Source organism: Mobula birostris, chromosome 13 (assembly GCF_030028105.1).
Source record: "Mobula birostris isolate sMobBir1 chromosome 13, sMobBir1.hap1, whole genome shotgun sequence".
NCBI lineage: Eukaryota > Metazoa > Chordata > Chondrichthyes > Myliobatiformes > Myliobatidae > Mobula > Mobula birostris.
This window is the reverse complement of record NC_092382.1, coordinates 79,813,048-79,885,136: the sequence shown is the minus strand read 5'-3', so window position 1 is coordinate 79,885,136 and position 72,089 is coordinate 79,813,048. Positions and strand designations below refer to the sequence as shown.

The 72,089-nt window shown below is 44.9% G+C and overlaps 2 protein-coding genes across 3 annotated transcripts; both read left to right on the top strand.

Annotated features, from left to right (window-relative positions):
* Positions 1–17,205: 17,205 nt before the first annotated feature.
* LOC140207033 (uncharacterized) lies at positions 17,206–39,543 on the top strand. Of its 2 annotated transcripts, none has more exons than XR_011888464.1 (4): positions 17,206–17,290; positions 25,128–25,292; positions 32,148–32,350; positions 39,136–39,543. XR_011888464.1 is itself a non-coding variant. In XM_072275350.1 (4 exons), exon 4 carries the CDS (start codon positions 33,932–33,934, stop codon positions 34,952–34,954), a length of 1,023 nt encoding a protein of 340 aa, XP_072131451.1. In that variant the 5' UTR covers positions 17,206–17,290; positions 25,128–25,292; positions 32,148–32,350; positions 33,525–33,931; the 3' UTR covers positions 34,955–37,910. The 2 variants fall into 2 exon arrangements, 1 of the variants encoding a protein (XP_072131451.1); XM_072275350.1 differs by lacking the exon at positions 39,136–39,543 and adding an exon at positions 33,525–37,910.
* A 6,136-nt stretch (positions 39,544–45,679) lies between these two features.
* On the top strand, positions 45,680–53,763 carry LOC140207032 (uncharacterized). Its single transcript, XM_072275349.1, has 2 exons — positions 45,680–45,773; positions 49,146–53,763. Exon 2 carries the CDS (start codon positions 49,530–49,532, stop codon positions 50,892–50,894), a length of 1,365 nt encoding a protein of 454 aa, XP_072131450.1. The 5' UTR covers positions 45,680–45,773; positions 49,146–49,529; the 3' UTR covers positions 50,895–53,763.
* Positions 53,764–72,089: the final 18,326 nt, after the last annotated feature.

Sequence of the window (72,089 nt, the reverse complement as noted above, 5' to 3'; positions counted from 1 at the left end):
TTCCGACTTCGCACTGGCCACTAACCTCAACCAGGCAGGAAGACAAGTGGCGTTCTTCTCCCGTACCCTTCAAGGTCCTGAACTTCGGCACTCCGCAGTGGAGAATGTGGCCCAGGCCATAGTGGAAGCTATTAGGCACTGGAAGCACTATCTCGCCGGCAAAAAGTTCACCCTGCTGACTGACCAGCGCTCAGTCGCATTCATGTTTAATAACCAACAGCGGGGCAAAATCAAAAATGTTAAAATTCTGAGGTGGAGAATCGAACTCTCCACCTACCACTATGACACCATGTAGAGGCCTGGGAAGCTCAACGAGCCCTCCGATGCTCTATCCCGGGGAACATGTGCCAGCGCACAGATCGACCGGCTATACACCCTACATGAAGATCTTTGCCACCCGGGGGTCACCCGGCTTTTCCACTTCGTGAAAGCCCGGAACCTGCATTACTCCCTTGAGGAGATCAGGACGATGACCAGGGACTGCCAAGTCTGCGCAGAGTGCAAACCGCACTTCTACCGACCCGAAAAGGCATAACTCATCAAGGCCACCCGCCCCTTTGAGCGACTGAGTGTTGACTTTAAGGACCCCCTTCCCTCCACCGACCGCAATGTGTACTTCCTTAACGTTATCGACGAGTACTCGTGGTTCACCTTGGCCATCCCCTGCCCCGACACCACTACCACTTCAGTTATAAAAGCCCTGCGTAAGCTCTTCACTCTGTTCGGATACCCGTGCTATATCCACAGTGACAGAGGGTCCTTGTTTATGAGTGACGAGCTGCGCCAATACCTACTGGCTAGGAGAATTGTAACTAGTAGAACCACGAGCTATAATCCCCGGGGGAATGGACAGGTAGAGAAGGAGAATGGCACGGTGTGGAAAGACACACTCTTAACCCTTAGATCAAAGGGACTGCCAGTCTCCCGCTGGCAGGAGGTCCTCCCGAGGCAGTCCACTCCATCCTCTCCGTTATGCATGGCCACCAATGACACCCGTCATGAGCGGTTCTTTCTTTTTCCCAGAAAGTCGACCACTGGGTCCACCCTACCAACTTGGCTGACGTCCCCGGGGCCAGTGCTGCTCCGGAAACATGTGAGGAGCAATAAATACTCCCCGATAGTCGAGAGGGCTCACTTACTTCATGCGAACCCTCAGTATGCCTATGTGGTTTTACGGGAGGACACGGTCTCCATCCGCGACCTGGCGCCCGCAGGAGCAACCGGGCCCCTACCCTGAACACTCTGTAGTGACCATTGACCCCGTACCCAGCGATGTATGTATCCACGAGACACCGCGCACTCCAAGCCCTACACAGGCACCACACGACACTCCCATAGCGGGCGCGACGCACACAGAAGAGGGATTAACAACGCCTAACGTGCTGGCACCTCAGGACAGGCCGGAGCCAGCACAACCGCCGTCACCAATGCAACAACCACTGGTGCTATGTAGATCACAGCAACGGACTCGACAGCCTGATAGACTTGACCTGTAAATATACTTGTTTCAAATATTGTCAGTCACTTCAACCCGCGGAACTCTTTTTTTTTTTAAAAAGGAGGGGTGAATGTGGCAAACCATGTATATATGTTGTAACTGGGTTAACTGTCTGGACACGCCCCTCTACTGACTACCCCTGTGGCTCCTCCCACAGATCCTGTATAAAGGTGATTTCGCCTTGCCCCTCCCCCTCAATCCAGGGGCAGACACTCATCATGGAAGTCGTATTGTACAGCGAATAAAAGCCTTTCAGTATTTTACCAAACTTCAGTTTTTTGGAGTTATTGAAAGTGCTTCGCCCACCTGCAATCGGAACAAAACATCACGCCAGCGTCCTGCGTGTCTGTTATGTCCACTGCCTTTGACCAGCCAACTCTCACCAATCTCCCATCGGCTGTCATCGCGACTGATCTTGGACCACCGTTCACTTCCCGCCTTTGGAAGGTTTTCTGCTGTCTTGCATGCGCCACGGCCAACCTCTCGTCTGGTTTTCAGACTCAATCCAATGGTCACACTGGGAGAGATAAACAGGAGTGGGAGTCAAGCCTGCGCTAACTTTACTCTTCCAACCATACGCTCCGGAGCTCACAATTGTTTTGGCCAAATTTCGGCCTCAATGACTACCAGTCTGACTCCACGAGTAGGTCTCCCTTTCAACGACAGGCACGAACTGAGCCCCCGCTCCTTGCTGGTTAAGAGATTGACGTAGGAGTCCCTGCTGCTGAACAGCTGAGCCAGAGCTACAAGCACTCCTGGGGACGAGCAAGGGCTTCTTTGCTGCACGCCCAGAGACAACATGCCCGGTTCCTACCAAGAGATGAGGTCTTGTTGGCATCATGGGATCTTTTCCGGAAAGTTGAGAGCCGCAGATTGGCACCGCTGCTCGTGGGATCGTTTTCAGTGGAGAAGGCTGCCAACAAGATGTCATATAGTTTCCGTCTGCCATCATCACTGACGATCCACCAGAAATAACAAGTTTCCTAGCTCGAGGTGGTTACTACCATTTCTATGGCCCAAGTCACCCCACCTCCCCTCATCCCCGCTAAGTAGATAGTGCCTTTGTCTATACGGTGTGGTGCTTCCTGGTATGTCGCTGGGTACGTGGTATTGTCCGGTACCGCGGAACGATAGGGAAATGTTGAAGAAGGACATTTTGGGCAAGTTGCTCATCTGAGTTTTCTAGCGGACAGGCTCTGTTGCACTGTGACACACGCCTCCCTATTCCTGGTGAATTTCCTCTGTAGTCTTCGCGAACAATGCATCCATTGAAATAAATCCTATCCGGAACTGAATTGAAAACACTTCAAGAATCCGAGCAGATCACGCAGCAGCTATTGAGAGACTAGCATCGATGTTTCGGCCGAGGCACTTCCATTACAGCATTGACAAAGGGCCATCGATTCACTCCTTCCATGCCGACCAGGTGTCCATCAAGATAGTACCATCGACCTGCATTTGTCCCGCCTGATCTGGGAGACGAATTAACCTGGATATACGTGTTAGTCGCATGGGCGCGGAGGCTGAAGGCCTCTTTCCCCGCTGTAAGAATGAATAACTCAGACTTCCCTACCCTGCGCTTAATCCATCACGTCTTTTAAACCTCTGTGAGTACAGGATGACAAAGGAGGTAGTGTTCGCTCTCTAAAAGAGCAGTAAAGTGGATAATTAACCAAACCATGACAGGGTTGTGCTGCAGAATATTGATAGCGTCAGAGGATGAGATTACTGGGGACGTGACCAACATACTTGTGTTATCTCTAGGCACAAGCAGATCAGAAATAAGACGATGATCAATGTTATTCCATTATTTAATCGGAATGGATAATCCCGGAAAACAATAGACTCGCTGGCCTCACGTCTGCTGTACGCAAGTTACTGGAGAGGATCCTTCAGGATAGGATGCAGAGTTGTTGAAGACTACTCACATAAGCAGACAAGTTGGCTCTTCCGAACTGTGACGATATGTTTACTGGCTAGTGTAATCGACCTGCACCAGCACCGGATCCGATTATAGCCCTCGCATCCATGCACCTATCCACGTCTCTTAAACGCTGCAACTGAATCTGCATCCACCACTTGCTCTGGAAACTATTTCGACACTCACACTGACTTCTGAGTGAAGTGTGATCAAATCTGTGGAATTCTCTGCCACAGGAAACAGTTGAGGCCAGTTCATTGGCTATATTTAAGAGGAAGTTAGATATGGCCCTTGTGGCTAAAGGGATCAGGGGGTATGGAGGGAAGGCTGGTACAGGGTTCTGAGTTGGATAATAAGCCATGATCATACTGAATGGCGGTGCAGGCTTGAAGGGCCGAATGGCCTACTCCTGCACCTATTTTCTATGTTTCTATGACTACGGGGTCCTCTGGGAACATGGGGATTCCTGACTGCCTCTGACCACCCCATTAGTAATGCCACCTTTGTAAACAACTTACTCACCGCTCTACAGCTATCTCGAGTCTTGTCTATTATTAAATGTGCGGCCCACACCCGCATGTCCGACCGGGTCACTACAGGCAATGTTTTAGCGGATAAGACAGCCAAAAGTGCGGTCGAACCCTTAGTAGTTGTAGTTCCCTCGGGTTTCCTTCAAGCAACCTTCTGTGACTTAAGCAGAATGGATTTGCTAGACATGCGGGAGGTACATACTTTTCAGGGGGATGCCTCTGAGGAGGAACGCAAACTGTGTCCCAGATGGGATGCCAGAAAGACCCCGATATAGGTTTTTGGATCACCCCAGTGGGACAGGTTTGTGTTCCTGCACAGTTTTTACCAATATTGTACACACCCCAAAAAGGAGGGAAGGGTTGGTAACCTGTACCCTGTACACCGGGTACGTCTCCCTTGACAGGTGAACCTTTTTCACGTCTACAAGTTGATTTTATTGAATTGCCTAGAGTGCATTGCTATAGATACTGCATAGTTATTATAGACTTGTTTAATAGATGGATTGAAGCTGTTCCAACTACCAATAATACTGCTATGACTGTTGTGAAGGTATTATTACAGGAAATAATTCCCAAGTACGGCCTGCCAGAGATGCTGAGCTCTGACAATGGGCCACACTTAGTGGTGAAAGTAAACAAAGGGGTCTGTAACAAACTAGCTATCAAGCAACAATTCCACTGTGTACACCACCCACAGGCCGCTGGCATAGTGGAAACTGCCAATGGCACTCTGAAGAGTAAATTGGCCGAACTAACAGCAGAGACTGGACTCACTTGGTTGAAGCTGGCCCTAATCCACATGAGGGTTACCCCACAGGGGAAAACAGGGTTGTCACCAGCTGAAATCATTTATGGACGGCCCATGAGGACACCCTGGGGACCAAGACCTTGTGTACCATTGCTCCCAGAAAGTCTACCAGCAAAATTGGATATGCATACCCTAGGGGAAGAGATGGGGAAATACATATGCCAACGAACCAAAATTCTCCAAGCATTACATTCACAGGTATGACATGCTTACAAGGAAGAGAACTGCCCCGCAGAGAGGAGTGACTATCCCACCATAGAACCTGGGAATTTTGTCCTGATCAAGAACTGGGATTGAGGGAAACTCAGACCTCGGTGGAGAGGACCATATCAGGAGTTACTGACCACTCCCACGGCTGTGAAACTGAAGGGGCAATCTCGGTGGATACATCGAACAGACAACAAACCTGTTACTGAAGGAACTGAGTAGAAGGACTCTCTCGACTAAAGGAAAATGTATTGGTTGATAGTGGTGTTCGTGTTTATGTCTTTGAGAGGGCTCACCCCAGCATCCGGGGGCCCCCATGTTAACACCTTTCTGTCACACAGGCAGAACTAGGGGCCTGCCGGGTTTGTGGTGAAATTCCCCAGCATGGTAAAACTATGATTCCAATGTCAGTAATGTTACATGCTTAAGGAGATCTGTGTTTTTTGTGAGAATGCGGTAATGGTCTTTTGGAGGTCACCTGATGTGATTTTCCCGCCGATGTGAGGTCAGGTGATGACATGTGCCCCGTGACGAAATAAGGGTTGACTCAGGTGACGCAGTGGGTTTTTGAGTTTGTGGATTTCCAGGTAGAATGTGTTGTGCCTCCGTTTCTGTTACGTGTTTGTTTTTGTGACGCAGTTTCATTTTTAAAACAGAAGGTGTGTTCTCTTACAAGATATTGTATTTGAGCTGGGAATTTGTGGCTGGAAGTGCCAATTTACTCAATTCTGACAGTTTTGAAGGAAGAGTGAAGAATTCATCTAAGTGAAGGATCGAGAGAAGTCGGCATTGGTTGGCAGTTTAATAAAGAATCGACCTTATTGAGTCTTCGTTGGAGAGAACCTGCATTGAGATAACTCTTGCAATAGCGCAATGAGTTCATGCACAAACGCTCTCTCTCTCTCTAAAAGGAATTTGAGGTCAGTTGATTTAAACTGTTTATTTTTGGCATCGGGAATCCTGTGGACAGAACCGGCAGTAAAGGTGCGTCGGTGAAGAAATCGTTCTCCAGAGAAGTCTCTCCCAACTGAATGTGTAAAACTGTTGGACTTTCGAAATTATCGTTTTAAGAACTGTACCTGACTGTATCGATTTAAGAACTGTTTTCAGCATTTAACACTTTAAGAACCAGAGTCGAGTGGCGAGCTGGTGAACAACTGCGTACCTGTTAACCTCCAGTTAAAGTTTTCCTTTGTTTTTACCTCCTTATCGTTTATACGTGTTTAATAAATGTTTGGTTGTTTTTATAAAACCTGTCTCGGTAAATATTCATTGTTGCCGGTTACGCAACAGTAATCCCACTGAACCAGAGTGAGGAACTCTCAGCCTGAGCTTTCTCAAATAACACCCAGGGAAGTGAGGTGAGGAACTGTGGCCCAGTCAGAGATAACTGTGGCTGTCAGTGTTCTGAGGGATGGTATCTCTCAAACAGAACTTCCTATACTGGGAAATATGCATCCTGGCCATACTTGCAGGTGCCCAGCAGCGGAGAAGCTGAGACTGAGCGATTTTGGATGATCGCTTTTCTCTCCGATGGAGTAGCCAGGAATTCACGAGAGATAATCAATTTGGCTACAGCACTTGAGGAGCTGGCCACAATACTGCAGGGGCTCTGACAGAATCACAGGCCCAAGTAACAGAAATATCCACTGAAATGATTGCAATCCGGCAAACAATCCCACAGAATCGTATGGCTTCAGATTTTATCCTGGCTGAGAAAGGGGGAACCTGTGCTATTATTGACACAGAATGCTGCACCTATATCCCTGATGACTCTACTAACATTACATCCCTCTCCAAGCACACTGCCAAGGAGACTGACAGCATCAAGAAAGTAGGGCAGGATTTACATGGGTTCACCAAAGGGTCGAAATGGTGGTCTTCGAAGGCCTGTTCAGTAATATGTGGGGCATTATATTGCATTATGGCCGAATAGTTGTACATATGATTGTTATCATTACCGTTGTTGCTTTCTCTGTAAAAAATTACTGCTTTGTAGATCAAGTAATAATCAAAAGGAGGGAATGATAAAGTATGTAAAAGGGTTAACACTTCGTTAAACAATAGCAGCCTGTTTTTCTGAAAGAAACTGCTGATGATCAACAGATGTGCTGAGCCATGCTGAGCCATATTTCTTCTTGAGGGTCGCTAGCTAGGGTTTCAGGATGCTTATCTCCCTGTGCACTCATGTGTAGAGATAGGACAGCTTCAGTCTGTTCTATGTGTGGAAGCCATTATGACTATTTTGTAATTTGTCTTTAGGGGCTGTCATGTAGTAAATAACTTTGGCTCCAGCCTGTCTTGTGTGGGGGGTATCTGGACGGATATATCTGTGGTGTAAGGGGAATTGTTAGTCAGTTAGTGGATTGGGCGGGAACAGTCATAGACTGAGTAAGCCCCGGGTGCTTGGAATAAAGAGTTTGTACTTAAACGGTCTCTGAGTGACTTTATCTGGATTCGACTTCCACAGAATAGGAGTGGTTTTAAAGGGCTGGGCTGCTGGAAGCACATTACCAGACCTGGAGTGATTGCAGCTGGGTCTGACAGAGGCATAACTGGCTCTTCTGGGCACATTCAGTCTCACCCCAACTGCTTCCTACCTTCTCTTGTACAGATATGTAATGTCTAAAGGACTAGTGTTTGAGTAAATAAGACTCACCAAACTTTCTCCTGACTGAATCACTGGAATCTCCGAGTCAGATGAGTTCTCTCCAGTTGATGCTCTCAATCCTCGGGCTGGTTCACTTGTTGCTGTTCCCTCGTCTTCAGTCGTGGTTTGCTTCCATTTGGGGTTTTTCTTCCAATAAATCTCTCACCGCAGGTCTAACTTTAACATGTAATGAAGCCCATTAACAATAAAAAGGAGAACCAAACATATCTGCTTCATGTTTCTAAGAACAAAACTCACTGAAATTTAAACGTTGAAGGCAAATATAATCATCTCAGTGAACAATCTTTTATTGTCCCTCACACGTCACAAAACGATATGGGATAAGGAGGAGCCATCAGTCAGTCATGGTAAGACATGAGACACAGGAACAGAATTAGGTGATTCGATCCATCTGGTCTGCCCCATCACTCAACCATAGCTGAGTTTTATTCCAACACCATATTCCTGCCTTCCTCCTGTAACCCTGAAGCTACTTAGCAATCATGAACATATTAATTTCTGTCATAAATATACCCAAATGGCAGCTTCAACTAATCTCTGCGGCAACAAGTTCCACAGATCAGACATATTTTCCCCAATTTTTTTTTCTCATCTGAGTTTTTAAGGGAAGCATCTTTATTCTGAGACTGTACTGTGAGATTACAGACTCTCTATCTAATGGAAACATCCTCTCCATGTCCACTGTATCCAGGCTTTTCAGCATTCGGTGGGTTTACTTAACCATACATCCCCCCCCCACCACCCCCACTGTCCCTCTGAACTCCATTGAGCACAGGTCCAGAACCATCAAATGCTCCTCATACATAAAGCTGATCTTTGCTGAAATGCCGAGGGGTGATTGGTAAGTTCGTGGCCTAAGGTGGAAGGCGCCAATTTTAGAAAACCTAGCATTTTTCAATTATCTGAAACAGAAATACCACAAAAGTTATTAACTCCAAACTTTCTGCCTAATCACTCAAAGAGTTGAACTACACGTGCATGTAACGAGAGCTGTATAACTTTAGGCCTTCTAACTTAGGCCACGAACTTATCAATCGCCCCTCTTACAGCTCCGGCACCTAAAAAAATTGCCACTGCACCCCTGCTCCGGCCGTCCGGCAGAATAGTGCTCCTTTCTCAATGCCCTAACCCAGATTTACACAACCATGAGGAAATCTTACTCACCGCCGCCCGAACGGCACACACCGGCAACTGCGCATGCGTTTAGCGGGAGGTTCTCCGCAGCACCTCCGGTGGCCGGAGGTCTGCTCATCCCACCAGTGGCTGGAGGTCCATGCAGCGCCACCGGTGCCGGAGGTCCATGCCGCGCAACCAGTTGCCGGAGGTCCATGCTGCGCCACCGGTGGCGGGAGGTCCCAGCAGCGGCCACCGGTGGCCGGAGATCATTCAGACAGACCTCCTCCGGCAGGCACTGCATAAGGAGGGCATTAAAGTGGGGGAATCGTTTCCCTGACCAAAGTTGGGATACCCGGCATACGTGGCGTAAATGGAAGCAAACCTGTCAAAAAACTCGGGACCGTCCTCGTCTTTCCGAGGTTTACAATTCAATACTCTGATGAGATCCATTGGTTGGGACAAGGCCCTTCTCAGGGTGTCTCCAATGCGTTGGATCTGGTCCGGGCCCTGGGGGAAAGCGGCACTAAAAGCCGCCCAATCTGCATGGCCCCCTTGGGCCTAACGCCATTTCTCCTGTTCCACAGGATTAAGGGCCATGTGACAGAGGCAATAAAGGTCCTGGGGAGCAGCCTGATAGATTCGGATTACGCGTAGTAGGTGATCTATGAACCCTTCGGGATCGGTCTTTTTGTCGGGGTCCCCTTGCATTATCATGGCCATTTCCCGAGGCTTCCAAGGAGTGTGTACCTCAATAGTTGGTCCCTGATTATGCTGGCCTGCCTGGGGATTAGGCACAGTCCGAAATGGGAACTGTCGGGTCACGGAGGCCAGTCAGTCTCGGACACATGATCAAAATTAGAGTTGGGGTCTGGATCATCAGGGTCCTGGGGATCTAGGGTGGGACCATGGCCCAACAGTCCGTCAGTTGGGCGAGCCACCGCGTTGCGCTTCGGCTGGGGCTTTGGGACTGGAAGCTGTGTGGTCCGCCAGTGAGTTCGGGTAGCAATGTAGTCCGAAAATTGTGGGGTACCTGATCCACCATCAGTAATAGTCCCGGGAAGTATGGAGGATGCCGGGACGGGGGCCGTCACGGGGGCTGATGTTGGGGTAGGAGAATAGGGGGTGGTTTCGAGACCTGACCTGAAGGATTTGGTAAACCAGGTGGGGGAGGGAGTGGGATTCCTGCAGGGGGCTGAAGGAACTGTTACATCCTCATTGTCGGTTTCTTCGACGGTGTCAAATGAAATCTGCAGTCCTGACATATCCAAAGGTGCATCTTTCCCGGTTGATTTAATTTTTTGTTTATCAAATAATTCACATAAGGCCTTTACAACCACATATGGTCGGACCTGGCCCTGATCATCGGTAATAGGGATGTTTCGTTTTTTGGCATTTTCTTCCCAGGATGTCTGTCTGGAACGCTCATTTAATCTGTCCGCTACTTTTACCCACATTGTAATCAAATCTTTCCATTATTGAGAGCAATTTTGCTTCCAGACTTCAGTCTCTGTTTTTTTTGCATTTGTCCAGGTCCCAAGTTCCCCCCAAAGGCCAATTTCCACCCCCACCACCAATCTTTTATTTAAGCGCGCACTAAGACGTCTTAGGTTCTTTTCTAGCTCCGGATTTTCCTTACACATCTTTCCGAGTGGCGTGGTAATGTCCCCCTTATCCAAAGTCTGACCCATGTTTATCACTTTACTCCCGAATCCACTTCAAGGTCCTGACCTTCGCGTGGGGGATTTCCCCTCTTGACAACCGGTCTAAGGCTGGATGCAGTTTCAGTGAAATATCACCCGTCCCTCCCCGAATCTTTTACTGCAGTACTCGTGAGCGAGGCGACCCCAACTCAGTCAGTCGTAGAAAAGCGAGATTTCCACTAGTTCACAAGTGTACCTAAAACGTTTCTACAGCATCCGGATGGACTGCAGGGGAGAGCCACTTCCCCTGTGTTTGGCCAAACGTCTGCTCTGCCCTGTGCTGATCAATTTAATCTACACACCCCATCCCCTCCTACGTCAATTAGAATGGTTACCAGCTTCAAAATGTAATAGGATATTGCCACTAACCCGCTGACCAATTTGCTGTAACACACTCAAAGAAAAATGTAATAGGTCACTACCAATGATCCGCTGGCAAATTTATTAGCACCGGCAGGCTTTAATACTCATAATACTTCATCGGGGATTGTAACCCCTCATTGAGGTCCTGGACCTCCAAAACAAATCGTGCGTGTCGGCCCCTGGTCTCGGAGCCCCGACTCCCTGTTTCTCAGACACTATTTCACTGCGTGTCGGCCCCTGGCCCCGGAGTCCCGGACTCCCTGTTTCTCAGACACTATTTCACTGCGTGTCGGCCCCTGGTCTCGGAGTCCCGAACTCTCTGTTTCTCAGACACTATTTCACTGCGTGTCGGCCCCTGGTCTCGGAGTCCCGGACTCCCTGTTTCTCAGACACTATTTCACTGCGTGTCGGCCCCTGGCCCCGGAGTCCCGGACTCCCTGTTTCTCAGACACTATTTCACTGCGTGTCGGCCCCTGGCCCCGGAGTCCCGGACTCCCCGTTTCTCAGACACTATTTCACTGCGTGTCGGCCCCTGGTCTCGGAGTTCCCGACTCCCTGTTTCTCAGACACTATTTCACTGCGTGTCGGCCCCTGGTCTCGGAGTTCCCGACTCCCTGTTTCTCAGACACTATTTCACTGCGTGTCGGCCCCTGGCCCCGGAGTCCCGGACTCCCTGTTTCTCAGACACTATTTCACTGCGTGTCGGCCCCTGGTCTCGGAATCCCCGACTCCCTGTTTCTCAGACACTATTTCACTGCGTGTCGGCCCCTGGTCTCGGAGTCCCCGACTCCCTGTTTCTCAGACACTATTTCACTGCCTGTCGGCCCCTGGTCTCGGAGTCCCGACTCCCCGTTTCTCAGACACTATTTCTCATACAGATTCTCATACAGAAATCCGTCAACGTTAAAACCACTTCCCCTCGTGGCCTCTACCGACTGTGGTCCGTGGAGTCCGCTGAGCAGCTCAGCAGAAACCCTGAGGGGAACAAGCAGCCAAAGGAGACCGTGAGAGGACCGGGGGAAAGTCACCCCGTGGGCCCGTCCGTCTCAGCGGCGTCCAGTGGATCGCTAGTTCACTAACACCAGGGCCGTTGGAGGCTCCCGTTGGGACTCCTGGCTGGCTCGCCAAGTTGTCCTTATCAATTCACCATTCACTCAGAGACCACGATCAATTCTTTATTCAACCTGATCCGAGCAGAGGTAACCACCATACGCTTCTACAGCGTCTGGCAATCAGCTCTGCCCAGCACGAGTACAAGGTTACATTTATATCCAAAAGAAAGGTTTCAGTTAGCAGCTGTTTCCCCTGTCCACGCTTATGACGGTTTAGTGGTCAGCAATTTCATCAGGGTCACAACAGCTTCAGGTGCAGAGGTACAGGTCAGTCAGCGCTTCTGTTCTGAGAGATGAGCAATCAGTTGCAACACCCTAACCGTGCCCGGTTCTGTTGTCTAGTTCCCGCCCCTGCTATATTTTCCAGATCACATACACCATTTAACCCTTCCTATCCCGTACTCCAACCCCCTTTTCACTTACACAAAGAAGGTTGAAAAGTTTGTCTGGACCGAGCCTTGTCAGGATGCATTTGATCGATTGAAAGTTATTATTTGCGATTAGGCCAATCAATGTAGGGTCGTCAGTGAATTTAATTAGCAGATTGGAGCTGTGGGTGGCTACACAAGTCATGGGTGCACAGAGAGTAAAGGAGGGGCCAAGGAGACAACCCTGTGGGGTATGAGCCCTGAGGGTCAGAGAGACAGAGGTGAGGGGGCCCACTCTTACCACCTGCCGGCGATCTGACAGGAAGTCCAGGATCCAGCTACACAAGGCAGGGTGAAGGCCGAGGTCTCTGAGCTTCTTGTCGATACTCACAACCCGGACATTCTTGCTGCAAACCCGCTCCCTCATCGGGAAAGAGATACAAAAGCCTTAAAGCGCGTACCACCAGGCTCAAGGACGGCTTCCTGTCTGCGGTTATAAGCCAAATGAATGATAAAATGGGCTCGACCTCACAATGTAACTCGATGTGACCCTGCACCATATGTCTATCTGCACTGCACTTTCTCTGTAGCCATAATGCTTTGTTACAGTTATTGTTTTGTCGTATATCAGATCAATGTACTGTAGTAATGTATTGATCTGTGTGGATGGTACGCCAGGCAAGATTTTCACTGTAGCTCAGTATGTGATGATAATAAACAAATTCCCATTTTAATTGTGTGGAAATATTAGACAGACTGAGCTTCTGCTCTGGAACCACAGAAGGAAACTTAACTGTTGTAATTTCTGAGGAATGCAGATAAATGGAAAAGGCTTCAATCTCGCATTACGATCTGCGGTAACTGGGATCAGGTGACTGGTGGTGGGTCTCCCATATCAATATCAGAATCAGGTTTAATAGCACCGGCATATATCATGAAATTCATTGTCTCTGCAGCAGCAGTAGAACCTAATTCATAACAATAGATTTTAACAATTGTGATTTAAAATAAGAACATACATATTAAACAGTTAAATTATGTAAGTAGTACAACATAAAAATAAACTATTTTAATTGTGTGGAACTATTTGACTGACTGGGTTGTTGCATTGCAAATTCTGGAGTGAAGCTTAACTAAACTACACATTTATGAGAAGCTCAGATAAATAGAAAAGGCTAAATTCTCACATAAATGGGTCATACATCCAGAAACATTGGCTGCACTTCAGCAGGTAAAAACAGTGGAATGAAACATGCTGAAAATATTGCAGATAAAAACATATTGTCCACCCACGACGAGAGGACGTGACAGATCCGGATCTCACTGCCTTGTCTGAATGGGCAGAAGATGAAGCTACACGGACACGTTGAGCAGTGACCGGCAGATGCTGCAGATCTGCGGGGAAATGTGAACAGGAAACGGGATCAGGTGACGGGTGGAGGGTCTCCCACCTGAACAGGTGACTCTGCTCCTCACCCCTCACCCGCTGCCCGACCCATCCGCCGCATTTCCCACATTATTGCATAGTTACATATCCCTCCATATCTTCCCCGTCCCTTTCCCTCCACCTCCAGGTCACAGAGTTATGGGGTCGATTCCCATCCCGATCAAACACACTTTTCAGACACAAACTGGAAATGTGCAGGTTTCATTTAAATCAGTCTGTGTTTATAAACACTAATTTCTATTCACATTCCTCCGGCCTCACTGGACAGGAACACTGAAACACCAAGTGAGAAACAGCAGGAGGTGGCCATTCAGCCCCTCTAACCATCAACAAGATGGCGGCTGCTCTCCCATCTCAGCCACATGTTTCTGCCTGATCCTCATTTCCCCGATCCCTCCGGTCACCACACATCTGCCGGCCTCTGTTTTATGTGAGGACGATCACCCAATCTTCACCACCCTCTGTGGTGGGGATTTACAGACATTCACCACCCTCGGAGTGGAGACATTTTCCCTCATCTCAGTCCCGGACAGTCCACCCCCTTTTTCAGAGACTGGGATCCCTGGTTCAACCGGTAATGATGTTGTGCATTTCAATGTGTTCACCTCTCAGTCCTCGATTCTCTAAATGAAAGGGTTATCACATTTTATATTTCTTCATATGATGACCCCACCACTCCAGGTGAATCTTCATTGCACTCTCTATAACAAATACTCTCTAACCTCTTTGTTAATCCTCTATGGAATTAATTTCCATCTTCTGCAGCCCCGTGTTGCCCCAACCACTCACCTCCCACCCCTGTCACTATTTCCACCTTCCCACCTCCCCCTCACCTGGATCCACCTCTCACTCCCCAGCTCTTGCCCCATCCCCACCCCTCACCTCTTTTCTCGGACTATTTCCCGTCCACTCTCAGTCCAGAGGGAGGGTCTCGGCCCGAAATGTTGACGGTCCATTTCCCTCCACAGATGCTGCCCGACCCACTGAGTTCCTCCGGCAGTTTGTTCTTTGGTCTGTATGACCCGTGTTAGTGTGGGGAGCGGGATTTTACACCATATTCCCGGTACAATCTCAACAAAACACAAATAATTGTCACTTTGCCCGGACCATTGGCCCCGCTCGCAGGACAACAGTCTGCCGGTGTTTGCCCCCAATGTGGTGAATCGCCACCACCGTGGGCTCAGACATTTCCACAGATGAGCCCCTCCTGTCCCCACCGGGACAAACATCCTGTCCGCCCCCTCTCTCACCGTCTTCATCCTCTCCCTCCCCGGGGAACCGGCATCAAACCGACGGGCCGAGCGGTCTCCTCCTACCTCTCAGCGATACATCAGACTCCGGCCGCAGGAGACGCTTCACAAACGCCCCAACTTCCCTCGGAGGGAAATGGAAATAAATCAGAAAGCGGACATTTACTTTGGGATTTGTTCGGCTCTCATGAGGAGTTTGACTCTTGTGCGAGCGACGGTGTGAGTGGGGGTAACGCCCTCTCGGCCGGTCCGCCTCCACGACTGGTTGTAACCAATGATTGACATCCGTTCGCACCAATGGGAATAGCGCAGCTCCTGAATCCTCTGTTGACAGCGGTGGGGAAGGGGCTCGTCACGTGATTAGTAGCCCAGCCGTTAAACCGATAAAGCTCGAGCTCTCCAGCGCATGGGTGACGTAAGACACCGCCCACGTGAGGGCAGATGCCGGTGTGGGGAGCCCATGTGTGACGTCAGGCACGTGAGTGCGTCTGTGTGACGTCACCTGTGGGGGAGCGCTCTTATTCAAAACCACCTCAATGGACATTTCTTATGATTTCAGTGGGACAACAACATTAATCACGGGTTTCATCACTGAATCCAGTGTTGTGAGATGTAAAGTCCCCTGTTATGTGTCCGGCTGTGCTGTGTTGTTGGTGGAGTGGGCAGCGTGGTGTTTGTCTCGATTCGGGTCACAACACCAGAATTGCCAGCGGGGTCCACACACAGTGTATTAGTGACCAGAAAACCTCCCGTCCCTGCAGTCTCTGTCTCCTGGTAAACTCAACACCCTGACAATGTGGATCATAGATACCCCTTCCTCTCAGAGTCAGGGAATCATTCAGACAGCTGATCAAAGAGAGGAATTATATTTATTGGTCATTAAAGTTCACCCAGATTCGTTTGGACGGATTTGATGTGGAGTTCGGGGGTCACAGTGAAAGGGCCGGACGGCCGAACTCTCTCCGTTGTCTAAACATCCTTCCAGGTGAGGCGACCCTTCACCTGTGAATCTCCCGGGGTCGCCCGTTGTGTCCGCTGCTCCCGATGCGTCTCCTCTACACCGGTGACACCGGCTCCTCCGCAGTTGTGCGGGGTCGGGTTGTTTTTACTGGGGGGATCGATGTTATTGTTCCCATTTGTGGGAGGAGTGGGGTTTTGGGGGTTGATGATCGGGATGCCGTTCCTTTTTATGCGGGGGTGGGATGGGAGTTTGATGTTTCTCTCTGAACGACTTTCATATTCTTTGTTCCGTGGCTCACTGGAGAAGAAAACAAAAACTCAGAGCTGTTTATGGAGATCTGCTTTGATAATTAATTAACCTTTGAACTATCTGCTCCGAGCGGGATTTCCCGGTGTCCAAACATTTTCATTCCGATTCCCATTCCCGTTGCGACGTGTCAACCCATTGCCTCCTCTTGTGCCAAGATGAGGCCACCCTCAGGGTCCAGGATCAGCGCCTCATATTCCGTCTGGTTACCCTCCAAACTGATGGCATGAATATCGATTTCTCCTTCCGCCGAACAAATCTCCCCCTCACCTCTCCCTCCCTCTCTTCCTCTCTGACTTTTCACGTCCACTCACCTGCTGATCACTTCTCTCTGGATCCACTGCTCCATCTCTTTCTCCTATTCTCCACTCTCCTCTCCTATTAGATTCTATTTTCTTCTGCTCTTGAGCTTTCCCACCTACCTGGTTTCACCTATCACCTTCCAGCTCGGCATTTCCTCGCCCGCCCCGATTTTATTCAGATATTTCCCCTATTCCATCTCAGTCCTCAGTTCAACTGGAAACGTCGACTGTTAACTCTTTTCGATAGGAGCTGTCCGGACTGCTGAGTTCCGCCAGCATTTTGTTTGTGTTGCTCTGGATTTCCAGCATCAGCAGACTTTGTTGTGTTTGTGATTTACATCTCCGCTGTCACTCACGCCTCCGGCCACTAGTGGCGCTGCAAGGACCTCCGGCCACCGATGGCGCTGCACGGACCTCCGGCCACCGGTGGCGCTGCACGGACCTCCGGCCACCGGTGGCGCTGCACGGACCTCCGGCCACCGGTGGCGCTGCACGGACCTCCGGCCACCGGTGGCGCTGCACGGACCTCCGGCCACCGGTGGCGCTGCACGGACCTCCGGCCACCGGTGGCGCTGCACGGACCTCCGGCCACCGGCGGCGCTGCGTGGACCTCCGGCCACCGGTGGCGCTGCATTGACCTCCGGCCACGGGTGGTGCTGCGGCGAATATCCTGCTGAGCGTCGGCCCGGTGCCCAGCACAGTTGTCGCCGGCGGTTCTGCTATCGGGGAGGTGAGTAATGGAGTTTGTGTAAATCGGGGGTTTGCTGCAGTTGGAAAGGGCCGGGACCGAGTTCTGCCGGACGGCTGCAGGCTCCGGGCTCTCCGGTCCCGCAGCCCCGGTTTTAGCTTTGCGCCCGAGCCCGGGCTGTGGGATCAGTCAGTTGTGGTTCCCAGGCTGGGAGGGGGTTTGGGGTGAAGGGGATCTGTCTGTGTGTGGGTAGAGGTTACGGGTGGACTGTGGGTGTGGGGGTGAGTGGTCGGAAAGATGTGGGACCCTAGGCCTGAAAGGGGGCGGTTGTTAGAAAGTGGGATGTCCTTTCAGCAGGGGTGCAGTGCTAATTGTTTTAGGTGCCGGAGCTGACAAAATACTTGCCATTTCCTAGATCCTCTCTCTCACCCAGTTTGTGTACCTGCTGATTTCATGTACTGGGCAACCTCCTTGCCCCATTCGAGTAATGAATAGGTAAACAAATTGAGTGTGGTATATATATGTATATCTTATGTCAAAATCAGATTTATTATCACAGGCAATTGAAATGAAATTTGTTTGACTCAGCAACAGCAGTTGAATGCAATACATAAATACATATTCTGGCATAGATAATAAATTAAAACATAATAAATAAAAAACTAAATCATTATGCATAATGAATAGACCATAAGACCAGCAGAAGTAGGCCATTCGGCCCATCGAGTCTGCTCCGCCATTTTATCATGAGCTGATCTATTTTATCCTATTTAGTCCCACTGCCCCACCTTCTCACCATAACCTTTGATGCCCTGGCTACTCAGATACCTATCAATCTCTGCCTTAAAGACACCCAATGACTTGGCCTCCACTGCTGCCCGTGGCAACAAATTCCATAGATTCACCAATCTCTGACTATAAAATTTTTTTCGCATTTCTGTTCTGAAAGGGCGCCCTTCAATCCTGAAGTCATGCCCTCTCGTACTAGACTCTGTCCATGCCTTCTAACATTTGAAATGTTTCTATGAGGTCTCCCCTCATTCTTCTAAACTCCAAGGAATACAGTCCAAGAGCGGACAAACGTTCCTCATATGTTAACCCTCTCATTCCTGGAATCATTCTAGTGAATGTTCTCTGTACCCTCACCAAAGTCAGCACATCCTTTCTTAAATAAGGAGACCAAAACTGCCCACAGTACTCCAAGTGAGGTCTTACCAGCACCTTATAGAGCTTCAACATCACAGCCCTGCTCCTATACGCTATTCCTGTAGAAATGAATGCCAACATTGCATTCGCCTTCTTCACTACCGACTCAACCTGGAGGTTAACTTTAAGGGTATCCTGTACGAGGACTCCCAAGTCCCGTTGCATCTCAGAACTTTGAATTCTTTCCCCATTTAAATAATAGTCTGCCTGTTTATTTTTTCTGCCAAAGTGCATAACCATACACTTTCCAACATTGTACTTCATTTGCCACTTCTCTGCCCATTCTTCCAATCTATCCAAGTCTCTCTGCAGACTTTCCGTTTCCTCAGCACTACCGGCCCCTCCACCTATCTTCGTATCGTCAGCAAACTTAGCCACAAAGCCCTCTATTCCATAATCCAAATCGTTGATGTACAATGTAAAAAGAAGCGGCCCCAACACGGACCCCTGTGGAACACCACTGGTAACCGGCAGCCAACCAGAATAGGATCCCTTTATTCCCACTCTCTGTTTCCTGCCAATCAGCCAACACTCTATCCAGGTATGTAACTTTCCTGTAATTCCATGGGCTGTTATCTTGTTAAGCAGCCTCATATGTGGCACCTTGTCAAAGGCCTTCTGAAAATCCAAATATACAACATCCACTGCATCTCCCTTGTCTAGCCTACTGGTAATTTCCTCAAAAAATTGGTTGAATAGATTGTTAAAGATGTGTAAAAACAGAAATGATGTATATTAGAAAGTGAGGTAGTGTCCAAAGCTTTCAAAGTCCATTCAGGAATCAGATGACAGAGGGGAAGAAGCTGTTCCTGAATCGCTGAGTATGTGCCTTCAGGCTTCTGTATCTCCTGACTGATGGTAACAGTGAGAAAAGGGCATGCCCTGGGTGCTGAAGGTCCTTTGTAATGGATGCTGCCTTTCTGAGACACCGCTCCCTGAAGATGTCCTGGATACTTTGCAGGCAGGTACCCAAAATGGAGCTGACTAGATTTACAACATTCTGCAGCTTCTCACGGTCCTGTGTAGTAGCCCCTCCATACCAGACAGTGATGCAGCCTGTCCAAATGCTCCCCACAGTGCAGCTATAGAAGATTTTGAGCTTGTTTGTTGTCATGCCAAATCGCTTCAAACTCCTAATAAAGTACAGCTGCTGTCTTACCTTCTTTATGACTACATCGATATGCTGGGACCACGTTAGATCCTCAGGGATCTTGATGCCCAGGAATTTAAAGCTACTCACTCTCTCCACTTATGATCACTCTTATGATGATCGGTACGTGTTCCCCCGTCTTACTCTTCCTGAAGTCCACAATCAGCGCTTTCGTCTTACTGACATTGAGTGCCAGGTTGTTGCTGTGGCACCATTCCACTAGCTGGCATATCTCACTCCTGTACGCCCCCTCGTCACCACCTGAGATTCGACCAACAATAGTTGTATTGTGGGTAAATTTGTAAATGGTGTTTGAGCTGTGCCCAGCCACACAGTCATGTGTATACAGAGAGTAGAGCGGTGGGCTAAGCACACACCCCTGAGGTGCGCCAATGTTGATCGTCAGCGAAGAGGATATGTTATTACCAATCTGCACAGACTATGTTCTTCTGGTTAGGAAGATGAGAATACAATTACAGAGGCCCAGGTTCTGCAACTTCTCAATTAGGATAGTGGGAGTGATGGTATTAAATGCGGAGCTGTAGTCGATGAACAGCAGCCTGACATAGATGCTTGTGTTGTCCAGGTGGTCTAAAACCGTGTGAAGAGCCATGGAGATTGCATCTGCCATTGACCTATTGTGACGATAGGCAAATTGCAGTGGGTTCAGGTCCTTGCTGAGGCGGGAGTTCATTTCAGTCATAACCGACCTCCCAAAGCATTTCATCACTGTCGATGTAAGTGCTACCGGGCAATAGTCCTTAAGGCAGCCCACATTCTTCTTCTTTGGCGCTGGTATAATGGTAAACCAAGATGAAAGAAATATATCAATTCCAGAGCTCCACAGAAATATAGTGATAGTTAAAACATTAACAATAGTATAGCCTATCAGTACATTTCAGTGTATAACTGGTACAATAAAACATATAATAATTTAATAATATGACAAAGTATTACATGGTTGTACTCACTAATTATCATAAAATATAATTATCAAGCAAGTAAAGAAAAAGACAGTAATCATGTATTTTACCAATTTAAAAATAATTACCTACTTACCAAATGCCACCAATGAGAAGTTTCACAATAATTTCCTCAAAGGGTCAGGTGTAATATGTGTTCGTGGGTCTGAAGCAACTCTTGTCCTGGTATCATCTGCTGATCTGTGGTACTGCAGCCATGTTGTGACATACGGCTCAGGATTCCACTGAACTAGAGGAGGTCTGTGTAGTTTAACAAACATAAGTGCTGATACATGATCTATGAGAGTCCTTGAGTGTGTTGCTGTTATTATCAAGTTGATGTGACTGAATCCTCTCTCACACTCAGCAGTACTAATAGGAATAACTTGTGAACAGCTCAGTAATGGGCGTAAATCTTGGGGGATGCAGCGTCCACGATCCTCCACATAATCTCTGAAGGCATTTATTACAGAGGAAGAAGAAAGCTTAAGCCTCTTACAGAGAGATGATATTGCAGCTTCTCCATAATTCTCCATCAGGCAGAAGGTACCGAAGCATCCGGGCTCAAACGACAAGACTGCGTAACAGCTTCTTCCCCCAAGCCATCAGACTCCTCAATACCCAGAGTCTAGACTGACATCCACATCATTTATTATTATATTGTTATTTGTCCGCTACTGTGCCTATTGTCTTGTTTATAAATTATTGTACTGCCCTGCACTGTTTTTGCACACTTTATGTTGTCCTGTGCAGGTCTGTAGTCTAGTGCAGTTTTTTAATGTTGTTTTTATGTAGTCTAGGGTAGCCTTGTGCAGTCTCACATAGTCTAGTGTAGTTTTGTGTTGTTTTATGTAGCACCAGGGTCCTGGAGAAACATTGTCTCGTTTTTACTGTGTACTGTACCAGCAGTTTATGGTCGAAATGATGATAAAATACGACTTGACTTGGAAAAAAAAATTAAGCAGTATTTTAGCAGGCCAGTTATCTTTATCAAGGACACACATTTCATTTGGCTGGGAATTAATACATACTTTGAGGTTTAGAAGTTTGAGAACTTTTCAAGGATGTTGCCGTGAACATAAGGTGCTGCAGATTGTTTATAAGACGAGCAAGAAATTGTCGATAGTTAATGGAGACAATTTTGTTGTTGCTTGTTAAGGTAATTTCTCCAAATTTCCCCTTTTCAACTGCCTCTTGAGCTTCTAGAGTTCTTGTACCAGGTTGGTCTTTCAGTCCATACAGTGATCTTCTGATCCATTGGGTCAGTTTGTCTGCATAAACAGTCGTAGTAGTGTGTTTCTGTAAACACTCTGACAGTAAACCAAGTTCATGCAACGTGTCATACGTTAGAGCTCAGTCCGATAGAAACTGTCCTGAAGAATCTTTTCAACAGACCTTCATAGGTTTTTCTGTCACTCCCAGATCCTGTTTCATTCTTCATTGCTTTTTCAAAGTGAAAACACAGTGCTTCATAATTTTGTCACACTGCTGAAACTGTTCGAAATGAGCTAGCCACACACCTGGTGCCCAGAACACGGCCTATTTTGCAAATTTGTTGTTCTAGTTGAGAGGCACATTCAGACAGTTCCTTTTGATTTGGAGGTGATCTACTGTAAACAGAGTAGAATTTGTCCATAAATGATTGAAAATGATTAATTCCGTGAACTTCTCTCACTGAATCACCTACTGCAAGTTCTAATCTGTGACTAAGACCGTGCCAATTTGTCACAGGGTAATGTTCCTTGAGAATTGTAGCAACACCAGATTTGACAGCAGGCATTACGTTCGCCCGATCACTAGCAAATGCTACAAGGTTCTGTTTCAAGTAAGAGTCATCAAACCCATGGTTCATGAGACAATTCAGAAGATGCTTAACAATAGTTGCAGCTTTCTGATCAGGCAGTTCAATTAGATCTAAAAACATAAAATGGGGATCACCTTCCTTATCACGTTTCAAATAAACTATTTCGGTGGTCTTAATGCTCAGGCTTGTTGATTGATCAATGAGAACAGAAAATTTGCCATTTTTTCTGTTTGATATGCTAGCAAATTTTCTTTTTCATATTAATGGCTACTGTTGAAGTCAGAAGTTTACATACACCATACACCACTCAGTTTTACACAATTCCTGACATTTAATCCAAGAAAACATTCCCTGTCTTAGGTCAGTTAGGATCAGTACTTTATTTTAAGAATGTGAAATATCAGAATAATAGTAGAGGGTGTAAAAGAGGCTTACGAGGATATTGTCTAGATTAGAGGGCATGAGCTATAACGAGAGGTTGGACAAACTTGTGTTGTTTTCTCCAGAGCGGCGCAGGCTGGGCTGACACTAGATGAACGTTTATAAGATTACGAGAGGAATAGATAGAGTGGACAGACAATATATTTTTCCCGGGGGTTGAAATGTCTAACACATTTAAGGTGAGAGGAGATGTGAGCGGCAAGTTTGTTTCTTTCCACAGAGTAGTCAGTAGCTGGAATGCTCTGCTTGGGTTGATGGGAGACCCCCACCAGTCACGTGATCCCATTTGCCCGTCGCATTTAACCACAGATGTAACAAGCCCTTTGTGCATGCTCACAGTCTCCGGGTGAGCCGTGTTTTCCTTTCCGCTCAGTGCTGGACTGGACTGGATCATCTGCAGGATTGGGAAAGTGTCTTCGCCTCCTGGGTCGGGGTGCCAGGGGTTGGGATCACTGTCTGTGGGCCAAAGATATCACTTTCCCATCGGTGTGTATTGAGACCGATCCCGAGCGGGGAGATCTGATGTTGGCCGTGAGCCCTGAACCGAAAGCCAATTACTCATTTAGTACCCAGTTATCTGGGCTCTTCAAAAAATGTGTCGACTTCACTTAATCTGCATTGAACGATCCAAACCAGGAGCCCAGGCTGCCTATTTCCGCAGAATTCCCACCAACAGCTTCAGTGAGGCTGTGTGCCACAGATCTGCCCCACCCTCCGCTTTGCGATGCAAATTCATGTGGTGTGTCCTTCAGTCACCGGATGGGTGGTGATGCTTCCTCCATGTTGCGTTGGGGAAATCTGATGTTGGCCACCGAGTCCTGTTAACTTCCCCCAACTCGCCTCATTTCCTGAGGCTCCTCGCATTTGTCCTGAAGCTTTATGGATCTTGTGTCTTCTCCCCGACCAGAGTGGGTGAGAAAGGAGAACGTCCCAGGTTTTGGGGATCTTTGATTTCACTGCCTACATTACCGAGGGACTGGGAAGTCTAGGGGGAGAGAATGGTTTCTGTGATGTGCTGATCTGTATCCAAAGTTCTCTGCTGTTCCTCGCAGTCACAGGCAGAGTAGTTACCATACAAAGTGTGAAGAGTCTGGGTGGGAAACTTTCTATGGTGTGTTGATAAAAATTTGGTGAGGGTCAAAGGGCATATGCCAAAATTCTTATTGTTTGTTCTAACTATGTCATTTTATGAGCTTTTATTATGTGCGATTAATTCAGTATCTGTGTATCAGTGATCGTCCTTGATCCCTTCTCCCACCTGGTTCCTTCTGCTCATCCCTGCCCATCTTGTTCAACCTCTGTTTAGTCTCCTGCCGCCCACTTCAGTGGTATGCATCAACCATCTGGGTCAACCTCGGTCCACCCTGTATCCCACCACCTCAATGTTATATATCAGCAATCTTTCTTTTACCCTTTGTCTTCATTGTGAAGTGTTCTTTTGCACATTTGGCCTTGCTGAGTTATTTCCAGAATCAGTTTTTGTTAGCTGGAATGCCAGAGGGTCATCAGGTTCCAGTTCTGTTGTGCATTGGTGTGGAGATGCTAGTTATTGAACTGTGACTGGCTGACACACTGCAGCCTTTTACTGGCAGCAAAGAGTACTGGGAGAGTTGGTGCTTCGGCTATAATCCTGTGATCTACATTCCAGGCATATGGAACTGTTGGTGTTTTGGCTTTGACTTTGGTTAGTGCTTCTACAGATGGGGCTGGATGGTCGTCCTTCTGCAATGAAGCAGAAATTTCGAGCAGCTGGAGGAGGGATGTATGGTTAAGTAAACCTACTGAATGCTGAAAAGCCTGGACACAGTGGATATGGAGAGGATGTCCCCATTAGACAGAGAGTCTGATCTGACAGCACAGTCTCAGAATAAAAATGCTTCCCTTTAAAACTGAGATGAGGAAAATTTTTTGGCCTAAAGATATCTGATCTGTGGAATTTGTTGCCACAGAGGTTGGTTGAGGCTGCCATTTGAGTAATTTTATAACAGAGATTAATATATTCATGATTGCTAAGTAGCTTCAGGGTTACAGGAGGAAGGCAGGAATATGGGGTTGGAATAAAACTCAGCCATGGTTGAGTGGTGGGGCAGACAAGATGGATTGAATCACCTAATTCTGTTCCTGTCTCTTATGTCTCACCATGTCTTATGCCATATCGTTTTGTGACGTGTGAGGGACAATAAAAGATTGTTCACTGAGATCATTATACCTGCCTTCAATGTTTAGCTTTCTGAGTTTTGTTCTTAGTAACATTAAGCAGAAATGTTTGGTTCTCCTTTTTATTGTTAATGTGCTTCATTACCTTTCGTGTTACAGTTAGACCTGCGGTGAGAGATTCATTGGAAGAAAACCCCAACTGGAAGCAAACCACGACTCAAATGAGGGAACAACAACATCTGAACCAGCCCGAGGATTTTGAGCATTAACTGGAGAGAACCCATCTGATTTGGAGGATCCAGTGATTCATCAGGAGAAAGTTTGGTGAGTCTCATTTACTCAAACACTGGTCCTTTAGGCATTACATACCTGCACAAAGGAAGGTAGGAAATAGTTGGAGTGAGACTGAATGTGCCCAGAAGTACCAGTTATGCCTCTGTCAGACCCAGTTGCAATCACTCCAGGTCTGGTAATGTGTTTCCAGCAGCCCAGCCCTTTAAAACCACTCACATTCTGTGGAAGTTGAATCCGGATAAAGTCACTCAGAGACTGTATAAGTACAAACTCGTTTTTCCAAGCACCCGGAGCTTACTCAGTTCGTCGCTCAAACAGGAACAGTCTATGACTGTACCTGCCCTATCCAGTAACTGACTAACAATTCCCCTTACACCACAGGTATATCTGTCCAGATACCCCCCACACAAGACAGGCTGGAGCCAAAGTTATTTACAACATGACAGCCCCTAAAGACAAATTACAAAGTAGTCATCATGGCTTACACACACAGAACAGACTGAAGCTGTCCTATCTCTATGCATGAGTGCACAGGGAGATAAGCATCCTGAAACCCTAGCTAGCTACCCTCAAGAAGAAATATGGCTCAGCGTGGCTCAGCACATCTGTTGATCATCAGCAGTTTCTTTCAGAAAAACAGGCTGCTATTGTTTAACGAAGTGTTAACCCTTTTACATACTTTATCATTCCCTCCTTTTGATTATTACTTGATCTACAAAGCAGTAATTTTTTACAGAGAAAGCAACAATGGTAATGATAACAATCATATGTACAACTATTAGGCCATAATGCAATATCATGCCCCACATATTACCGAACAGGCCTTCGAAGACCACCATTTCGACCCTTTGGTGAACCCGTGTAAATCCTGCCCTACTTTCTTGATGCTGTCAATCTCCTTGGCAGTGTGCTGGGAGAGGGATGTAATGTTAGTAGAGTCATCAGGGATATAGGTGCAGCATTCTGTGTAAATAATAGCACAGGTTCCCCCTTTCTCAGCCAGGATAAAATCTGAAGCCATACGATTCTATAGGACTGTTTGCCGGATTGCAATCATTTCAGTGGATATTTCTGTTACTTGGGCCCGTGTTTCTGTCAGGGCCCCTGCAGTATTGTGGCCAGCTCCTCAAGTGCTGTAGCCAAACTGATTATCTGAATTCCTGGCTACTCCGTAGGAGAGAAAAGCGATCATCCAAAATCGCTCAGTCTCAGCTTCTCCGCTGCTGGGCACCTGCAAGTATGGCCAGGATGCATGATTCCCAGTACAGGAAGTTCTGTTTGAGAGATACCATCCCTCAGAACACTGACAGCCACAGTTATCTCTGACTGGACCACAGTTCCTCACCTCACTTCCCCGGGTGATATTTGAGAAAGTCCAGGCTGGGAGTTCCTCAGTCTGGTTGAGCGGGATTACTGACATTGGAATCATAGTTTTACCATGCTGGGGAATTTCAGTACAAACCCAGCAGGCCCCTACTTCTACCTGTTTGGCATAGGTGTGACAGAAAGGTGTTAACATGGGGACCCCCGGATTCTGGGGTGAGCCCTCTCAAAGATGTAAACACGAACACCACTATTAACCAATACATTTTCCTTTAGTCCAAGAGAGTCCTTCTACTCAGTTCCTTCAGTAACACATTTGTAGTCTGTTTGATGTATCCACTGAGATTGCCCCTTCAGTTTCACAGCGTGGGAGTGGTCAGTAACTCCTGATGTGGTCCTCTCCACTGAGGTCCGAGTTTCCCTCGATTCCAGTTCTTGATCAGGACAAAATTCCCAAGTTCTATGGTGGAATAGTCACTCCTCTCTGTGGGGTAGTTCTCTTCCTTGTAAGCCTGCCATACCTGCGAATGTAATGCTTGGAGAATTTTGGTTAGTTGGCCCGTAGTCATGTACAATTTCCGGAAGATTATTTATGTACAACTCCAAATGCATAACGGGAATCTGTGTAAACGTTCGCACTTTTGTCTGTTGCAAGGATACAGGCACGAGTCGGAGCAAGCAGCTCAGCCTTCTGGGTGGAGACAGCTGCCTCAAAAGAGGCTTGCTCAACTATTTCACTGTCCGTCACTATCGCATAGCCAGAATATCGTGCTGGATTCACAAAGAGCTTCCATCCTCATAAAATATTGCCTCGGGATTGAGGGGATGTTGCGAAATGGGTGGGAGAGTCTGTCCTTCTCTCACGGTGATCCGGATAGGGAGCAGTTGGTGTGGCCGACTTCATGGCCTGAAATTGCCCAGAGATGGGGTATAACATCTTGGGTTCAGTCAATATTAAAAGTGTGCCTTACCAGATGTCCCGTCTTCACCTCAGACTCCTTCCAGTATCGGAGTTGGCCCGCGGCAGAGTCTTGCCAGTCTCCCTTGGTGCTGGGGACTTGTTTCGTCAGGGTGTAGGCAAGGAACTCCAGGTTCTTCCCTCGGAGAGGTCCCAGAGTGCTATCCTTGTCTGTGCAGAGAATCTTGACTTACAATGGTTAGAGCAAGTCTCTCCCTGCTAGATTACACCTCAGACTGGTGGTGACTGTAAATGAAACCACACACTGGGTCCCCCTGGAATTCCACCTTCAGTGGCTGGGTACGTGAATAAGTACGTTCTGTGCCTTCAAACCCAGACAGAGTGATTGTAGAATCTGATAGCTGGAATCCCTTTTCCAATACTATTTTCCGATACCTGATGGAGAGTGGTTGTGGTTGCCCCCATATCAATCATAAACAGAATTGGAATTCCAGCAACTTGCAATATTACATTGGGCTTTTTCCGAGGAGTGGTACTCATGGTAGGAAGCATCCTTGCTTGTCAATTTCTATATGGATTGTTGTCCCCACCTGTCCCTTGGTAGGTTTTTGTTCCCATTTCTGATCCCCAGATATAGCTCACTCGCGTCCTTCACCCTGCTGAACATATTCACCTTTAATATTAGTGCCCTTCGGGGTTGATCAGGATTCGAAAGTCGGCTCGCAATAGTATGTCAAAGCTCGTCGCATTCGATTTTGTTCACTGTCAGGCCAATCCATATTATTTGTTTTAATCATGTTGGCTAACTTAGTTGGTAAGCATTGGAGCAGTAAGACATCAAACTGGGCAGACGGATTCCCATCATTAAAGGCTTGGTCTCCTGTGAAAGTGCCGTAGCAGGCCACAAATCGCTCCCAATAGTCTGGTCCCGATTCCCCAGGCTTAGCTTTGCATTCAAGTACTTTAGTGATGTTTACAGGTTGCCGGAGGGCCCTTTCCAAGGCTTGAATAATCCGGTCTGTCTGTTCATTCTCATTATGGTTTCCCACTGGTAACTCCTGATAGGTTTGGTATCTCAATTCTGCCTTTCATTTCCCCCTCCTCAGCTCAGAGAATCGTGCAGCAGAGACAGAATAAATCTTGCGGTGTCACTTTATACATTTGTGTAGTACTGTGGACATACTGAACAAACTGCACTGGTTTTTCTTTTCTATCTGGGGCCTGATTCATGATCATTATCATTTCTTAAGGCTTCCAGGGTGCATACAGAGGAATCACTGAGGGCTGTCCCTCCTCCTGCTCGTGGATTGGGCAGCATTTGGGTGGGCAATTGTCTTTGTGGAGCCATTAACTCTGGGGTTTTATTGGATTCTTCCCTCCCTGTCTCGGAATAATCCTCAGTATTCCCTGTGTGGATCTCTTTTACCCGAGCAGCCACCGTATCTGAGCACTGGGAGGATTGGGGTTCAGGAGCACTGGGTGCACTTGGACAGTGTGCAAAGGCTCTTGTGAGAAAATCCTTCATTACCCGTTAACAGGCCTACGAGATAGGTTGTGTGAGAGTGCAGATGAACCCAATCGAACCCAAAGGAGATCAAAGTTCTTAGTGCCAGTGATTTGCTAGCTGTAAGAATGAATACCTCTCTATATAAAATTCACTGTGCACATTTTGTCACTGGGTGGAAAAAATGCACAGTACAAGATTTTTGTGCACACTGGTCATTACCAATTAGAAGGGACATTGGTGGGAAGGTGGGGAGACCTCCAGTGTCCCTGATGCCCTCACCTGCAACAGGGGTTCCCAACCTTTTTTGCACCGCAGACTGGTTTATTATTGACAATACTCTTGTGGACCGGCCGACTGGGGGTGGGGCGGGGTAGAGTTACGAAGGGACAAGGATAGCAGTCAAATAAGTTGTGTTTACTCTGAGAAAGACTACAATGACCATGAAGCCTTGCACGGGCACTTGTGTGTGCATGCGTGTACGTACCGATTTTTTTTCTACAAATTGTTTTTGGCTATTCTGTTCAGTGAAACTACGCTGTACATACATTATTTCTACTTTACATAGGCTGGGTATTTATCGTATCATTCCAGCTTTTACTTTATATTACTGTTATATAGTGATAAGTCAATTATAAGTCACTTGTAAGTCATCATAACATTTTAAGTAACGTTTGGATATTAAACACACAGCACATATTTTCCCCGTATGAACATATAAAATCATTGCAACACACCAATATCGCTGAATCAATGGGAGCCCTGGGCTTGTTTCCCTGCAACAAGACGGTGCCATTGAGGGGTGATGGGAGACAGTGATACTCGAAGGGAGTTCCTTATGTCCAGTCTATTCCACAATTTAGTTTTCATTGCATTCATTGCAGAAAACCCCGCTTTGCAGAGATATGTTGGAAATGGAATCAACGTTTTTCGTGCTTTCGTGGCTATCCCAAGATATTCAGCCTTGACTTTGATCCGGAATGCCGGCAGAGATGTTATGTCAAACGTACTTTTCAGCCCACCGTCATTTGCAAGCTCGAGGAGTCGATCTTCTTCCCGTGCTGACATGGATGACGTGTGCGGTTTGACCTCTCATGCGTTCAAGTTCAGCAGAGCAGTGGGCATGATAGAGAATGAGGAAGGGTGCAGCTGACTCATATTGCCAAATCATATCGTTGCCTCGCGGCCCGGTACCGGTCCATGGCCCGGTGGCTGGGGACCACTGACCTACAAGATGTGCATCCAGCTGCAGCTTGTAACCCTGCACTTTAAGGAGTTGGAACTTGAGATGGATGAATTCCGGATCATCCAGGAGTTGGAGGGGTTGATAGATATAACATGAAGAGAGGTGAGTTACACCCAAGGTGCAGGACACAGGAAACTGGGTGAGAGTCAGGAAGGGGAATGAGGTTAAATAGCCATCGCAGAGTACTCTTGATGCTATCCTGCATAACAACAGGTGGGCCACTTTAGAAACTGCTCGGGGTCGGGAAATTACCTGGCAGAGGAAAGTCAAAGCGGTGACAAGGGATTTGTTAGTTCAGGAATTTAAACTAGCAGAGGTCTAATATTCTAGTGGTAAGTTTGGCTTGTGCGAGTGTGGGGAGTCGGGGGTGTTGGTTAAACACAGTTGGAAAGAAACTGTTCCCAAATCTGGCCGTACGAGTCTTCAAGCTCCTGAACCTTCTCCTGGAGGGAAGAGGGACGAAAAGTGTGTTGGCTGGGTGGGTCGTGTCCTTGATTATCCTGGCAGCACTGCTCCGACAGTGTGCGGTGTAAAGTGAGTCCAAGGACGGAAGATTGGTTTGTGTGATGCGCTGCGCCGTGTTCACGATCTTCTGCAGCTTCTTCCGGTCTTATGGATGTTATGTTGACTTGTAGAAGACATTGGTGAGGCCTAATTTGGAGTCTTGTTTGCAGTTGTGGTCACCTACCTACAGGAAAGATGTAAAAGAGGTTGAAAGAGTTCAGAAAAAATTCACAAGGATGTTGCCAGGTCTGGAGGACTTGGATTATTGGGAAAGATTGAACAGATCAGGACTTTATTGCTTGGAATGTGGAAGATTGAGGGGAGATTTGATTGTGACAGAGGTGCATAGATAGGGTAAATGCAAGCTGGCTTTCTCCACTGGGATTGGGTGGGGCTACAACCAGAGGCCATGGGTCAAGGGTGAAAGGTGAAAGGGTAGGGGAACATGAGGGGAAACGTCTTCACACAGACCGTCATGCAGGTGTGGAATGAGCAGCCAGCACACCCGGTGCCTGCAAGCTCAAGTTGAACATTTCAGAGGTTTGTACAGGTACCTGGATGGTAGGGGTATGGCAGTAGAAAGTTTAAGTAGCTCGGCACCAACCAGGTGGGCCAAAGGGCCTGTTTCTGTATTGTATTATTCTATGACTGTGACAAGAACCTGAAATAATACAAAAACTCACTTTAAGTCCTTTTACTAGCTGTGCGGACCAACCATTCATCTCAGCAGGAATTGTTTATATGGTGTTAAAACTGTGGCAGTTAATAATACATAAAAGAAAAGTTAATAATACATAAAAGAAAATTCCAGCTGCACTTTAACAAAGGCTATTCGTGTGAGAGTGTTTCAGTTACTGTGGGGCCAGGCACCCATGCAGCTCAGTGGGAAGAGGGAATAATACCAATGGAGAGAGTCAAACTGAGCCAGGTCACAGATTGGGGATGGTAGAAACATAGAAAAAAAAACTACCCCATAACACGGGCTCTCTGGCCCACAAAGCTGTGCCGAATATGTCCATACCTGAGAAATTACCTCTAATTTTCTGAGCTCCATATACCTGTCCAGGGGTCTCTTAAAAGGCCCTATTGTATCCACCTCTGCCACCGTTGCCAGCAGCCCATTCCACACACTCAGCACTCTCTGCGTAACAAAACTTACCCCTCACATCTCCTCTGAACCCATTCTCATAGAGACAGGAAGAACATCAGAGAATTTGATGGTCATTCCAGATACCATCACTGTGCGCAGTTAGAAGATGATTTCTTGCTCTAACTTGGGTTGAACTTCACTGTAACAGCGTGATGCCAGATCACACCTTGACAGCTCAAGTGATCTCATCTGAAATGTTGTCCTGCACCCATTGATGGATTTTGTAAATCTTTTTACAGGTTAAAAATGACAGGGAATTTGTCTACGGGAATCTTGAACACAACACGCTAGTTTTGCTGTCTCTGTCCAGATATTTAAGAAGTGGAGCAAGGGATTCACTCGATCATCTGACTGACTGGCACGCTCGTCATTTTACACAGGGGTGAACCCATTCACCTGCTCAGACAGTGGGAATGGATTCAGTCAGTAATCTCAACTGAAGGTACATCAGCAAGTTCACACTGTGCAACTCCATTCCCTGTTAGTGTTTGCTCTTTTGTTTGCCCTCTCTTTGGCTTTTATGTTGGCTTTGGCTTCTCATTTCAGCCACGGTTGTGTCCTCCTGCCTTTCCAATGCTTCCATTTCTTTGGGATGTATCAATCACTCAGCTCCTGAATTGCTCCCAGAAACTCCAGCCATTGCTGCTCAGTTGTCACTCCGACCTTTTCCTTTCCAAACAAGTTTGGCCAGCTTCTCCGTCATGGAAACATGGAGAAGTTCAGTTCTGAAACAGGCTATTTGGCCCATCTATTCAATGCCAAAAAAACATTTAAGCTGTCCAATGCAACCACCTGCACTGGGACCATTGCCCTCCGTACCCCTACCATCCAGGCTTCCATCCAAACCTCTTCGAAATGGTGAAACCGAGCTCATATTCACCACTTGTGCTGGCATTTCATTCCACACGCTCACGACCATTTCAGTAAAGAGATTTTCCAAATGTTCCCGTTAAATTTTCACCCATGGCCTCCAGTTGTCATCCCACCCAACCTCAGTGGAAAGAGCTGCTTGCATTTACCCTATCTATACCCTTATAATTTTGTATACTTCGAACAAATCTTCAATATATAATTTCCTTGTTTATGTTTAGAGCCTTTTTTAGGGGTATAGGGATGATGAGGGGCATTGATTGTGTGGATAGCCAGAGATTTTCTGCCAGGGCTGAAATGGCTAACACAAGGGGGCAGAGTTTTAAGGTAATTGGAAATAGATACCGAGGGGATGTCAGGGGTAAGTTTTTTACACAGCGAGTGGTGGGTGCGTGGAATGCACTGCCAGCTATTTGTGTGAGAGTGTTTCAGTTACTGTGGGGCCAGGCACCCATGCAGCTCAGTGGGAAGAGGGAATAATACCAATGGAGAGAGTCAGACTGAGCAGGTCACAGATTGGAGATGGCAGAAATTCCCCATTCTTATTGAGACAGGAAGAGCATCAGAGAGTTTGATGGTCATTCCAGATACCAGCACTGTGACCAGTGAGAAGATGATTTCTCTCTCCAGCTTGGGTTGAACTTCACAGTAACAGTGTGATGCCAGATCACACCTTGACAACTCAATTCATCTCTTCTGAAACGTTGTCGTACACCCATTGATGGAGTTTGTAAATATTTTTACAGGTTAAACACGACAAGGAATTTGTCTGCAGCAATCTTGAGCACAACACGCCAGTTTTGCTGTCTCTGTCCAGATACTTAAGAAGAGGAGCAAGGGATTCACTCTATCATCCTTCCTGCTCAGACTGTGGGGAGGGATTCACTCGATCATCTGACTGACTGGCATGCCCGTCATTTTACACGGGGAGAGGCCATTCATCTGCTCAGACTGTGGGAATGGATTCAGTCGGTCATCTCAACTGAAGATACATTAGCAAGTTCACACTGGGACGAGGCCCTTCACCTGTTCTGTGTGTGAGAAGGGATTCAGTCGGTCTTCCCACCTGTGGACACACCAGTCAGTTCACACTGGGCAGATGTTGGTAATCTGCTGAATTTGTGGGGAAGGATTCACTAGGTCATCTGACCTAATGGCTCACCAGCGAGTTCACACTGGAGAGCAGCTGTTCACCTGCTCAGACTGTGGGAAGGGATTCACTCGGTCATCCGCCCTACTGAGACACCAGTCAGTTCACACCGGGGAGCGGCCGTTCACCTGCCCGGACTGTGGGAAGGGATTTACTTGCTCATCTAAACTGAAGCTACATCAGAGAGTTCACACTGGAGAGAGGCCATTCACTTGCTCAGACTGTGGGAAGGGATTCAGTTCGTCATCTCAACTGAAGATACATCAGCGATTTCACACTGGGGAGCGGCCGTTCACCTGCTCGGACTGTGGGAAGGGATTCACTTCGTCATCTGAACTGAAGGGACATCAGCGATTTCACACCAGTGAGAAGCCGTTCACCTGCTCAGACTGTGGGAAGGGATTCACTCGGTCATCCGACCTACTGGTACACACGTCAGTTCATACTGGGGAGAGGCCGTTCAAATGCTCAGACTGTGGGAAGGGATTCACTCAGTCATCTAAACTGAAGGTACATCAGAGAGTTCACACTGGGGAGAGGCCATTCACCTGCTCAGTGTGTGGGAAGGGGTTCACTTGGTCATCCAACCTAAAGGCACACCAGCGAGTTCACACAGGGGAGCTGCCGTTCACCTGCTTGGACTGTGGGAAGGGATTCACTTACTCATCTCATCTGAAGGGACATCAGCAAGTTCACACTGGGGAGAGGCCGTTCACCTGCTCAGACTGTGGGAAGGGATTCAGTCGGTCATCCCACCTACTTGTACACAAGTTAGTTCACACTGGGGAGAGGCCGTTCACCTGCTCAGTGTGTGGGAAGGGATTCACTCAGTCATCTCAACTGAAGGGACACCAGTCAGTTCACACTGGGGAGAGGCCATTCACCTGCTCAGAATGTGGGAAGGGATTCACTCGGTCATTCCACCTACTGAGACACCAGCGACTTCACACTGGGGAGAGGCCGTTCACCTGTTCAGACATTGGGAAGAGATTCTCTCAACCAAATCAACCAAATGTGCATCACTGAGTTCACACTGGGGAGAGGCCGTTCCCCTGCTGTGAATGTGGGAAGCGATTCACTCAGTCATCTAACCTTATGTAACTCTCGCTTCAGCTAGCAGATTAATATAGGGGGTGATAGCCCCCCTGCCCGGCCAAACTTAAGAAATCTCGTTTGGGTGGATGCTGCGTGATGTGTCCCCTGTTACAAATCAGTACCCGGAAATAATAAACAGTAGACAATATCTGATTAAACGATTGAGCTTTATAATTCTTACTTTGACTGAGGCTGAGGAACTGGTGTAGGGGGCAGGGTTTCAGATTTCAGGATCATTGGGATCTCTTCTGGGGCAGGTGGGACCTGTACAAGAGAGACGGGTTACACCTGAACTACAAGGGGACCGGTATCCTTGCGGGGAGGTTTGTTAGTGCTATTGGGGAGGGTTTAAGCTAGGTTTGCAGGGGGATGGGAACCAGAGTGCCAGAGCAGATAGTGGAGCGGGGGTGAAAATAAATGATGTTAAAAGCTCGTGCAAAGCCACAATTAGAAGGGTTGTGAATAGTGGAAATAATCTCCTGAGGTGTGTCTATTTCAATGCAAGGAGTATTGTGTGGAAGGCAGACGAGCTGAGGGCGTGGATTGACACATGGAATGACGACATTATAGCCATTAGTGAAACTTGGCTGCAGGAGGGTCAGGACTGGCAGCTTAATGTTCCAGGGTTCTGATGTTTCAGACGTGATAGAGGCAGAGGAATGAAAGGTGGTGGGGGGTGCAGGTGGTAGCATTGCTAGTCAGGAAAATGTTACAGCAGTGCTCAGGCAGGACAGATTAGAGGGCTTGTCTATTGAGGCCATATGGGTGGAGCTGGGAAACAAGAAAGGTATGGCCACATAAATGGGGTTGTATTATAGACCACCCAGTAGTCAACGAGAATTGGAGGAGCATATCTGCAGAGAGGTAGACAACTGCAGGAAGCAAAAGTTAATGATAGTAGGGGATTTTAATTTTCCACATACTGATTGGGTCTCCCATACTGTTAAATGTCTAGACAGGTTAGAGCTTGTAATATGTGTTCTGGAAAGTTTTCTAAATCAATATATGGAGGTACCAACTAGAGAGGATGCAATATTAGATCTCCCATTCGGAAATGAGTTAGGACTGGCGACGGAAGTGTGTAGGGGAGCACTTTGGTTCCAGTGATCATAACGCCAGTAGTTTCAACTTGATCATGGATAACGATAGATCTGGTACTCGGTTTGAGGTTCTAAACTGGAAAAAGGCGAAATTTGAAGAAATGAGAAAGGATCCAAAAAGCATGGATTGGGACAGTTTGTTCTCTGGCAAGGGTGTGATTGGTAAGTGGGAAGCCTTCAAAGGAGAAAGTTTTGAGAGTGCAGAGTTTGTATGATCCTGTCAGGATTAAAGTCAAAGTGAATAGGAATAAGGAACCTTGGTTCTCAAGGGATATTGGAGCTCTGATAAAGAAGAAGAGAGAGTTGTATGACATGTATAGGAAACAGGGAGCAAATAAGGTGCTAGAGGAGTATAAAAAGTGCGAAAAAAAACTTAAGAAAGAAATCAGGAGGGCTAAAAGAAGACATGAGGTTGCCTTGGCAGTCAAGGTGAAGGATAATCCAAAGAGCTTTTACAGGTATATTAAGAGTGAAAGGATTGTAAGGGATAAAATTGGTCCTCTTGAAGATCAGAGTGGTCGGCTATGTGTGAAGCCAAAAGAAATGGGGGAGATCTTAAATGGGTTTTTTACGTCTGTATTTACTAAGGAAACTTGCATGAAGTCTATGGAATTAAGGGAAACAGGTAGTGAGATCATGGAAACTGTACAGATTGAAAAGGAGGAGGTGCTTGCTATCTTGAGGCAAATTAGAGTGGATAAATCCCCAGAACCTGACAGGGTATTCCCTCGGATCTTGAAGGAGACTAGTGTTGAAATTGCAGGGGCCCTGGCAGATATATTTAAAATGTCGGTATCTACGGGTGAGGTGCTGGAGGATTGGAGGATGGCTCATGTTGTTCCGTTGTTTAAAAAAGGATCTAAAAGTAATCTGGAAAATTATAGGCCGGTAAGTTTGACGTCGGTAGTAGGTAAGTTATTGGAAGGAGTACTAAAAGATAGGATCTACAAGTATTTGGATACACAGGGGCATAATATGGAGAGTCAACATGGCTTTGTGCGTGGTAGGTCATGTTTAACCAATCTGTTTTTCGAGGAGGTTACCAGAAAGTGGATGAAGGGAAGGCAGTGGATATTGTGTACATGGACTTCAGTAAGGCCTTTGACGAGGTCCCACATGGGAGGTTAGTTAGGAAAATTCAGTCGCTTGGTATACATGGAGAGGTGGTAAATTAGATTAAACATTGGCTCAATGGAAGAAGCCAGAGTGTGGTAGTAGAGGATTGCTTCTCTGAGTGGTGGCCTGTGACTAGTGGTGTGCCACAGGGATCAGTGCTGGGTCCATTGTTATTTGTCATCTATATCAATGATCTGGATGATAATGTGGTAAATTGGTCCGGGTGCAGGTCAGTGGGACTAGGCAGAAAAGTGGTTCAGCAGAGCCAAGAAGGGCATTCTGTGTGGTAGTGTTCTGTGGTTCTATATGGTTAGTGAAGTAAACAAAAAGAAAAGGGCCCACTCTCTCCATTCGCATCTTCTCATTTCTCCCCAACAAAAGAACACGAAAATCCCTCTTCCAGACTCACAAGAAAGAACATTTCTCTCACTGGATGACCTCGCACTCCAAAACCCTGTTATCTCCAGTCATAACCTAAACATTGCTGCTACAGAGAAACCATTACCTCAGCAGTGAAACACTGCACAGAGGCCGTTACATTAGCAGTGAAACCTTACAGCGTGTTACACTTGTGACATACTGCTGGGTTCACACTGGGGAGAAAGTTTCAATAAGCTGCATGCTGGATATTTGTCCATCACCGTGCTGAATGCAATTTCGAGAGTGACTGTCAGTGCTGAACTCTGCAATTATTGCTGCTGCTCACCACACCCAGTTCTGCACCCTGGTCACTGGGCATGGGAGGAGTTTCTTCTGCTGCATATTCACCTTTAATGGGGCTGGAGTTTAATATTCTGGATCTGAGACAAATAAATCAGTTCTATTTTAAACTCTGTCTCCGGTACTTAGTGAATTTATAACACACCTAGTGTACAGTAGAGAGTCAACTCAGGCCGGCTGGACCCTGCCAGTGATTCAGTGCCACAACAGTCCTTTGAAATCCTGCACTGTTGTTCATCTCTCACTCTCCCTGTGGTGATGGGTTCCAAACAGTCACCACTCTGTGGGTGAAGAGGTTTTGCTTGAATTCTCTGCAGACTGAAGTCGTCGAGCTGACTGCAGCTCTGTCTGAGATGTTCTTCGCCCCTCTAATCTCTGGGCTGAGGAAGAATGACATTGGTAGTTAACCTCCTTATTCAGGGCTCATTTCCACATTATGGGTCACTTTCCCTGCTTGTATAGGGTTGTTAGAAAACACCACTGTCCTCTAAAGACTGAAAGCAGAATGGGAAACTATCAGTTGGATGTTCAACGGAGCAGAGTCAGAAACCAGAGGGGGGTCTGCACAGGGCAGAGTTTGGGGCTCTGGACGATGGTCAGGGTAAGAATGTATGATGAGGAGAAGGGAATCAGCAGCGGGGCGTGGCAACGAATGACAGAGTAGCAACATTTGGAAGCTGATTGACAGGGAATATAATTCGGTTGTCTGACTGATGACACAAGCAATGCCCGTGGTGAGGTGCTCCACTTCGAGGAACATGTGTGTGTTGGGAATAGTTTTATCTATTGAGGGAGTTGTTCCTGCTTGTTTATCCTGTAATATTATATCCAGATGGTTATTTGAGATTGTCCTGTCTGTAATAATTTATTGATTATCATATGAAATGTGAGATTCTGTCCCGAACTGGACCAGGTTTGAATTTATGGTGCCTTAATGAAGTTATGGTGGTCATTCATGAGTTTTTATTTTAAAGCAAGATTTTGGTGACTGATATTTGCCATTTCATTGTGCCTTCATAAGTAATCAGATTGATTCAAACTGCTGGATCCTGGAATGTGTTGGATTGTGTCTGGTTTCTCGGCATTTGCTGGATTTATTGCCTTGTTTGTTTGTATTGTATGTATTTTTGATTTTTTTTTCCTTTGTTTAAACACCTTGTCCTGTATTTCTGCAAGGAACCCCTCTGTTTCTGGGAAGAGGTCTCCAACTCTCAGTCAGGTGCTCGATGCTTCCTTGTCACCATCTGGTCTGCTCAGATCGTTGGGATGTCTCCCATGGAGGGTCATACTCGTTCCACTGGTTAATGTTTTCTTCCATAGTGATGATTCATTTCTCTGAGTTGTCCTCTCATTGAAGTTTTCCGGTCTGTATTTCTTATCACGATGGCATACACACACCTGGAGTGCTGAATCCTGTTCATTTTTGATGAAAATATATACTTAGAAGTTTTATCTGACTGTTGTGTGATTTTTTTTTTCGTGTGTGTTACTTCTCTTCCTCCTGTCCAAGGTAATGTTAATCTAAGTGGGTTTGAGTGTCAATGGTCTATTCTAAACTTTTCTAAAGTTCTTATTTATCTTTGTAAATTTGACTGATTGAAATGGGACCAAGATATTTTTTTTATTTCAAAAAAAAGTCAATTGATGAAGATGTTTATTGCCTTTGTTGAATTTGTTAACTATTGAGCTCTGTTTGGCAGTTTTTTAAAAAACTTTGAACTAAATTTTGTTAAAGGTTTTCCCTATTTTGCACTACTTCCTATTTTCTTTGCTTGTTGATATTCCAGATACGTGGGTGTCAAGAGTCCCAATGAAGGGTCTTGTCCCGAAATGTTGATTCCCATCCATAGATGCTGCCTGACATGCTGAGCTCCTCCAGCACTTTGTGTGTAGTTCTCTGGATTTCTAGCATCTGCAGGTCCTTTTGTTTCCCAGATACTTGCATGTTTCTTAAAAGAACAAGCTGGTAGTGGGGTTGTGTGGCTCTGTTGGTAAAATATTAAACAAAATCATTAGAAAGAGGTGGCATAGGGTTGGAAGGTGTAGAATCTGTGGGTAGATTTAAGGAGCAGCAAATGTAAAAAAAAAAAAATCCTTGATGGGAATTGTATGGAGACCCCCAAACAGCAGTAAGTATGTGGTCCACAAAATAAAATGGGAGATAGAAAATGTGTGCCAAAAGGGCAATGTTACAATAGTCATGGAGGATTGTCATGCAGGTGATAAGGAAAATTGGGATGGTGTTGGTCTCAAGAGGAGAAATTCGTAGAGTTCCTACAAGATGCTTTTTCAGAGCAGCTCATGGTTGAACCCACTTGGGGAACAGCTATTCTGGATTGGGTGTTGTAATGAACCGGATTTAATTAGGTCACTTAAGTTCAAAGAACCCTGAGGGGCAAGTGATCTTAATATGATCAAATTCACCCTGACATTAGAGAAGGAGAAGCTAAAGTCCGATGTGGAATAAAGAGAATTACAGAGGCATGAGAGCAGAATTGGTCAAAATTGATTTGAAAAAAGATGGGCAGGGATGAAAACAGAGCAGCAATGGTTGAAATTTGAGAAACCAAAGACGACATAAAAAACAAACACAGAGCATAGAGCAAAAATTTCTAGGAAGTTAGAGGATTGGGAAGCTTTTAAAAACCAACAGAATGCAACTGAAGTAATTAGGAAGGAAAAGATGGAGCACATAGGTGAGCTAGCCAGTAATATTAAAGAGGATACTAAATTTTTCTTCAGGTAGATATGGTGTAAAAGAGAGGTGGAAACCACTGGGAAATGATGCTGGAGAGGTAGTAATGGGGTGGGGGTGCAAGGTGATGGCAGATGAACTGAATAAGTATTGTACATCACTCTTATCTGTCGGAGACACTGGCAGGAATATGAAAGTCCCAGATGTCAGTGGTCAGAATGTGTAAAGTTACGTTACTCGGGAGAAGTTTCTTGGGAAACAGAGATGGTCTGAAGGTAAATAGATCACCTGGACCAGATGGTGAACACGGCAGAGATCTGAAAGAGGTGGCTGAAGGGATGTGGAGCCATTAGCAATCATCTTTCGAGATCTTACCCCCACTATCCGAAATGTCCTCTCCTCACCCACCCTCCCAACTCCAGTCCTGTCCCCGCTTGCAGGGCAACAGTCTGCCGGTGTTTGCCCCCAATGTGGTGAATCGCCACCACCGTGGGCTCAGACATTTCCACAGATGAGCCCCTCCTGTCCCCACCGGGACAAACATCCTGTCCGCCCCCTCTCTCACCGTCTTCATCCTCTCCCTCCCCGGGGAACCGGCATCAAACCGACGGGCCGAGCGGTCTCCTCCTACCTCTCAGCGATACATCAGACTCCGGCCGCAGGAGACGCTTCACAAACGCCCCAACTTCCCTCGGAGGGAAATGGAAATAAATCAGAAAGCGGACATTTACTTTGGGATTTGTTCCTCTTTGAGAAGAGATGCCAGCGGGGTAACGCCCTCTCGGCTGGTCCGCCTCCGCTATTGGGCGGAAACAGTGATTGACATCGCCTCGGGCCAATGACTACAGCGCAGCGGAGGAGAGGGGTGGAGGGGTCTCGTGGTCGGTAGCTCAGCCGTTAAACCGCCTCAGCACGAGCAGAGCAGCGCGTGTGTGACGTCAGGTACGCGCGGGGGGGAACCATGTGTGACGTCATCTGTGGGGGAGCGCTTGTAATTAAAAACACCTGAATGGACATTTCTTATGATTTCAGTGGGACAACAACATTAATCACGGGTTTCATCACTGAATCCAGTGTTGTGAGATGTAAAGTCCCTGTTATGTGTCCGGCTGTGCCGTGTTGTTGGTGGAGTGGGCAGCGTGGTGTTTGTCTCGATTCGGGTCACAACACCAGAATTGCCAGCGGGGTCCACACACAGTGTATTAGTGACCAGAAAACCTCCCGTCCCTGCAGTCTCTGTCTCCTGGTAAACTCAACACCCTGACAATGTGGATCATAGACACCCCTTCCTCTCAGAGTCAGGGAATCATTCAGACAGCTGATCAAAGAGAGGAATTATATTTATTGGTCATTAAAGTTCACCCAGATTCGTTTGGACGGGTTTGATGTGAGTTCGGGGGTCACAGTGAAAGGGCCGGACGGCCGAACTCTCCCCGTTATCCAAACATCCTTCCAGGTGAGGCGACCCTTCACCTGTGAATCTTCCGGGGTCGCCCGTTGTGTCCGCTGCTCCCGATGCGGCTCCTCTACACCGGTGACACCGGCTCCTCCGCAGTTGTGCGGGGTCGGGTTGTTTTTTCGGGGGGATCGATGTTATTTTTCCCTTTTGTGGGAGGGGTGGGTTTTGGGGGTTGATGATCGGGATGCCGTTCTTTTTCATGCGGGGGTGGGGTGGGAGTTTGATTTTTTTCGCTCTGAAAGCCTTTCTTTCCTTGTTTCGTGACTCTCTGGAGGAGAAAAAAACTCAGAGTTATTTATGGATACCTACTTTGATAATAAATTAACCTTTGAACTATCCGTGCCGAGCAGGACTTCCCGGTGTCCAAACATTTCATTCCGACAAACTGAATCTATCAGCTTTTCCAGTCTCTCTCTCTCTTCAGACTGGCCGACTGCCTGTCTGCAGATCGCTCTCTCTCTCTTATGGTTAAATCCACAGTTAGCGCCGTCAGCCTGTGACTGACGTCATAGTCCCGCCTCCTCACTCCGGCGCTCTTAAAGACACAGTCACAGTCCGACCGCAGGCTCGCAACAGCCGCAACACAACTTCCCGACTTTTCAACTCAGTGCTTCAACTAATAAACACAACCACGCCATTTGCCTTCTTAACCACCCGATCAATCTGTGCAGTCTCTGTCAGGGACCGATGAACTTGGAGTCTAAATTCCTCTAATCATCAACACTGTTCAGGGTTTTGCATTTAACAGTGTACTGTCTCACACATTCGACCAACCGAGCTGCCAAGTTCACAAGTACGGGAAGGTACAGGGACAGAGAAACACTGACTTGTGGCAGCATCACAGGCAAGTACATTCAGATAACACACGGAACACAAATTATACGATTCTCTGTCAGTAACAACCTATAAATACGTTTTATGTTATTAACAATATGTAAAATACATTGTGTCGTGATCAATATTAAAATGTGCATTTTGTGTCAATAACAGACTTGGAAATGTTGAATTTGGTCCCTGTCTCCATTCCTCCTGGAGTCCACAACCAGCTCCTTTGTTTCTGTGACATTGAGGGAGAGGTTGTTTTCTTGATACCACTGTGTCGGGGTGATGACTTCTTCTCTGTAGGCTGCCTCGTTATTATTTGAGATTATGCCAATCAGTGTAGTGTCGTCAGCGAATTTAATTAGCAGATTGGATCTGTGGGTGACGACGCAAATCATGGGAATACAGAGAGTAAAGGAGGGCGCCAAGGAGACAACCCTGTGGGGTATGTGTGCTAAGGGTCAGAGAGACAGAGGTGAGGGAGCCCACTCTTACCACCTGCCGGCGATCTGACAGGATGTCCAGGATCCAGCTACAGAAGGCAGGGTGAAGGCCGAGGTCTCTGAGCTTCTTGTCGATACTTCACGCCTTCTTATGGCTACTGCTCTGCCCATGACTGCAAGGAAAAACAGGCCATGTACTCAAAGATCCTCATAACCGGCACATTCTTGCTGCATTCCTCCCCATTTTAATTGTGTGGAAATATTAGACAGACTGAGCTTCTGTTTTGAAACCGCAGAAGGAAACTTATCTGAACTATTGTCATTTCTGAGGAATGCAGGTAAGTAGAAAAGGCTTCAATCTCGCATTACAATCTGCGGTAACTGGGATCAGGTGACCGGTGGGGGGTCTCCCATATCAATATCAGAATCAGGTTTAATAGCACCGGCAAATGTCATGACATTCGTTGTCTCTGCGGCAGCAGTAGAACCTAATTCATAGCAATAGATTTTAACAATTGTGAATTACTATAATATACATATTAAATAGCTAAATTACGTAAGTGGTGCAAAACTAAAAATAAAAAAAATGTAATAAACTTTTAATTGTGTGGTAATTCTGGAGCAAAGCTTAACTAAACTGTACACATTTATGAGAAGCTCAGAAAAATAGAAATGTCTAAATTCTCAAATGCATGGTTTTGTGTTAAATGTTTCACCAATATGGTGACTGAAGGCAGCTGCAGGTTCATGAGGGACTGTTACTGTCAGGTTCTGCAGTTCTTGCGGCTGCTCATCGCACCCAGGACTGAACCCTGGTCACTGAGCATTGGAGGAGTCTGTTCTGCTGATGTTAGCCTTAAACTAGACTGATGTTTAATATTGTGGATCTGTGAAAGATAAATCAGTTCTATATCAAATCCCGTGTCTCAGGTACTTACTGTCTCTACCCCACTCACAATGTACACTAGAGAGTCCTCTCGGCCCATCTGGTCCCTGTCCATGTTTCTGTTCCATATCAGTATATCAAAATCTATCCCTGCTGTTCCCCTCTCACTCTCCCTGTGATGACAGGTTGCAACTAGTCACCACTCCGTGGGATAGGAGATTTTCCATGAATTTCAGAGAATCATAGAAATCTATAGCACATGACATATCCTTTGGCTCTAAATGATGTCACGACCATGTAACTTACTCTGGAACCTGCCTAGAATTACCCTACCGCATAGGCCTCTATTTTCTTAATCTCCATGTACCTATTTAAGAGTCTCTTAAAAGACCTTGTTGTATCCGCCTCTATCACCGTCGTAGGCAGTGCATTCCACACACACACCACACTTTGTTTAAAAAACGTAGCTCTGACATCTCCTCTGTACCTACCTCCAAACACCTTAAGCCTATGCCCCCTTGTGTTAGCCGTTTCAGCCCTGGGAAAAGCCTCTGACTATCCACACAACCAATGCCTCTCATCATCCTATACACCTGCATGAATTTCCTGCATGCTTCTGTCCAGGCTGAATAACACAATGAGCTCACTGTGGTTTTAACGTTCTTCAGGGCTCTGGTCTAAGGCGGTTAAACTCCTTCTTCCCTGCTCTTTTCAAAGTTTTGTGTCATTTTCACTCATTTCAAAGGTCTGTGCCTCAGACAGCTGGTTTGCTTAAATGCGCCTCTAAAGTCTGACAGCAGATGAGCAAATGAATCTTCGATTGTGTAGAGTCAGAAACCAAAGAGTTACCAGCTTGAATCAGTGTGTTGGGGCTCCAGAAAGAGATGGGAATTAAGAGTTTACAAGGACGAGGAGGAAGAGGAATCCAACCAGCAGAATATGGCTACAAATGAAAGATCAGAAACATTTTGAAACTGTTTGATTGAAAAAAAAGGTGGTTAATTTCAGCAAAATACTGGAGGAAATCAACAGATCAGGCTGCAAATGTGGAGAGGAGTAAATAGGCAACGTTTAGGCCGAGTCCCTTCAGCATGCCTAGATTGTGTACTCCTCTGCTTAGTTGGTGCCTGAACTGCGGAGTTCTTCCAGCATTATGTGTGTGTGTGTGTTTACATTTCCAGCAACAGTAGAATCTCTTGTGTTTCATATCTGCATTTGTAACAAGGTTCTACTTTGGCATTAGACACGCGGAAAGTTTGCTGATAGTTTATGCATTGCTTATGGGAGCTGCTTTCTGCATTAAAAGAGCTGCTGAGTTTTCTACACACAAAAAAACCTGAGGTATGGACATGGAACCTGTGCTTGCAGAAACTTTTAATGGCTCCGTGATGACCCAGAAAGCTCTGCGCAACAATCTTCACTGTCGCTGAAACACCGATTGAATTGCAGTCTGTTCCTGAAAATTGCGCATGCGCGCAGTACTCAAAGGCCTCGAGAAATCGGCTCCAGGTAAGAGATATTCCCCGGCTGCGGGTGGGGGTTTTCAACACCGAATTCGGGACAATTGCTGTGAGCTCCGGACACCGTGAACCATAATCCCGGGACAGTCCTGTTCTCTTCCCTCTCTCTCAGCCCCACGATCCGTACATGGGCCCCGGGGAGCTTCCGGCTGATGAGGGAATGGGAACCGATGGATCTCTCAGACAGAGCTGAGCTCCAGCTGTCTAAATGCAAGGATTGGGAACTCGGAGAAAGGGAACAAAATCTTTTACATCACCAGCTGAGAAAAAAACACCTCTGTTCTGCCTTCAATCACAAACGAGAAAACCTGCAGATATTGGAAATCCAAGCAACACACACAAAATTGCTGGAGGAACTCTGGAAATCCAAGCAACACACACAAAATTGCTGGAGGAACTCAGCATTAGTACTGTTTTCCATAATGCTGTCTGTCCTGCTGAGCTCCTCCAGCATTTTGTGTGTGTTGCTTGTTCTACCTCCTCTTGTTCTGGACCTTTGTACCCGTGGGAACATGTTTTGACCCATTCTCTCTGGGTACATAATGATATCAAACGCCTTTGTCCTGATCAACAAGTAGCTTTCACACACAAATGTGCCATTCTCCAATGAGACCTGCCCTTCCGTTCATATTCATTGGTCATCAGTCCCCTGGGGGAGGGTTCAGGGGAAATATTTATGTACAATACAGAAACCGGTGGTACCTGTGTGTGTTGTGGCAATGCAAAAGTTGCTGGAGAATTTGCAAGTGCGAGGAAGTGGAGTGATTTTAGAAATCTGACTTTTTAAAGCATCATTTAGCGAGCAAATCAGATATGGACGGTGTGCAAAAGGTCTGGCGAGAAAATCCTTCGTAACCCTCTACAGGCCTGCTGTATAGGTTGTGTGAGAGTGCAGATAAACTCAATCAAACCCAGAGGGCATCAGAGTTCTCATTTGCTAGCTGTTAAAATAAATACCTCTCTATTTAAAGCTCAGTTTGCACATGTTGTTGTCAATGGGTAAAAATTGCACAGGCAAGATTTTTTGGCACACCGGTCATTACAAATTAGACGGGACATTGGTGGGAAGCTGGAGAGACTTCCAGTGTCCTTGACACCCTCACCTATAAGATGTGCATCCAGCTGCAGCTTGTAACCCTGCACGTTCGGGAGTTGGAGCTGGAAATGGATGAATTCCAGATCATCCAGGAGTTGAAGGGAGTGATAGATATGTCATGAAGAGAGGTGCATTGCACCCAAGGTGCAGGACACACGAAACTGTGTGAGAGTTAGAAAGGACCCTGTACAGATTACAGATGTGGAGGTGTTTGTTGTCTTAAGGCAAATTACCATGGATAAATCCCCAGGGCCTGACAAGTTGTTCCCTGGGACGCTGCGGAAGACAAGTGCAAAAATTGTTGGGGCCCAAGCACAAATATTTAAATCATCCTTAGTGACAGGTGAGGTACTGGAGGATTGGAGGACAGCCAGTGTTGTTCTGCTGTTCAAGAAAGGCTCTAAAGGTAAACAAGAAAATTTTATGTTAGTGAGCTTGACATCAGTAGTGGGAGAGTTATTGGAACATATGTGCAGCAACTGGATATATAAGTATTTGGATAGATGTGCTCTGATTAGAGATAGGCAGCATGGTTTTGTGCATGGTAGGTCATGTCTAACCAATCTTATAGAGTCTCTCGAGGATGATATCAGGCAAGTGGATGAAGGCAAGGCAGTGGATGTTGTCCACATGGACTTTAGCAAGGCACTTGACAAAGTCTCATCTGGGAGGTTGGTCAAGAAGGTTCAGTCACTCAGCATTCAAGATGGGATAGTAAATTGGATGATACACTGTCTTTGGGAGAAGCCAGACTGTGGTAGCAGATGGTTGCCTCTCTGACCGGAGGCCTGTGACTAGTGGTGTGCCACAGGGATCAGTGTTGGATCTGTTGTTGTTTGTCATCTATATCAGTAATCTGCATGATAGTGTGGTTAACTGGATCAGCAAATTTGTGGATGACACCAAGATCGGTGGTGTAGTGGACAGCGAGGAAGATTATCATGGCTTGCAGTGTGATCTGGACCAGCTGGGAAAATGGGTTGAGAAACAGAAAATGGAATTTAATGCTCACAAGTGTGAAGTGTTGCACCTTAGTAGGACCTAGAATTGCACAGTGACTGGTAGGGCACTGAGAAGTGTTGTAGAAGAAAGGGGTCTGGGAATACAGGTCTATATTTCACTGATAGTGGTGTCACAGTTTGATAGGGATAGAAAGAAAGATTTTGGCACATTGGCCTTCATAAACCAAAGTACTGAGTACAGGAGATGGATGTTATGTTGATGTTGTACAAGACATTGGTGAGGACTAACTTGGAGTATTGTGTGCAGTTTGGTCAGCAACCTACAGGAAGATGTAAAAGAGGTTGAAAGAGTTCAGAGAAAATTCGCAAGTATGTTGCCAGGTCTGGAGGACTTGGGTTATGAGGAGAGATTGAACAGGTCTGGGCTTTATTCCTTGGAATGTAGAAGATTGAGGCGAGATTTGATGGAAGTGTATCAAAATTGTGAGGGTTATAGATGGGGTAAGCGCAAGCTGGCTTTTTCCACTGAGATGGTGTGGGACTCCAAACAGAGGCCATGGGTTGAGGGTGAAAGGTGAAATATTAAGGGGAACATGCAGGTAAACGTCTTCACACAGGCAGTCATCCAGGTGTGGAATGAGCAGACAGCCCAACTGGTGCATGTGAGCACAATTTCAACATTTAAGAGGTTTGTATTGGTATCTGGATGGTAGGGGTATGGGTGTAGATAGGTTAAATAGTTCAACACAAACTAGATGGGCCAAAGTGCCTGTTTCTGTGTTGTACTTTTCTGTGACTCTGTGACAAGCACAAGAAATAATACTAATGTTCATTTAATTCCTTTTAACAGCTGTGAAGACCAGCCATTCATCTGGGCAGGAAATGTTTACATGGCGTTAAAACTGTGGCACTTTACATTGACAGTAGATAAAAGAAAATCCCTGCTGCACGTCCGTCAACAAAGGCTATTTGTGTGAGAGTGTTTCAGTTACTGTGGGGCCAGGCACCTATGCAGCTCAGTGGGAACAGGGAATAATACCAATGGAGAGAGTCAAACTGAGCCAGGTCACAGATTGGAGATGGCAGAAATGCCCCATTCCTATAGAGACAGGAAGAGCATCAGAGAGTTTGATGGTCATTCCAGATACCAGCACTGTGCCCAGATAGAAGATGATTTCTCTCTCCAACTTGGGTTGAATCTCACAGAAACAGTGTGATGGCAGATCACACCTTGGTGACTAAAGTGATCTCATCTGAAATGTTGTCCTTCACCCACTGATGGATGTTATAAATCTTTTTTCAGGTTAAAAACGACAAGGAATTTATCTATGAGGATCTCGAACACAACACGCCAGTTTTGCTGTCTCTGTCCACGCGTATAAGAAGTGGAGCAAGGGATTCACTTGATCATCCTTCCTGCTCAAACTGTGGTGAGGGATTCACTCGATCATCTGACCGACTGGCATGCCTGTCAGTTTACACAGGGGAGTGGCCGTTCACCTTTTTAAACTGTGGGGATTCAAGGTCATCTCATGAAGGTACATCAGCAAGTTCACACTGGGACAAGGCCATTCACCTGTTCTGTGGTGGGTCTTCTCACCTGTGGACACACCAGTCAGTTCACACTGGGCAGAGGCTGGTCATCTGCTGAATTTGTGGGGAAGGATTCACTTGGTCATCTGACCAAATGGCTCACCAGCGGGTTCACACGGGCGAGTGGCCATTCACCTGCCCGGAAGGTGGGAAGGGATTTACTTGCTCTTCTAAACTCAAGGTACATCAGAGAGTTCACACTGGAGAGAGGCCGTTCTCCTGCTCAGACTGTGGGAAGGGATTCAATCAGTCATCCACCCTACTGACTCACCAGCGAGTTCACACTGGAGAGAGGCCATTCATCTGCTTGGACTGTGGGAAGGGATTCAATTCTTCATCTAATCTACAGAGACACCAGCGAGTTCACACTGGAGAGAGACCGTTCACCTGCTTCGACTGTGGGAAGGGATTCACTGAGTCGACTAGCCTACAAGCACACCAGTCAGTTCACACTGGAGAGAGGCCATTCACCTGCTCAGTGTGTGGGAAGGGATTCACTCGATCAGCTCAGCTGAAGGAACATCAGAGAGTTCACACTGGAGAGAGGCCATTCACCTGCTCAGGCTGTGGGAAGGGATTCATTCGGTCATCTGACCTAATGGCACACCAGCGAGTTCACACCAGGGAGCGGCCGTTCGTTTGCTCGGACTGTGGGAAGGGATTCACTTGGTTATCTAATCTGAAGGTACACCAGAGAGTTCACACTGGGGAGAGGCCATTCACATGCTCAGTCTGTGGGAAGGGATTCAGTCAGGCATCAAACCTGCAAGAGCACCAGAGAATTCACACTGGGGAGCGGCCGTTCACCTGCTCAGACTGTGGGAAGGGATTCACTTGCTCATCCCAACTGAAGGTACATCACAGAGTTCACACTGGGGAGAGGCCATTCACCTGCTCAGACTGTGGGAAAGGATTCAATTCATCATCCCAACTGAAGGTACATCAGAGAGTTCACACTGGGGAGAGGCCGTTCACCTGTTCAGACTGTGGGAAGGGATTCATGCAGTCATCCGAACTAAAGGTACATCAGCGAGTACATACCGGAGAGAGGCCGTTCACCTGCTCAGACTGTGGGAAGGGATTCACTTTGTCATCTAAACTGAAGGTACATGAGCGAGTTCACAACGGAGAGAGGCCATTCACCTGCTCAGACTGTGGGAAGGGATTCACTTTGTCTTCTCACTTACTGAAACACCAGTCACTTCACACCGGGGAGTGGCCATTCACCTGCTCAGTCTGTGGGAAGGGATTCACTGAATCATCCTCCCTACTGAGACACCAGTCAGTTCACATCAGGGAGTGTCCGTGGCCATTCACCTGCTCAGTCTGTGGGCAGGGATTCTCTGAATCATCCTCCCTACAGAGACATCAGTCAGTTCACACTGGGGAGAGGCTGTTCACCTGCTCAGACTTTGGGAAGAGATTCTCTCAGCCAAATCAACCCTATGTGCATCATTGAGTTGATTGAGCTGGAATGAGGCTGTTCACCTGCTCTGAATGTGGGAAGCAATTCACTCAGTTATCTGAACATATGTAACTCTCGCTTAGGCTAGCAGCTTAATATAGGTGGTGATAGCCTCCCAGCCCAATCTTATCTAATTCTACTTTAGTCTGTTTTTTAAGCTTAGCTGAATAAGAAATGATCTGGCCATGCAAAAATGCTTTAAATGTATCCCATATAATTCATTTGGACGTACCCACTATATCATTAAAATGAAAGAATTCTTTTATCTGGGTTTCAATAAAACCAACAAAGTCAGAGTTTTGCAATAATGTCTGAGACATGTGCCATGTGCTATGTTGAGCAGGCAAGAATGACATAAATTCAAAACACAAACTCAAAGGTGCATGATCAGATATAGCAATAGCGTCATTTTCACAATTTTTAACACTAGGCAGGAAGCGGGGATTGATTATAATATAATCAATCCTCGAATATTTTTTGTAAACATGTGAAAAGAAAGAATATTCTCTGTTACCGGGGTGCAGATATCTCCATAATTCGATCAATCCAAAATTGATCAAAAAGGAGTTAATAAGTGACACAGAGTGAGTTGGAAGTCGCTGATTGGTTGAGCTCTTGTCAATCATAGGATTTAAACAACAGTTAAAATCCCCACGCATTATCACATATATTCATTTGAATCAGGCAGTAAAGCAAATATCTTTTCTAAAAAAAGAAGGATCATCTAAGTTAGGACCATACAGATTGACCAAAACAATTTTTCTGTTACAGATCACTCCTTTGACAATTAAAAATCTACCATTCGAATCTGACTCAATATCCTCTTGAATAAATATATTAGATTTAATAAAGATGGACATGCCTTTAGTTTTACTCTGAGAAGTAGAGTGGAACTGCAAACCTCTCCACCATCCAAAAAAAATCTATTTAGATCTCCTGCCCTGATATGTGTCTCTTGAGCAAAAATTATATCAGTTTGGAATCAGTTAATAGTTTTGTCTATTTTTCATTTAATAGGATGATTCCAACCACAAACATTCCAACTTATTACATTAATCCGTTTAAATACCATATTATAATTTTATTATACTTTATACCTGCACAGAGCACATACCAATACGGGATGATCAAAAATGGTGGTGATGAAGAATACAACCAGATAGAAAACACCCATGCTCCAGAACCACCCAAGAGGAAAAAAAAACTCCTAATTCTAACCCCACCCACCTCCCTGAAAGCCCCCCCAAAAAAAGGCAAGCAACCTATGATAGCATACGAAGCCAGGGACCGCTCTGTCTGTACAGACTCTTGATGCCCAAATTACTGAAGCCGAAATTCATAAAGCTATTTTTTCAATGCAATCTGGTAAGGCCCCTGGACTTGATGGGTCCTGTAGAATTTTATAAAAAAATTGGAAAATTGCTTTTTCCGGATATATGTTGGAAATGTCTAAGGATTCTGTTTTGAAAGGTGATTTACCCTTTACTTTCTATGAGGCTTCTATTTCTTTAATTCTTAAAAAGGATAAAGATCCTACTGACCGTACTTCATATAGACCTATTTCATTATTGAAAGTCGATGCTAACATTCTGTCAAAGATAATGGCCAATTGGTTAGATAATATTTTGGGTAAAATTATTTTTAAAGATCAAATAGGCTTTATAAAGGGTCGTTTTTCCTTTTCAAATGTTCGGAGACTACTTAACATTATATATTTATCCTCTTTTAAAACTCCACAATGCATCATCTCTTTGGATGCTGAAAAAGCATTTGATCGAGTTGAAATATTTCTTCAATGTTTCAGAGAAATTTGGCTTTGGTGTTAATTTTAATAATTGGTTTGGAACGATATATAAAGCTCCTATTGCTACTGTTGTCAATAACAACTGTAGGTCTCCTTTTTTTCAGATTTCACAGGGGACAAGACAAGGTTGTCCATCAAGTCCTTTGTTATTTACTTTAATATTAGAACCCCTTGGTATTGCTCTTCGTGAAGCTAAAAATATTCATGGGATTTTTGTGAATGAGACCATTCATAAGATTTCTCTTTACGCTGACTATTTATTGGTTTATGTATCTAATCCCAAAGAATCTATTCCTGCCTTGCTAAAATTATTCAATAAATTTGGAGATTTTTCAGGATATAAAATAAATGTTAGTAAAAGTGAATAGTTTCCTTTAAATGAACCTGCCTCTATAAATGATAATATTCCTTTCAAAGTCACAGATTCTTTCAGATATTTAGGTGTTATAATCACTAAAAAATATAAGGATCTTTATAAAGCCAATTTTGTTCCTTTGGTAGACTCTATGAAGTATTGATTTAATAGATGGAGTCCACTTACCTTTTCACTTGTCGGTCGTATCCATATAGTTAAAATGATGATTTTCCCAAAATTTTTATATTTATTTCAGAATATCCCTGTTTTATTGACTAAGAAGTTTCTTTGATCAGATTGATTCTATTATTTTAACTTTTATTTGGAATAATAAAAGACCAAGAATTAGTAAATGTCACTTACAAAAGTTGAAAAGGGATGGAGGTCTCACTTTGCCTAATTTAAGAATGTATTACTGGGCTGTTAATGTGTGATACATGTCCTTTTGGTTATATTGGGTTGATAAGAATGATTGGCCAATTTGGGTAGACCTGGAATTGAAAGCTGTGAAACAGTTTTACTGAACCTCATTATTAGGAGTTGCTTTACCTATACAATTAGCTAAAGTTGTTAATTTAATTCCATACCCTGTGATTAAGCATTCATTACACACTTGGCTCCAGTTTTGCAATTTTTGAAAATTTTAATCTTAAAAAATTTAAACTTTGTAGTTTAATTTATCAAAATTACTTTTTTAAGCCTTCTTTGAGTGATCCAATTTTTTTACTTTGGAAAAATAAAGGTTTTTTTTTGTTTTTTTAAAGAAGATAGATTGGTGTCTTCTGAACGATTAGTTGATAAATATTATCTTTCATACTCACACTTTTTACAATACCTTCAAGTTAGACATTTCTTACAAAGATATTTAAATAATTTTCCTTGCGTATTGGAGGCTGACCTGTTAGATATTATTATGAGTATGAACCCTTTGACGAAGGGTTTATTGGAAGAAATTATATTTTTTTTATTACAATGGGATAAGTGTTCTTTATTTAAGATGAAACAAGATTGGGAGAAGGAACTCAATTTATCTCTTATGACGAAGGATTGGACACGGATTCTGAAGCTGAACTCTTCTTCAATATACGCTCGTCATTCACTATTCAATTTAAAATTGTACATCGTTACCCTTTGACGAAGGAGAGACTGTCTAAAATATTTCCTAATGTTGATAGTTATTGTGATAGATGTAAAACTGAGACAGCTATGCTGACACACATGTTTTGGTCTTGTTCTATACAGGAACAGTTCTGGAAGTCAGTTTTTTCGACAATTTCTAAAGCACTTAAAATTAATTTACAACTTAACAAATTAACTGTGCTTTTTGGAATAATTCCTCAAAATATCCGTGGTCTCTCTATATCTGACCAACATGTTATTGCATTTGTTACTTTGATAGCTGGGAGGGCCATTTTGTTGAAGTGGAAGGATACATCACCTCCCACTTTGTCACAATGGTTCTCTCAAGTGATGCTATGTCTTAGTTTGGAGAAAATTTGAAGTCGAACCTTTGAACCTTTATTTGATTTTGAGAAAAGATGGGATTCATTTGCTCGTTATTATCATTTGAGTTAATTGGTAGATTTCCTCCACGATCTAATTGTAAATTTTGGTATATATTTTTTTTTCTTGCTGGCGGATTGCTGTTTATTTTTAGAAGCTTTTTGTATGACGCATGGCTCCGGGTTGTACACCTAATGGGGTTTCCCCCCACTTTTTCCTGCTGAGTAGGGTTTCTATTTAATATCAACAAAATTTTTCAATCTAGAAAATAATGTTTTTTTCCTTGAGACATTGTAAGTATCGCTTACTTTGATGTACTCGTGTTATTTTTGAATAATATAATAATAATAAAAAGATTTGAAAAGAAAGAAAGAAACTGCCGAGATACAGTCGGCTAAGAGCCAAGTGCTGATAAATGGGACCCGTGTAGAATTGATGAAGTTCCTGTCTCTTTCTCCATTAATGTTTCCTCCTTACGGCAAAACTAACCCTCTCACTGTGTCAGAATCAGTGATTAAATCCGGCCCCAAACACTGTGCTTTCATCCCTGCACATTATAACTTGAACCATCTCACTGAGGGTCTGATGGAGACACAACCCCTGCCCTCTGCACATGTGATCACATCTCCCCTGCTTCTGACATTTCAAATACCCTCAGAATGGTTTTCTGATTCAGTCTGAAGGTTATGGTACATTCAGCTCATCATCAGACCTGACAAACCATGTCTTCCCACAGCTGGTTCCACCTGTTGGTGTGTCCTCTTTCCTCCATCTCCAGAGAAGCTGCATCTCCACACAAACTCCTCACTTGAGATGAATGTCTGTACCCGTGACACAGGAAATCACATCACTGTCACTCTCCTGATACCATCCGGGAAGCGGTACCGCAACATAAAAGCCAGGACCAACAGGCTCCGGGACAGCTTCTTCCACCAGGCCGTCAGACTGATGAACTCACGCTGATTTGAGTGTGCTCTATATTACATTGTCTGTTTTATTTATTGTAAACTATTATAAATTACTATGATTGCACGTTGCACATTTAGGTGGAGACGTAATGTGAAGATTTTTACCCCTGATGGATATAAGAAATAAAGTCAATTCAATTCAATTCCTGATTCCGTATCTGAGCTGCTCGCCTCCGGGTATCCTCCGTCAACAAGCTTCTTCCTCAGTCACCATCTGTCAGATTATAAAAAACAATTAAAACGATCTATCAGACAGCTCCTGTACCCCTCCATCCCTGTTAAAACTCTCTGCTCAGCCCCTTCCCTATTCCCTTTCCCTTTCAGACTCCCGATGTGCCAGCAGATCCGAATTCACCGTGTGGACATTTCTACCCCACAGGAGGCTGTACAAACCCGTGTCCTTCTCTGATGCACAGCTCAGTGACCCCAATCCCTGTCTGCACTCGCAGCCCATGACGGTGACAGCTGTCCTAGACTCTGTAACTCACAATCTTGTAACACATAATCTTGTTCACAGCAAGTTTAGACAGTCATTAATATGAAGAGAGAATTGTTGTTTCCTGAAAGGACAGGCGAGCGAAGCTGTCTGATCCAATTCACCAAATGGTCCGGTGTTTACAAGTTAATTTGTCCCGGGACCCACTCATAACCCCGACCCACAGACAGACAGACAGACAGACTGTCCCTTCGCCCCAAACCCCCTGCAGAACCACAAGGAATTGATCCACGGCCCGGGCTCGGTCGCAAAGTGAAAACCGGGGCTGAGGAGAGCCCGGAGACAAACACCCCGCTGCCCACTCCACCAACAACACGGCACAGCCGGACACATCTCACAACACCGGATCCGCTCCCGATGAAACCCGAATTTAATTTTGTTGTTCCAGATCGGACCCAACAAAAGGTGTTTTAAAATTGAAGCGCTCCCCTCACGTGACGTCACACAACAGCCCCTCCCACGCGCCTGACGTCACCCATGGTCTCCCCGTATCTGCATCGCTGTCACGAGCACGGTGCCTTACGTCACACACGCGCTGCTGTGCTCGAGCTTTTTCGGTTTAACGGCTGAGCTACTCAGCACGAGCCACGCCCCCTCCCCGAACAGTCAACAGAGGAATTGAACTGATTGCAGAGCTGCGCTATTCCCATTGGTGCGAAGCGATGTCAATCACTGGTTACACCCAATAGTGGAGGCGGACCAGCCGAGAGGGCGTTACCCCGACTTCTGCTGCAGGAGCGAACTGCCCGTTAAAGCGGAAGAAAGCCGAAAGTAAATGTCCGCTTTCTGATTTATTTCCATTTCCCTCCGAGGGAAGTTGGGGCGTTTGTGAAGCGTCTCCTGCGGCCGGAGTCTGATGTATCGCTGAGAGGTAGGAGGAGACCGCTCGGCCCGTCGGTTTGATGCCGGTTCCCCGGGGAGGGAGAGGGGGATTTTATTGAAAGGATGAAGACGGTGAGAGAGGGGGCGGACAGGATGTTTGTCCCGGTGGGGACAGGAGGGGCTCATCTGTGGAAATGTCTGAGCCCACGGTGGTGGCGATTCACCACATTGGGGGCAAACACCGGCAGACTGTTGCCCTGCAAGCGGGGCCAATGGTCCGGGCAAAGTGGGGATGGGAGTCGCGTTGGGGGCCCGGGTGGACCGGTCCGAGGTTTTATTGAATGACAGGACGGTGTGGAGGGGCCGAGAGGCCTGCTCCTGTTCCTGGTCTCTGTGTGTTCAAATACAAGGAATAACCAGACCCTTCCCGGGCCTGCAGGATGTCCCAGTCGGTGTTGTAGGAACCGGTGCTCGGAGTCCAGTTGTTCCCAAACTGTGTCAGCCATTTGGCTGAGAGACCAAATCCAACATTTCCAAATCTGTTACTGACACAAAATGTATGTTCATAGAAACATAGAAAACCTACAGCACAATTCAGACCCTTCAGCCCACAAAGCTGTGCCGAACATGTCCTTACCTTAAAATTACCTAGGTTTACCCATAGCCCTCTAATTTGCTCAGCTCCCTGTACCTATTCAAAAGTCTCTTTAAAGACCCTTTCATATCCGCTTCCACCACCATTGCCGGCAGCCCATTCCACACACTCACCACTCTCTGAGTAAAATACTTACCCCTGACAATCTCCTCTGTCCCTACTCCCCAGCACCTTAAACCTGTGTACTCTTGTGATAGCAATTTCAGCCCTCGGAAAAGCCTCTGACAATCCACATGATCAATGCCTCTCATCATCTTGTACACCCCTATCATGTCACCTCTCATCCTCCAGCTTGAACTCCATCTGTCACTTCTCAGCCAAGTTTTGCATCCTATCAAAGTCCCGCTGTAACCTCTCCTCCGTCGCTCCAAGGAGAAGAGGCCGAATTCACTCAACCTATTCTCATACAGCATGCTCCCCAATCCAGGCAACATCCTTGTAAATCTCCTCTGCACCCTTTCTATGGTTTCCACATCCTTCCTGTAGTGAGGCAACCAGAACTGAGCTCAGTACTCCAAGTGGGGCCTAACCAGGGTCCTATATAGCTGCAGCATTACCTCTCAGCTCCTAAACTCAATTCCACGATTGATAAAGGCCAATGCACCATATGCCTTTTTAACCACAGAGTCAACGTGCGTAGCAGCTTTGCGTGTCCTATAGACTCGGACCCCAAGGTCCCTCTGATCCTCGACACTGCCAAGAGTCTTACCATTAATACTATATTCTGCCATAATATTTGACCTACCAAAATGTACATAGAAACACTTATCTGGGGTTAACTCCATCTGCCACTTTACAGCCCAGTTTTGCACCCTATCAATGTCCGATGTAACCTCTGACAGGCCTCCACACTATTCACAACACCCCCAACCTTTGTGTCATCAGCAAATTTACTAACCCATCGCTCCACTTCCTCATCCAGGTCATTTATAAAAAGAGTAGGGGTCACAGAACAGATCCCTGAGGCACAGCATGCCTCCTTACTTTCTCAGTGAGCCTATCATGGGGTACCTTGTTAAAGATCATCTGAAGATCCAAGCAAAACAACATCCACTGGCTCTGCTTTATCTATCCTGCCTGTTATTTCCTCAAAGTATTCCAAGACATTTGTCAGACATAATTTCCTCCAAAGGAGTCCTGCTGAGTTTGCCCTACTTCATCAGGCGTCCCCAACTACAGTACCCAAAAAACTCACCCATAATACACACTATCACCTTCCTGACCACTGTGGTCAGCCGAACTGTCCTATAACTCCTTTATTCTGCCTCCCTCTCTTAAAGAGTGGAGTGACATTTGTACTTTCTAGTCTACCAGAACCGTTCCCAAATCTAGTGATTCTTGATACATTTTAAGAGAAAACTAAAGGGGAAATTATTCATTCAGAGGCAGGGACAGTGTGCAACGAGCTGCCAGAGCAAGTGGCAGGGATGATTTCAACCTTTAAGAGAAGTTTCCTTTGGTCCATGGATGAGAAGGATATGGAGGGCTATTGTCCAGGTGGAAGTTGTTGGAACTCGGCAGATTAATGCTTTGGCACAGACTAGATTGGCCGAATGGCATTTTCCTGTGTTGTGGTGTTCTATAACTCTAATAACTTCACAATCTCTTCAGCTATCTCTTTCTGAATCCCGGGGTGTTCACGTTCTTGTCCAGGAGTCTTATCTACCTTCAGGCCTTTCAGCTTCCGAAACACCTTCTCTCCTGGGTAAAAGCATGTAACCTCACTTCTGCCCCAGTTACTCCCAAATGGTTGGCATTTATGTAATAAATTTAATGACACAATTGTAGTGGGTTACTTCAATCTGTAGGACAATTGGGAAAGTCAGCTTTGTGTCAGATCGGAAGAGAGGGAATGTATCAAATTCCTACGAAAGGGCTTTTTAGAGCTGCTGATGGTTGAGCCTACTCGGGGAACTACAATCTTTGATTGGGTATTGTGTAATAACCCAGATCTTATTAGGAAGGTTAATGTAAAGGAACCATTAGAAGGCAGGGACAATAATATGATTCAATTCCTACTGCAATTTCTGAGGGAGAAGCATAGGTCACATGCGTAGTATTGCAATGGAACAAAGGGAATTACAGAGGCATGAGAGAGGTGATTCCCCAGGTGGATTGGAGAAGGATACTCGTGGGGATGATACCAGAGCAGAAATGGCTGACGTTTCTGAGAATAGTTCATAATGTACAGGATAGATGTGTCCCGATGAAGTAGCTCTCAAACAGCGGGGCTAGGCTACTGTGGCTGACAAAGGAAGTTAAGGACTGTATAAATGTGAAGGAAAGTGCATATAAGGTAGCAAAAGTGAGTAGGAAGTTAGATAATTGGGTAGCTTTTAAAATCCAAAACAGGCAACGAAAAATAGATAAGAATGCTAAAGGTGAAATATATGGGCAAACTAGACAATAATATAAACTAGTTATAAAAATGCGAAAGGGAGGCGAGAGTTGATATTGGACCGCTGGAAAGTGATGCTCATGAGGTAGACATGGGGAAGAGATGGTAGATGAACTTGATAGGGACTTTGCATCGTCTTCTCTGTGGAAGACACTAGCAGTGTGCCGGTGATCCGTGAGTGTCAGGGAGCAGGAGTGAGTGCCATTGCTATTACAAAGGAAAACGTGCTAGGCAAACTCAGGTTCTTAAAGTGGATAAGTCACCTGGACCAGATGGACTACATCCCAGAGTCCTGAGAGAGGTTGCTGAAGAGATAACAGATGCATTGGTCATGACCTGTCAAGAATCACTTGATCCTGGTCTGGTCCTGGAGGACAGGAAGATTGCAAATGTCAATCCACTCTTTGAAAACGGAGGAAGGCAAAAGAAAGCAAATTATAATCCAGTTAGCCTAACCTCGGTGGCTGGGAAAGTGTTGGAGTCTATTATAACAGATGAGGTTTCGGGGTACTAGGAGACTAATGATAAAATAAGTCAAAGCCAGCATAGCGTCTGTACAGGGAAATATTGCCTGATCAGTCAGGGCAGTACAGAATATATCAAGGAGGCAGGTGCATGGGGTTGAGTCTGAACAATGATCAGCCATGATAGAATGGCGGAGCAGACTTGATGGGGCTGAATGGCCTAACTCTGCTCCTATATTTTATCGTCTTATACTGCTTGTGTTTTACACAGTGAAGATTGACACAAAATACTTATTACATTTGGCTGCTATTTCTTTGCTCTATTACTAACTCGCCAGCATCATCTTCCAGTGGTTCAGTATCAGCTCTTGCCTCCCTTTTACTCTTTATGTATCTGAAAAAGAAATTTTGATGCTTGATATTATAGGCTCACTTACCTGAATTTTTCATCTTGTCTCTCCTGTGTGTTTTTTTCAGTAGTCTCCTGCTGGTTATTTAAAAGCTTTCCAATCCTCCAACTTCCCACTATTTTCTTGCTATTTTATATGACCCCACTTTTGTTTTTATCAAAACAGGAGAAAATCTGTGGATGCTGGAAATCCAGGCAACACATACACAAAATGCTGGAGGAACCTAGGAGGCCAGGCAGCATATATGGGAAATAGTAAACAGTTGACGTTTAGGTCAGAGACCCTTCATCAGGACAGGGAAAAAAAGATGAGATGTCAGAGGAAGAAGTGTTGGGGTGAGAGGGGTGGAAGAAGTTGGAGGTGATAAGTGAAACTGGGAGAGGGAGAGTAGTGAAGGGAAAAACTTTCTAGGATATCATTTCCTTAACGATTCTCGAAAGATCATTTCCAATGCCTCCACATCTCTTCAGCCACCACTTTCATATCTCTGGGGTGTACACCATCTGGTCCAGGTGATTTATTTACCTTCAGACCATCTCTGTTTCCCAAGAACCTTCTCCCGAGTAACGTAACTTTACACATTCTGACCACTGACATCTGGGACTTCCATATTCCTGCCAGTGTCTCCGACAGATAAGAGTGATGTACAATACTTATTCAGTTCATCTGCCATCATCTTGCACCCCCACCCCATTACTAACTCTCCAGCATCATTTTTCAGTGGTCTGACATGCACTTCCGCCTGTCTTTTACACTATATGTACCTGAAGAAAAATTTGGTATCCTTTTTAATACTACTGCCTAGCTCACCTATGTATTCCATCTTCCCCTTGTTATTTATTTTAGTTGCATTCTGTTGGTTTTTAAAAGCTTCCCAATCCTCTAACTTCCTGGTAATTTTTGCTCTCTGCACTCTCTTTGGTACTTATGTTGTCTTTGGTTTCTCTTATCAGCCACGGTTTTGTCACCTCACCTTTAGAATACTATTTCCTCTTTGTGATGTATATATCCTGTGCCTTCTGAATTGCTTCCAGAAATTCCAGCCATTGCTGCTCTGTTTTCATCCCTGCCCATGTGCTTTTCAAATCAATTTTGATCTTTTATTTTCTTATGCCTCTCTAATTCTCCTTATTGCACATCTGACATTGGCTTCTCCTTCTCTAATGTCAGGGTGAATTTGATCACATTAAGATCACTTTCCCTTAAGGGTTCTTTGAACTGAAGTGACCTAATTAATTCAGGTTCATTACAACACCCAATCCAGAATAGCTGATCCCCAAGTGGGCTCAAACTCGAGCTGCTCTAAAAAAGCATCTTGTAGGCATTCCAGGAATTCCTCCTCTTGAGACCAACACCATCCTAATTTTCCTAATCACCTGCATGACAATCCCTCATGACGATTGTAACATTGCCCTTTTGGCACGCATTTTCTACCTCCCTGTGTAATCTGTGGACCGCATACTTACTACTGTTTGGAGGTCTCCATACAATTCCCATCAGGGACTTTTTTTTTTACATTTATTGTTCCTTAATTCTACCCACAGATTCTACACCTTCCAACTTTAATTTTACCAAAAGAGCCACACAACCCCACTACCAGCTTGTTCTTTCAAGAGGCATGTAAGTATCTGGGAAACAAGAGGACCTGCAGATGTTAGAAATCTAAAGAACTACACAAAGTGCTGGAGGAGCTCAGCATGTCAGGCAGCATCTATGGACAAAATTTAGTTCAAGGTTGAAAAAAAAACTGCCAAACAGAGCTTAATAGTTAACAAACACAACAAAGGCAAGAAGCACTACTGTAGCCTACTGACTCTCACAGCTATCTGGACTATTCCTCTTCTCACCCTGTCTCTTGAAAAGTGCCATCCCCTTCTCGCAATTCCTCCATCTCCGCTGCATCTGCTCTCAGGATGAGGCTTTTCATTCCAGGACGCGGGAGATGTCCTCCTTTTTTAAAGAAAGGGGCTTCCCTTCTTCCACTATCAACTCTGCTCTCAAACATATCTCTCCCAATTCACGCACATCTGGTCTCACTCTATCCTCCCGCCACCTCACTAGGAATAGGGTTCCCCTTGTCCCCACCTACCACTCCACCAGCTTCTGGGTCCAACATATAATTCTCCATAACTTCCGCCACCTCCAACGGGATTCCACCACTAAGCACATCTTTCCCTCCCCCCCCCCCGCTGCTTTCCGCAGGGATCATTCCCTACGTGACTCCCTTGTCCATTCATCCCCCCTATCCCTCCCCACTGATCTCCCTCCTGGCACTTATTCTTGTAAGCGGAACAAGTGCTACACATGCCCTTACACTTCCTCCCTCACCACCATTCAGGGCCCCAGACAGTCCTTCCAGGTGAGGCGACACTTCACCTGTGAGTCGGCTGGGGTGATATTCTGCGTCCGGTGCTCCCGATGTGGCCTTTTATATATTGGCAAGACCCGACGCAGACTGGGAGATCATTTCGCTGAACACCTACGCTCTGTCCGCCAGAGAAAGCAGGATCTCCCGGTGGCCACGCATTTTATTCCACGTCCCATTCCCATTCTGATATGTCTATCCATGGCCTCCTCTACTGTAAAGATGAAGCCACACTCAGATTGAAGGAACAACACCTTATATTGTCTATTTTCTATTGTCTATTCCATCTGGGTAGCCTCCAACCTGATGGCATGCACATTGACTTCTCAAACTTCCACTAATGCTCCACTTCCCCCTCGTACCCCATCCGTTATTTATTTATATACACACATCTTTTTTTCTCTCTCCTTTTTTCCCTCTGTCCTTCTGACTATACCCCTTGCCCATCCTCTGGGCTCCTCCCCCCTTCTTTCTCCCTAGGCCTCCTGTCCCATGATCCGCTCATATCCCTTTTGCCAATCACCTGTCCAGCTCTTGGCTCCATCCCTCCCCCCTCCTGTCTTCTCCTATCATTTTGGATCTCCCCCTCCCCCTCCCACTTTCAAATCTCTTACTAGCTCTTCTTTCAGTTAGTCCTGACGAAGGGTCACGGCCCAAAACGTCGACTGTACCTCTTCCTAGAGATGCTGCCTGGCCTGCTGCGTTCACCAGCAACTTTGATGTGTGTTGTTTGAAATTCCAGCATCTGCAGATTTCCTCGTGTTTGCACGAAGAACTTGCATCAATACAGTACTGACATTGACTATTTTTTATCAAAATATCTTGGTCCCATTTCAATCAGTAAAATTTACAAAGATAAATAAGAACTTTAGAAAACTTTAGAAAAAACCATTTATACTCAAACTCACTTCGATTAACCAATTGCCCACTATTGAGAACATCTACCATAAACGCTGCCTGGGGAGGACGAAAAGCATTATCAGGAATGCATCTCACCCTAACCATGGACTTTTTACTCTCCTCCCATCCGGTAAGCGCTACAGGAGCCTCCGCTCCTGCACCAGCAGGCACAGGAAGAGCTTCTTCCCTGAGGCTGTGACACTGCTGAACTTCTCATCACAGTGCTAAGCAGTATTGCATCTGTATTGTACTGCCTCAGTACTTTCATATTTGTGTGCTGTAGCACTTTTTTTTATTAGCAGTTATTTTGTAAATAACGCTATTCTTTGCATTTCTGGTCAGATGCTAAATGCATTTCATTGGTTTTGTATCTGTACTCGGCACAGTGACAATAAAATTGGATCTGATCTAATCTAACCTAATCTACCTTGGACAGAAGGAGAATGAGGAATAACACACATGAAAAAAGAAATCACACAAAAGTCAGATAAAACTTCTAAGTATATATAATCTTTCATCAAAATGAACAGGATTCAGCACTCCAGGTGTGTCTATGCCATCGTGATAAGAAATACAGACCAGAAAACTTAAATGAGAGCCCAACTCAGAGAAATGAATCATCACTATGGAAGAAGACGTTAACCAGTGGAATGAGTATGACCCTCGATGGGAGACATCCCAATGATCTGAGCAGTCAAGATGTTGACAAGGAAGCATTGAGCACCTGACTGAGAGTTGGAGACCTCTTCCCAGAAACAGAGGGGTTCCTTGCAGAAATACAAGGTGGTTAACAAAAGGAAAAAAAAATACATGAAATACAAACAATCAAGGCAGCAAGTGCAGAAAATGCCAAGAGAAACTAAACACAATATAACACATTCCAGGATCCTGCAGCAGTTTAACTCAATCTGATTACTTACAAAGTTACAGTCAAGTGGCAAATGTCATTCACCAAACTCTTGCTTTAAAATACAAACTCATGATTGACGCCCATAACTTCATTGAGGCACCATAAATTCAAGCTTACACAGAAACATAGAAAATAGGTGCTGGAGTAGGTCATTCGGCCCTTCGATCCTGCACCACCATTCAGTAGGATCATGGCTGATCATACAACTCAGAACCCTGTACCAGCCTTCCCTCCATACCCCCTGATCCCTTTAGCCACAAGGGCCATAACTAACTCCCTCTTAAATATAGCCAATGAACGGGCCTCAACTGTTTCCTGTGGCAGAGAATTCCACAGATTCACCACTCTCTTTGTGAAGAAGTTTTTCCTAACCTCGGTCCTAAAAGGCTTCCCCTTTATCCTCAAACTGTGACCCCTCGTTCTGGACTTCCCCAACATCGGGAACAATCTTCCTGAATCTAGCCTATCCAATCCCTTTAGGATTTTATATGTTTCAATCAGATTCCCCATCAATCTTCTAAATTCCAATAAGTATAAGCCTAGTCGATCCTGCCTTTCATCATATGAAAGTCCTGCCATCCCAGGAATCAATCTGGTGAACCTTCTTTGTACTCCCCCTATGGCAAGGATGTCTTTCCTCAGATTAGGGGACCAAAACTGCACACAATACTCCAGGTGTGGTCTCACCAAGGCCTTGTACAACTGCAGTAGTACCTCCCTGCTCCTGTACCCTAATCCTCTTGCTATAAATGCCAGCATACCATTCACCTTTTTCACCGCCTGCTGTATCTGCTTGATCCAGCTAGAGACAGAACCTCACAATTTATATGACAGTAAATACATTATTACAGATAGGATAATCTAAAATAACCATCTGGATATAATATTACAGGATAAACAAGCAGGAACAACTCCCTCAATAGATATAACCATTCCCAACACACACGTGCCTCGACCAGTGGAGCATCTCACCACAGGCATTGTTTGTGTCATCAGTCAGACAACCAAATTATTTTCTCTGCCAATTAGCTTCCAAATGTTGCTACTCTGTCACTCATTGCCATACCCCGCTACTGATTTCCTTCTCCTCATCATACATTCTTACCCCGACCATCGTCCTGAGCCCCAATCTCTACCCTGTGCAGACCTGCCTCTGGTTCCTGACCCTGCTCAGTTGAACATCCAACTAATGGTTTCCCATTCTACTTTCAGTCTTTGGAGGACAGTGGTGTTTTCGAACAACCCTTTAAGAAGTAGGGAAAATGACACACAATGTGGAAATGAGCTCTGAATAAGGAGATGCCAATGTCATTCTTCTTCAGCCCTGAGACTTGAGGGGGGAAGAACATCTCAGACAGAACAACTTCTTCGGTCTGCAGTAAATTCAAGGGAAACCTCTTCACCCACAGAATGGTGACTGTTTGGAACCCATCACCACAGGGAGAGCAAGAGGGGAACAACAGGGGAGGATTTAAAAGGACTGTCATGGAACAGAATTACTGGCAGGGTCCAGATGGCCTGAGTCGACTCTCTACTGTAAACTAGGTGTGTTATAAATTCATTAAGTACTGGAGACAGAGTTTAAAATAGAACTGATTTATTTGTCACAGATGCAGAATATTAAACTCCAGTTCCATTAAAGGTGAATATGCAGCAGAAGAAACTCCTCCCATGCCCAGTGACCAGGGTGCAGAACTGGGTGTGGTGAGCAGCAGCAATAATTGCAGAGTTCAGCACCGACAGTCACTCTCGAAATTGAATCAGCAACAGTGATGGACAAATATCCAGCATGAAGCTTATTGAAACTTTCTCCCCAGTGTGAACCCGGTAGTGCGTCACAAGTGTAACACGATGTAAGTTTCACTGCTAATGTAATGGCCTCTCTGTAATGTTTCACTGCTGAGGTGATGGTTTCTCTGGAGCAGCAATGTGAAATGAAATGAAATATCTTCATTGTCATTGCATAGTACAATTTGACATGCACCAATACAGCGAAAAAGAGTTTGCAACTCTCATACTCAATGCTATAAAACAAATAAAATGAATAAACAATAAATAAAATCAAGTAACTAGCCAGTACAAGCAATGTCCAGCAGTACAAAAACACAACTCAGATGCATAACAGCCATAAAACCAGTATTAAAGTAGCAATATAACACATTTATAGATGATGCTTGGCCAAATTAATTCAGAGCAATTATAGCTCTGGGGCAAAAGCTATTTTTCAGTCTGGAAGTGCGGGGCATAGAAAGTCTTATAACGTCTGCCAGATGGAAGAAGCTCAAACAGATGATTGCATGGGTGTGTATTGTCCTTACAGATGCTTGTAGCTTTCCTTAGGCAGCGAGAGCTGTAGGTGTTCTTCAGGGCTGGGAGCTGTGTCCCGATGATCTTCTGTGCACTAGAGATGACCCACGCAAGTGCTTTAGACCAGCTTTCTTCGGCTTCCTGAGGAAAAACAAGGGACTAGGTTACGAATAGAAATAACAGGGTTTTGGAGTTCAGGGCTATCCAATGACAGAAATGTTCTTCCTTGTGAGTCTGGAACAGAGATTTTCGTGGTCTTTTGTTGGGGAGAGATGAGACAATGCGAATGGAGAGAGTGGGCCCTTTTTCTTTCTTTTTGTTTACTTCACTCGCCATATAGTCAAAGTAAGAATTATAAAACTCAATCATTTATTCACATCTTGTGTACCATTTGTTATATCAGGTTACTAATTTGTAACGGGTACAAATCACGCAGCATCCACCCAAACAAGATTTCTTAAGTTTGGCCGGGCTGGGGGGCTATCACCCCCTATATTAAGCTGCTAGCCAAAGCGCGAGTTACATAAGGTTACATTACTGAGTGAATTGCTTACCACATTCACAGCAGGTGAACGGCCTCTCCCCAGTGTGAACTCAGTCATGCACATTTGGTTGATTTGGCTGAGAGTATCTCTCCCTTTCTTTATTAATCTTTTTATTGATTTAAAAAGCACATATATACAAACACGAGAATTATGTCAAATATAAATATCAATAGCAATACAAACAGACATTATCAAGATCATACGTAGTATTAAACTAATTAGTATATAATAAAAAAGGAAAACAGCTAATTCTCTTATCAATTCATAAAGAGAGAAAAAATGTTTAATTTTTTAAAATGAAAAGCAAAAGAAAACACCCACAGCTCTATATAAAAAAAAGGTGGTGGGGGGGGGGGGGAGAAGGACTGGGCAGTCCATTCTGAGGACACGACCAATAAAAAGGAAAGAGTTCCTGATCAAATCTAAAACTTCGAAAATAAATAATTGGAAGAGTTATAAGTCAAATCAAATGAAAATATTGAATAAAAGGTCGCCAGATTTGCTCAAATTTAAAAGATGTATCAAGTGTCTGACTTCTTATTTTCTCTAAGCTTATACAGGACGTAATGGCGGAAAGCCAATAAAAGACAGTAGGTGGATTAGAATCCTTACACTTCAATAAAATGGCTCTCCTAGCCAATAAAGTTGAAAAGGCTATCATACATTGACTGGAAACAGGAATATTTCCTGCTTCTGATGGGATAATCCCAAAGATTGCCGTAGGTAAATTAGATTGTAGGTTCAGATCCAAGACTTTTGATAGCGTTTTAAAAATGTCTCTCCAAAAATTATCTAGCTTTATGCAAGACCAAAACATATGAGTTAAAGTGGCCGCCTCAGTATTACATCTCTCACAAATAGGATTGATGTTGGAAAAAATACATGCTAGTTTATCCTTTGACATATGGGCCCGATGCATTACCTTGAATTGTATCAAGGAATGGCGGGCACAAATAGATGAGTTATTAACAAAATGAAAAAATTTACTCCATTGATTATCTAAAAATGACTCTTGAAATTTCAATTCCCAAGCATGTTTAATTTTATCATTAGGTACCATTTGTGAATTCAATAACCGTTTATAAATTATAGCTAGCAACCCTTTTTGAAGTGGTTTAAGCTGAAAGAGAGCATCTGTCATATTAGTTGGATAAGTAGAAGGGTAATTTGTCAGCATACCATGTAAAAAAAAATCCTAATTTGTAAATATCTAAAAAAGTGTACATTAGATAAGTCATATTTATCCACTAACTGAGAAAAAGACACTAAACAATCCCCTAAAAACAAATCTGAAAAAGTTGTTATTTTCCTGGTGTTCCAAGTTAAAAAGGCCTTATCCAAAAGTTTAAAACAATAATTGAAATGGATATTACTAGAGAGAACAAAATTATTTAACTCAAAAAAATCTACGAAACCAAATCCAAATTCTTAATGTATGTTTAATAATGGGATTAAAGTCTTGTCTACTAATCTTAGAAAACAAAAAGGGAAGGGGAGCTCCCAGTAAAGAGGCCAAAGAGAACCCCTTTACTGAGTTTTCCTCCAAATCCAACCATGAAGGATATTCATGTATGTCTGAATAATGAATCCAAAAAGTAATATATTGAATATAATAATTCTAAAATTTGGCAAAGCCATACCACCATCCTTTTTTAATTTCTGCAATAAGGGTTTACTCAAGCTAGGATTTTTATTATTCCAAATATAAGATAAGATTATAGAGTCTATTCTGTCAAAAAACGTTTTAGGAACAAAGGAAGGAACAGCCTGAAATATATCTAAGAATTTCGGTAGAACTATCATTTTAATAGTATTAATTTGACCTATTAATGATAATGTCACAAGTGACCATTTAGAAAGCATTTGTTGAGTGTAATAAATTAATGGAAGAAAATTATATTTATACAGGTCCTTAAAATTTTTAGTAATTTTATTACCAAGTAAAGTAATTTTTTAGCAATACTAAAGGGTACTTGATGATATTGATCTGAGTAATTATTAATGGGAAATAACTCACTTTTACGTAAATTTAATTTATATCTAGAAAAACTACTGAATTCAGGAAATATAGATAACATAGAAGGAATAGATTTCCTAGGATCTAAAATATAAACTAACAGGTCATCTGCATACAACGAAGCCTTGTGTACTTTGTCCCCTCTCTTAATAACCTGAACAGTATTGGAATCTCTAACAGCAATAGCAAGGGGTTCTAAAGCCAAGTTAAATAATAAACCGCTAAGAGGACATCCCTGCTGAGTACCTCTGTTTAATCGAAAGTAAGGAGATTTTTGATTATTAGTTATAACCGCAGCCATAGGGACTTGATAGATCAATTTGATCCAGGAAATAAATCACAGTCCAGAATTAAATTTTCCAAAACCTCAAATAAGTAAGACCACTCCACCCTATCAAAGGCTTTCTCTGCATCAAGAGAAACAACACATTCAGATTCTTTAGATGGAGAAGAGTGAATAATGTTTAATAATCTTCAGATGTTAAAATGTGAATATCCATTTTTAATAAATCCAGTTTGATCATTGGAAACAACACTAGGTAAAATACTCTCAAGTCTATTAGTCAAGATCTTAGAAAGAATTTTAAAATCCACATTCAGTAGAGCTATTGGTCTGTAGGAAACACATTCAGATAAATCTTTTTCTTTTTTAGGAATTAATAAGATGGATGCTTCATAAAAAGTTTTCGGGAGATTCCCAGAGGATATAGAATCAGTGAAAATTTGACATAAATGAGGTGTAAGTATTTCAGTGAAAGTCTTATAAAATTCCACTGTGTATCCATCTGGTCCCATAGCCGTACCTGGTTGGGAAGAGGACATAGCCCTTGCTATTTCCTCTTGTTTAATAGGTGCATCTAATGTATTCATATCTTGGATAGAAATTTTATGTATATTCAATTTTTGCAAAAAGTTATTCACAAAAGAAATATTGTCTGAAAATTCAGATTTATAAAGGTTAGAGTAGAAATCCATAAATACCTTATTAATTTCATAAGGAGCTACCATTTCAGTTCTATCAGGTCTTCGTATTTTCAGGATCTGTCTTCTAGCCATATTTGCTTTTAATTGACCAGCCAATAATTTGCCTGACCTGTCCCCATGTATATAAAATTGGCTTTTAGATTTAAGAAGTTGTTACTCAATGGGAAAGTCAAAAGCAAATCATGCTGTGTTTGGAGTTCCACCCTTTCCTTAAAGAGATCTTCACTAGGCATTACTGAATACACCTTATCTATTTCTTTAATCCTATTAGTAATCACTAAAAGTTCCGCCTTGGTTTTCCTTCTTAAACCTACTGAGTATGAAATCATCTGACCCTAAAAAAGATTTCATCGTATCCCAAATAACCAAATTTGACATTCCTTCAGTTGTATTTAATTCAAAAAATAGAGAAATTTGCTCTTTAATAAAATTTACAAAGGTTGAATCTTGTACCAATGCAACATTAAATCTCCACTGTGGTATCTTCAGAATATTATCAGAAAACATTGAAGTTAGTTTCATGGGGGCATGATCCGACAACGCAATAACATCATATGCACAATCAGCGACAGAGGGCACCAATCGCGTGTCCAGCAAAATATAATCAATTCTTGAGTAATTATGGTATACATGTGGAAAAAAAAGAAAAATCCTTATCTTTAGGATGCCTAAATCTCCAAATATCGACCAAACCGCATTCTAATAAATAAGTATTAATACAAGTCACAGATTTATTAGGAAGTGACGAATTGGTGGACGATCTGTCAATCAACTGATTGAGACAGCCCATAATCAACTGATATTCCTTTAAATTTGGCAGCACAGAAGATAACTTCTTAAAAAATTCAGGGCCATCTATAATTAGGTGCATAAACACACACCAAACCCACTTCTGACCACATAACAGACCAGTAACAATTAAATATCTTCCAATTAAGTCAGTGACAGTATTAAAATGTACAAAATGGATTTTAGAATTAATACAAATAGATACCCCTCTTATTTTATTTACCGATAAAGAATGAAATAAGGTCCTTTCCAATACTTAAAAAAAACTATTTTCATCCTGCCTACGGATATGAGTCTCCTGCACAAAAACAATATCCTCTTAAAAATCTTTCTGTGCTTAATCGGTTGACTCATACCGTTCAGATTCCAAGATATTATACTAATTTTATTAAGATCCATATTTAAAGTGTAATTTAAAATTGTCTAAAGAAAGCTAATGCGCAGGCACAAACTAAATCTGAAGAAAGGACAAAGCATGACTTGATCAGAAAGAAAAG

Bases quoted from the DNA above. Each gene is read 5' to 3' on its own strand.
- LOC140207033 (XM_072275350.1), top strand. From the start codon at position 33,932: ATGGCTCACCAGCGAGTTCACACTGGAGAGCAGCTGTTCACCTGCTCA.
- LOC140207032 (XM_072275349.1), top strand. From the start codon at position 49,530: ATGGCTCACCAGCGGGTTCACACGGGCGAGTGGCCATTCACCTGCCCG.